The sequence below is a fragment of the Doryrhamphus excisus genome, chromosome 1 (assembly GCF_030265055.1).
Source record: "Doryrhamphus excisus isolate RoL2022-K1 chromosome 1, RoL_Dexc_1.0, whole genome shotgun sequence".
In the NCBI taxonomy this organism is placed as follows: domain Eukaryota; kingdom Metazoa; phylum Chordata; class Actinopteri; order Syngnathiformes; family Syngnathidae; genus Doryrhamphus; species Doryrhamphus excisus.
Window position 1 is genome coordinate 37,139,538 of NC_080466.1, and position 51,858 is coordinate 37,191,395.

The 51,858-nt window shown below is 39.7% G+C and overlaps 3 protein-coding genes across 5 annotated transcripts in view; 1 reads left to right on the forward strand and 2 right to left on the reverse strand.

Annotated features, from left to right (window-relative positions):
- The window catches only part of LOC131139851 (polyamine-transporting ATPase 13A3-like), a 19,352-nt gene extending 10,543 nt beyond the window's left edge, over nucleotides 1-8,809 (reverse strand). The window contains exons 1-17 of the mRNA XM_058089780.1: nucleotides 8,803-8,809; nucleotides 6,535-6,601; nucleotides 6,112-6,285; nucleotides 5,677-5,844; nucleotides 5,006-5,076; nucleotides 4,812-4,895; nucleotides 4,677-4,746; nucleotides 4,427-4,561; nucleotides 4,220-4,292; nucleotides 3,682-3,813; nucleotides 2,987-3,148; nucleotides 2,638-2,795; nucleotides 1,744-1,932; nucleotides 1,602-1,663; nucleotides 367-517; nucleotides 200-277; nucleotides 1-101 (exon numbers count right to left, since the gene is read on the reverse strand). The exon at nucleotides 1-101 is cut by the window's left edge and continues 50 nt beyond it. Of these exons, the coding sequence (XP_057945763.1) occupies nucleotides 1-101; nucleotides 200-277; nucleotides 367-517; nucleotides 1,602-1,663; nucleotides 1,744-1,932; nucleotides 2,638-2,795; nucleotides 2,987-3,148; nucleotides 3,682-3,813; nucleotides 4,220-4,292; nucleotides 4,427-4,561; nucleotides 4,677-4,746; nucleotides 4,812-4,895; nucleotides 5,006-5,076; nucleotides 5,677-5,844; nucleotides 6,112-6,285; nucleotides 6,535-6,585 (1,859 nt within the window). The 5' untranslated portion in view covers nucleotides 6,586-6,601; nucleotides 8,803-8,809. The remainder of the gene's footprint in view (nucleotides 102-199; nucleotides 278-366; nucleotides 518-1,601; nucleotides 1,664-1,743; nucleotides 1,933-2,637; nucleotides 2,796-2,986; nucleotides 3,149-3,681; nucleotides 3,814-4,219; nucleotides 4,293-4,426; nucleotides 4,562-4,676; nucleotides 4,747-4,811; nucleotides 4,896-5,005; nucleotides 5,077-5,676; nucleotides 5,845-6,111; nucleotides 6,286-6,534; nucleotides 6,602-8,802) is intronic.
- Nucleotides 8,810-11,265: 2,456 nt separating this feature from the next.
- On the reverse strand, nucleotides 11,266-29,196 carry LOC131129551 (polyamine-transporting ATPase 13A3-like). The gene is made up of 31 exons (XM_058073225.1): nucleotides 29,146-29,196; nucleotides 28,112-28,285; nucleotides 27,164-27,316; nucleotides 26,778-26,848; nucleotides 25,721-25,804; nucleotides 25,572-25,641; nucleotides 25,335-25,469; nucleotides 25,162-25,234; nucleotides 24,938-25,069; nucleotides 23,714-23,881; nucleotides 23,477-23,634; nucleotides 22,522-22,710; nucleotides 22,288-22,349; nucleotides 20,461-20,611; nucleotides 20,166-20,256; nucleotides 18,789-18,962; nucleotides 18,572-18,692; nucleotides 17,749-17,873; nucleotides 17,517-17,674; nucleotides 16,831-16,929; nucleotides 16,686-16,765; nucleotides 16,559-16,601; nucleotides 15,722-15,831; nucleotides 15,444-15,540; nucleotides 14,907-14,979; nucleotides 14,621-14,792; nucleotides 13,919-14,076; nucleotides 13,726-13,814; nucleotides 13,512-13,592; nucleotides 13,293-13,382; nucleotides 11,266-11,813 (listed from the first exon to the last, which is right to left on the reverse strand). The coding sequence occupies exons 1-31, from the start codon at nucleotides 29,194-29,196 to the stop codon at nucleotides 11,637-11,639; spliced, it is 3,609 nt and encodes a 1,202-aa protein (XP_057929208.1). The 3' UTR covers nucleotides 11,266-11,636.
- A 7,315-nt stretch (nucleotides 29,197-36,511) lies between these two features.
- Nucleotides 36,512-44,714, forward strand: LOC131129927 (protein unc-119 homolog B-like). 3 transcript variants are annotated; one of them, XM_058073895.1, is made up of 6 exons: nucleotides 36,514-36,669; nucleotides 37,716-37,968; nucleotides 39,409-39,522; nucleotides 39,720-39,819; nucleotides 39,919-40,091; nucleotides 42,300-44,714. In XM_058073895.1, the coding sequence occupies exons 2-6, from the start codon at nucleotides 37,737-37,739 to the stop codon at nucleotides 42,410-42,412; spliced, it is 732 nt and encodes a 243-aa protein (XP_057929878.1). In that variant the 5' UTR covers nucleotides 36,514-36,669; nucleotides 37,716-37,736; the 3' UTR covers nucleotides 42,413-44,714. The 3 variants fall into 3 exon arrangements, with proteins under 3 accessions (XP_057929863.1, XP_057929878.1, XP_057929868.1); XM_058073885.1 differs by having other exon boundaries at nucleotides 36,515-36,669; nucleotides 36,993-37,968; XM_058073880.1 differs by having other exon boundaries at nucleotides 36,512-37,968.
- Nucleotides 44,715-51,858: the final 7,144 nt, after the last annotated feature.

Below are 51,858 nucleotides of genomic sequence, written 5' to 3' on the forward strand. Positions count from 1 at the left end.
TAGACATCAAAATGTTTTTGTCCCAGCTGCCTGACTACCACACTCATCCTCTGCAGCATTGAGGAAAATGGGAACTGGTGCACAATGCCAAACTCCGTCCACTGAAGGTAGCATGTTAAAGATTTTCAGAGTGAGGCAAAGCGGATGAAAGTGAAAAACATACCGGTCAATCAACAATGACACAAAGGTAAAGGATTACTTGCTGCGGATGTCGCACAATTGTGGAAATGCTGGCATTGTAACGTGCTTTGTGTTCTTCTTTTGGCTCCTCCAGGATCTGAGCGATGATGATAATGTTATAAAACATCAAACCAACTCTTGTACAACTCACCCTTTGCACGTTTTTACACATGCAAAGCTCCTCACCGAGCCTGTGGCGCTGAACACGTTGAGGTCTAAAGGGTCTCCACAGAGTTTGTCCTCTATGATGGTCAATGAGTGGCAGGTAGCCATGCAGGCAACAAAAGACGTCTTCACAAGACTCTCTGTAGTGACCTCAGTCTCTGGAGGTGAAAAACTGTAGGACAAGGACAAGGTTATATGACCCCAATAACAAAATACAATTGCCTGGAACAGATTGACGTACAATATTTGCTTCATAACACTCAGTAAAAAATAAAAATAAAACTGAATTACTATGGTATGAATGTTTCAGTACCGCGTTTAAAAGTCCCCCCGATCTGTTTCACCTATACGACTGAGCACTAATGGCAACCAACTCTTTGTTACAGTGGAACTTTGGTTAGCGTCCGCCCACAGATGTTTTGTTTCAAAACCACTGTTTTGCCTGTGTCTTTTCTTTCTCTTAATGAAATACAGTAAAATACAGTATGGTCATACTTCAGACTTAGCTGTAAATGGTGATTAATCATGATTAATTCATTTGAAAACTGACTAATATGATTTAGATTTTTCATCGTTTCACAGCCCTACACATAATACGGTTTTACAATTGTAGTTTTACATGCATAAAACAATTGTAAATGCATATAAATGATAAATGATAGGGATGAATGAATATTTATAGGTACTTTTACCTCTTACTTTTTTCACTGAAGACATAATTCTTCCCAATTCTTCTTGGATGTAATGTGAAAAGCAGTGTTTTCGGGAAGTGATGTGCATGCAAGCTGTACACACAACCCGCATGTATACACGCATGTATACATAAATAACCATAGCATCTCAGTTTTGGCATATTTGTGGCAACATTTTGTTCACCAAATAAGGAAGAATTTGGGCTCTGGCTGTTTGTTGAGGAGCGTGAGGAGATGTAGGATCGATGTAGGATATTGACGCAAGCCATCACAGATTTAATATCCGGAGGAAGGATAACTTTTGCCTACATCTGTGAGTACCTTTCCCCAACTTTCACACAGCAAAAGATGCCTTTTGATGATGTATTGGACAAATATATGAAACCCAAATTCAGACGGTCATAGCATCAGATACATATGGGATTTATACTAAAGAGGCATGGGTCGCATTTTAAAAAATCCGAATCGTACTGTTCACACTGCCAAGAAAAATCAGGCACAAATAGCCTTTGTCCTATGAGGAAACCATTAAATAACACCAAACCCAAAAGTCACAAAACTTACATGCCATCTTCAGCTCTCTGAATACACCACAGGTTCAAACTGTCCTCGGTGAGAGTGCCAGTCTAGTCAAAATGAAGATTATTGATAACAAAAAAAGCTAAAGAACAATATGAATGAATGCAATGAAATGGATTAAGCCCACCTTGTCAAAGCAGACCAGGTTCAGCTGACCAGAGATGTTGATTCTCTGTGGACTGATACAAAAGATACCGATTTTCTTCATGCGCCGCTGTGCATTCACAAGACCAACGGTCAAGGTCACAGGTAAAATTGGGGGCACTGTGATTGCGATGATGTTGAAACTATCTATGATGATATTCTCCGCCGAACTCTAGGTGGGATTAGGAATAGACCAATGAAGAAATGACAATTGGCTAGAAAACCAACAAGGAACAAGTTAGACAGAAACACTTAAGTTGGGCATACACTACTGGCAGACGATTTTTAAAGGGGACCTATTGTGCTTTTTTTTTTCAATTTTTCTGACCTATAAATGTAGTTAGAATATTGTATTCTCATGTTAAACGATGCCAAAGTTTCAGATAATGAAGTTTGTGCATTTGGAAGTGAGCCCTGAAAGAAGTTTGGGATCGCTCAAAACGCTCAGTTTGAAAGGTGTGGTAAAACTGCCCCCTTTGTGATGTCACAGATGGGCGTACTTCCTTATTTAGGTCATAGTTAGGAAGCAAATGGGGCGTGGCCGTGGGTGGAATAAATTAAAAGAGACCGTCAAATCAAAGGAAATATAGCTGGAATAGGTGCAGATTCTGGAAAATCTGTGCGGTTTTTGTTTGTAGCTGCTCTATGGGTGACCACAAGTCAATGCAAATGGTCAAAAAATGAGCATAATAGGTCCCTTTAAAGTCACAAGTATGCCAATCAGAAGTAAATATATACTGCAAGGATTATCAAAGAGGTTTGTGGATACTGTAATATAAAATACACAATTACAGCACCAAATACTAGATCTGGTGGTGCAGTGTCCCTTATGTAGAGTTTCCACTACAAACTTTACTGTACATATGACAATTGATACCTGATATATGACACCCACAACGATGACATAGATGACACCAATCAGTCCCAACCCCACCATACACATCAAGAAATGTATAGCATCACGGTGCAGTTTGAAGTTGATGGGTTCAGGGTAGAGGATGGAGCGCACAAGCTGGCCCTTGGCTGTACTAAAGCCTGTAGGATCATATAAGATATACTGTATTAATTTGTGATATAGGTGAAAATGTGTAAATTAGTATGCATTTAGCTCTTTTTTGCTGGGTTTTTTGTTATCATCTTTGTGTATTTTATTTTTGTAATGTTTTGACTTCATTCTCTTCACATAATTTTTTTTTTCATTTTCATTGAGAAAGCTCAATCCTCACCTGTTCTGACCACGACCACCTTCACCTGGTCAGCAGCATGACTCTGGATAACATGTGAGCCACAGAAGAGGGTGTGTAGCTTGTGTTCTTCTGCATTATACATCCTGTCTGCCTCCTCGCCTGAACTTGGCACACTGGTTTTAGTAACTGGAACGCTCTCCCCTGAAGATCCAAACAAAATGCAGTCACCAACAGTTAGACATTATAAATGTATGGTCTTTATGGGACAGTCGAATTATGGCTAAGTTCATGAGCACACTCATGATGAGCTTGTCAACCCATTTGGTATACCTGATAAATATAGAAACAAGTACCAATCTTAACATCTTAAAGTTTTCCCATAATGCATTGCGTCTGAGCAACACATTCATTGGTGCCTGCTGGGGCGCTGCAATGATGTCAGCCTCCCTCCGGGCTCCTTTGGCTCTCTCTGGTGGACAGAGGCAGCATTGCCGGGCCATCCAAGTAAATGGATTTCTCACACAAAATGCATTTTAAACTCGTATTGGTAAAGGATTGATAACTTTTGAGTGTTAAGTTGCTGTGTGATGAGTTTAGTGGTTATTTGTAAGATGGCACCATAGCCAATAGCTGATTAAACAAGTGTTACCAGAACATATGTGTTTTTTTCTATGGAATAATTCTAACATAGGTAAGTACTTATTTTTGTATATATCAATGTAAACACACTATACCTGTCAACATGCTCTCATCAACAGTACATGTGCCACAGATAAGCACGGCGTCACAGGGCATGATCAATCCCTTTGCTGGAATAATGATGACATCACCTGGCACGACCTCTGTTGACATGACTTGTTCAATACCTGATAGCAAGTTTAAAAGGAGGACAGGATAATTAGACCATTCCACAAGTAATATTGCTGAGATGCAGAGCTGGCCCTGGGTATGGACAACCTCAGCAAATCCTAGTGGAGTCGTCGTCCATAGAGGGCACCACAAAAGTGGATTGTGTTTTATTTTTTTACTTGCGCTATATATCAACAATTGCTTTAAAGAATGTAAGGACTACAATCCTCCATCTTGGCAGTCAAATTCATTCAGCAGAGCTCTCAATGTTTTTTTGTTGGGTTTTTTTTGGGTGGAGGGGAATGGTCTCTTGAAAATGTATGCAATTTCAATGTGAGTGTATAAAAGCTGATTATACCCAGGGAAGCAAATCATTCATAGCCAGTGTCTGCATAGTTTTCTAAAGAAAAAATGAAAACATGCCTTCATTTCCCCTCCACACTGAAACTTGCACCATAGAGTGCGATACCACCATGTCACGTAGTCTCTTATAATTCTGCAATGTGGCAGAAGGGGAAAAAAAGTATGATGTAATAGAATCCCAACAGGAAATTAAACTTAATTCTTTAACGTCTGGATGCATATTTCAGTATTGATGCACACATCACTAATGGGTGTTATATGACTCACCTTTCTAATAGTGTATCCAGAGATGACTATAAAAAGAGCAGACAGCAAAAACATGAAAATCGCAAAATGGTAGTAGCTTTCAAAACTCCACAGAATAACAGCGCCGATCTGGAAGATGTAAAACGGATTCAAGACCTACAGGGAGGAAAAAGAAGCATACAATATGAATGCAAATAAATAAGACATGAAAAATAAAGAATCAAAACAAGTGGACAAACTCCATCTGAATGTCCGTTTGTGTTTTTATTACCTCTTTTACAAAGAGCTTGATTAAAGGTGGCACTTTTACTTCAATTTCGTTCTTGCCAAAAAACAAAGCTCTGTTGATAAGACGCATTATTTCAAAACTGTCATTTCAAAACTGTCTACAATGATGTTACTGTACCTGTAGTCCTGCAGTGATTTGGTGAGTCCATCGCTGTGGTCAGTGTGAATGTGTGCACAGCTCACCTTTGTATCCTCCAAGCCCCTAAACAAAACCTACGTATTTATTTCTGCTGACTTGAAACATTGATTGAACACCTGATTTTGATAAAAACAAGATCAATCATAGTATGGTGTTTTTATATGGAGACGTACGTGTATGATTCAAAGTTCTGTTTCCCTTCATTCCAGTAGTATTTAATGCTGTGGTGGGTGAAGTAATGGACCTGTGAAGAGCAGACAGGTGATCAGTACTTGAATTAGACAACCCAGACAAAAATATACCGTATTTTCTGGAATAAGTCGCTCTGGGGTAATGGTAATGGTAATGGTAATGGTTTTATTTCATTTGAACATGCATCAGATTACAATTGAGTGCATCCCATAATCAGTTCCCAGTTCCACATGTCCAAAAGGAGTAGGAAGAAGCAAAGCTTATTAAATCCTACCCCTCCAATTGGTACTTTTACAATCAGTAACTGTTACATTTGTTCACTTCCTGCTTTCCATAATACAGTTTAAGGTTTTTTTGCTTGTTTTTTTTGTTTTTTTTAATAATGTACCTTGTACTGAAGTACGAATTGATGTGACCCTACAATGACATAATGGGTACCATAGTAACTGTCAATATAGTGATATATATATAGCACATCATGACTGGCTCAAGGTATAAGTCGCACAAGGCCAAAAATGCATAATTAAGTAGAAAAAAACATACATGGATGTGTTTGTTTGGATATTTCAATCATTTAGATCCAAGTCCATTTATTAGAAACAAACACATGTTGAGGAATATAAAAACTCCTTCTGAGAAATAATAAATGTACCTTGAAAGAGTCTCTCTGAGTGAATTTCCCATCGTGCTCCTTGAGGTTTTGGTGTCTCTCCCCATCCTCTAACTGAGCAGTGGAGCGCTGATCCACATTGTCAAAGGGGGTCTGACCTGGAGCCTGAATCACACGTACTCTGGCACAAAACCACTGCTTGAAATCATCCTGTGACAAAAGTGTTTTTCATCAAACATGTATGTTTATGTCATCAGCAGTTCCAATGGAAGTTGATAGCAAAGCTCACATCCCAGACATTTTCTTTATGAATCTGAGGTACCACTGTGGTTGAGCTTGATTAAATACCCTTTCTTGCACTAAATGTTACACTTTGTGTCCGTCATGGTTTGATGTGCAATAGCATTAAGACCTACACAAATGTGTGAAAACGGGCATAGCATAAAATTTGCACAGGAAATGGGTTGATGATCGTACTGTGGTCCTGAGAAGAAGTCTCCGCGCCTCCTTCAGTGAGGTTTGGGCACAGGTGGCTTTCACCCCCCACTCAGGAAACCAGTATAGCAGCAGCAACAGGAGACCCCCAGTGCAAAGGGCACCCAGACCCACGAGGATGATTCTGTACAGACAGGGCCGGTACCCCCACACCTCCTGCAGGAATCAAATAAGAGGAATCATTATGGTTTTACTGGGATGTGGGATGGGTCCATCTCCAAAAGGGGGGACTGCTCTAGTGCCACACTGACTGTATGTGCAATTGCCTGCAACACATTAAAGATGGCCATTTACACTTGCAACCTATGCTACAATGCTACAAACAGTGATACAACAGCTAGCATGAAGAAATACACTTATATATAAAACTCAGTTATCCATCAGGAAATGGGAAGGGATAATTACCATCTCATCCGCCTGGCCCTGATTGATGAACTTAGTTTCTCTGGTCTTCATGCTGACAAACGAAGTACTGTTACAGAGAAAGTACAAGAAGTAATGCTAATAATAATAGTCAAATAATAATACTCAGACGTTATCATGACTATATTCAATACACAGTGTCCAGTTGGTGGCTACTACTGTATATCTACATAGACAGAACAACTTGGGCATCTTTTCAAACACAATAAATCAACAACAATCTACATTTTATCCTGTACTTGAGCTGGAACCTCGCCCAGCTAACACCGGTCACACTCCATAGGATGAACTCGCTGTCCCGCAATTCTTATCGACAGTGACTAATTTTCAAACGTGACTGTGTGTGTGCGCGACTGTGATAGGCTTGAGTATGCTGTCAATCAAACAGCCGGGCTCACATACAGGGAAGTCAATGCTGTATTAAAGAAACGCCCACCAAAAACAAATAGTCGGCGAAAAAACACAGCAACAGCAAACCTTTTAGCGAAATAATTTTGAGATGAATTAATGAAGAAAAAGAAATGCAGTTACAACAAGGTTACCTTGACATTATTGTAATATCTGTGACTTTGTGTGTCTGGGCTTTTCATAGGGCGGGGCTTGGAAGGTGACGGTGCTACGTCACAAGTGAGAGAGTGAGGCTGGGTGTGGCGCTAGGTGAGTGAGAGACGTGAGAGAACGCTAGCTAGGAGCTGAGAGTGTGCGTGTGTCGGCGTGGGTTGTGGCCCACAGCAGCACGGGTGTGAGTGAACAATCAAAAGTTGACCGCTTTTAATAAAGCGACTGAAGTGCATGGGCGACGTGAGTGTCTTTTCCTTACCACAACCAGGGACATTACAATATGATGAGACTGACTAATTACAGCCTTTATTGTGAGCTAACATTGGTAATAAATCTCTACAAGATTGACCTCTTTACTAGCACTTTGTGTTGTGATTTGTAAATGCAGATAATTTTAACTGCAATTCTGTGTTCTTATTTGTAGATCTATTGTTATTTTGTGACTTAATTGGATTGCAATCTAGCCTCGACAGTTGTGTTTGATATTTGCCACTTTTCATCATACAAAGTCCAAATAAAGACACTCAATCAACACGGTCACACCTCAGCATGTGGTGTGTTATATTATTCATTATATGCTAACTAACAGAAACTGGCACCCTGACTGACTACATTTAGCCAAGTTTCTGCCCTATATATGATCAGGATTTTTTTTTTTGCAAATTCAGCAATTTTCACTAAGGAAAATGTTAAAAGCAATTTAAATGGACAAATCTTAATATTTATCATAGGTTACCATTATTTGACATTTACTTTTCTCCTGCCTGTGTCGACACACGTCACTAAACACATACTAAGTCTTTGTTTAATATAATGACAATACTGTCTATAGATCTGTTCTATGTTAAAGGTATTCTTAAAATACTTCTGCTGCATCCTGGTGTTTTACTGTATATTGAAAAAATTAATTTAAATGTTAAAAATGAACTTGACCTTATTGGTGATGCAATGTGGCACACAGACAAATAACAAGTAACACTCATTGCTTAATGAGCCTGTGTTTAATCATTCACATTTTACCCTTGAAGGCCTTCCTGAATATTTCCCAACCAAGTTAAACAAATAACAAATAACTTAATAAATGAGGTAACTTGTTATTTACTTGCAAGATGTGAAAAGGAGGAACTTTTACAATCAGTTGCATTAATGCATTTAAATTGCAAAAAAAAAAAAAAAAAAAAAAAAACCTCAACACAAGACGTGCAAGCCATTGTTGCCATAAGGAGATTTGTGGATAGATGATGGATACACAATCAAAACACAACTGCAGTGTGAAATTATGAATATTTATATACGTAGATCCCAAATACCACGACATACTGTATTTGATTAAGAATGATGCTCCTTACAGTAGTTCAAGTAAACGTTGGCCAGTCAACCCAGATGTTCTGTTTCTGTTTATATAAGTTGTGCGCTATGAACCAACATAGTTGTCACACGTGCCATCTGCTGTTTAAAGTCGTCTGGTACAGTTTTACAATATTTGAGTCTGCCCAATCAGAGTGTCCCATATTGCCATATCAATTAGCATTTGAAAAGAATAATATCAAACTGTTTTCCATGTATTTTGCCTGTTTTCTCAAATAGTCAAATAGTTTCCAGGTAATGCTTTAATTGCAGGGGATTTATCTTATTTATTTAGTTTTCAAATGCAAAATGGTCCAAAAGATATGGAGGTCAATTACTCACCTTTGTCCCGCTCTCTTCCTTCAGATGTTTCAGGTGCTGTGCTTCTGCTTTAATCTGAAGGGCGTGTCGCGAGGCAACTCGCTTGACTTGTAAGTTGGGGGGGGGGGGGGGGGGGGGTTGGCTCTTTTCCTGAGAGCAAACTCTTTGACTCGGCTCACCAAGAAGAGTCGCCTCTTTCAGCTCCCACTGTTGTTTGTATTCTGATTCTGATAACCATCCAACCGGTAACAGACCTCGGGGAAGACCTAAGACACGTTGGCGAGACTATGTCTCCCACCTGGCCTGGGAAGGCCTCAGGATCTGCCGGGAGGAGCTGGACGAGGTGGCCAGGGAGAGGGAAGTCTGGGCCTACCTGCATAGGTTGCTGCCCGCGCAGTAGAAGATGGATGAATGGATGGATGGATATCCCCATGCTGTGACAGTGAGATCACAATTGTCCTCCATGATGACACCTTGCACTCCTGAGGATGCCCTACTGATGCTAAATGTCCTTGACCTATATCCTTAGCTTCTTTAGCAAGGCAGTGGTCATCTTCAAGGTGCGTTTGTGGTCATTATGCTCTGCTTCAGTATGTCACAATACATGTTGGCATTCATGTTCATGTTCCACCAAGGCATGTCTTTAGTCTAAACTCTTTGCAGGCTTTCATGACCATCCTCTTTAAAATGATGATGCCATGCAGGTCAATTTGATGCAATATGCGGCGTATGGTCGGACCACTCGTCTGATGTTTTTGGAAGTGCGTCATTGGAAGTACTTGACAATAATTGATTTTTGTATTTATTTGAGGAGTGTCATAATTGGTAATGGTAATGGTTTTATTTCATTTGAACAAAACATCAGATGACAATTAAGTGCATCCCATAATCAGTTCCCAGTTCCACATGTCCAAAAGGAGTAGGAAGAAGCAAAGCTTATTAAATCTTACCCCTCCATCTGGTACTTTTACAATCAGTAACTGTTACATTTGCTCACTTCCTGCTTTCCAAAATACAGTTTAAGTTTTTTTTTATTTTTTATTTTTAAAAGTTTTAATTTTTTTGTCCCGTACAGAAGTACAAGGTGATATGACCATCCAATGACATAATGGGTACCACAGTAAGTGTCAATATAGTGATAGGTATAGCACATCATGACTGGTTCAAGACTCTTCATCCTTGTATTTAGCAAACATCAACTGCTTGTATTGTTTCTTGAATTGGCTCATCGTTGTGCATTGTTTGATTTCCTTACTCAATTCATTCCATAGTTTGATTCCACATACTGAAATGCTATGGCTTTTTAACGTAGTCCGAGCAAAGAAGTGTTTCAAATGTAGTTCTTCCCTGAGACCATATTTCTCCTCTCTTGTAGAGAAGTATTGGATGACATTTTTAGATAATTGGTTATTTTTAATCGTATGCATTATTTTAGCTGTTTGAAGATGAACTATATCAGCAAGTTTCAGTATTTGTGATTTTAGAAATAAGGAGTTAGTATGTTCTCTGTAGGCGGCATTATGAATTATCCTTACTGACCTTTTTTGCAGTACATTTAACGAGTGAAGATTGCTTTTATAGTTATTACCCCATATTTAGATATGGTATAACCAGAGAGCAATAAAGAGTGTGGAGTGATTTCTGATTGAGAACAAATTTAGCTTTGTTCAATACTGAAATATTTCTGGCCACCTTATGTTGTATATTTGTAATATGAGGTTTCCAGCTGATATTTTCATCTATTGTGATCCCCAGAAATGTATTTTCCTTCACCCTTTCAATGTCCACACCGTCTATTTGTATTTGCTGGTGCGTGTCCTTTCTGCTGTTACCAAACAGAAAGGACACGCACCAACACCACATTTGAATTGGTAACCATTTGTTCAGTCTGATAAAGAACATTCAGGATTATTAAATAAGCAAGAAATACTGTTGAGCCCTTGGGAAATACTGTATCTGCATACTTCTTTCCTTTCAGACCACAACATAATAATAAATATAATTTTAAAAGGGACCTATTATGCATTTTCATCCCTTTGTATTGTATTTGCTTTTGCTCCATGACTAAGAATAAATAAACACAGTTAGGACAGTTGTTACTTACTGCTTGTTCTTGTGACTTCCACATGACACAAGTTTGTTGGCTAGTCCAGCTGCATACTGGCACATGTTCACAAAACAGTCCTGTATGAAATGTCATTGACAGATTAAAATAAATTTCTGTTGCCGGTAGGTAATCAGGTGTCTGATGGTGGCGTCGTTACGAATTGTAAACAAATGTGTAAAACTATTTTTTAGGAGCCATTGCTAGCAATGCTACAGCTATACGTCACAGTTTTGCCATGCCCTCAGAAACCGAGCGTTTTGAGCCATCCCAAATTTCTTTCAGGACTCACTTCCAAATGTGCAAACCTCATTATCTGAAACTTTTGCATTTTTTAAATTTATTGTTTTACATACATAATACATACATAAGCCATACTACATATAATACTACCGTAAAACAGGGTTATAAGGGACAGGGACAGTTTTCGGGAAAATGTTTTAAATGTAATTTTGCCTTTTCATGTTAAACAGGAAGCTACTTTGTGTTGTTTTTTTCAAAGCATATATTCTTGAAGAAATCGTACAAAAAACATTTCCCCGAAAATTGTCCCTTATGAAGTCAATACATTTATTTAAATAAATAAAGTTACGTTGTATAATATTTAAGAAATACAAGAAGTATAACTTAAATGCAACATTGCAACTTACATTTAACCATATGTCACTAATTGTGGGACCTCTGAGATGTTGAAAAATACCATAAAATGAGACCTTTACAGTGGAAGCCACTGTTTGCAGGTAGACACGAATTACTGGGTGACAGCGATGGGGGACTGAGGTGTACTTGCGTAGGTGACAGTGGACGGTGCAGGAGGCCAGTCAGCCTGCTCCTGCAGCTTCAGAGTCAGATGGTTGTATTTAGTCTTTGGAGAACACCGTTCACAGCAGGTCATCCAAGAGAGGAAGCTCCAGCGGCCATTCATCACCTGACAGTTCAGCATAATTGAAAAACACAAAAAATGTGTCAATGAGACTTACACTGGAAAACATAGTGGAATTTGTTAACAACACTTGAAAAGGACAATTGTCTAGCAGTCTGGTGCAATCATGCAAATTCCCTATAAGCACAGTAAAGCTGTAAAACATAAAGCAAGATTTAGCAGGCGTTTTTTTTACGTGATTGATGCCCGAGCAGGGAATTGAACCCAGGCCTCCTGGCGGTGTGGCCTACACGCTAACCACCCGCCACCATGCACTATGATGCGCAAATTGTGTCGTAATACATTGCTACCTTATTATTTTATATTGTTATTAAGAATTGAAAAAGGGTACATGTTGAATACAGGAAGTGAACAAATACAGTTGTCAATCAAATAACTAAGGGTATAACAGGGGTTCAGTCCCCTTCCAGGTGGTGTAATTGTTGTGTAATTTTTCTTTTTGTGTTTTGCACATCTCGACTACAAAGATAAAAAATCTAGTGGTTAGCACGCAGGCCTCACAACTTGGAGACCCGGGTTCAATTCCACACTCGGCCATCTGTGTGTGGAGTTTGCATGTTCTCCCCGTGCATGCGTGGGTTTTCTCCGGGTACTCCGGTTTCCTCCCACATTCCAAAAACATGTTAGGTTAATCAGCGACTCCAAATTGTCCATAGGTATGAATGTGAGTGTGAATGGTTGTTTGTCTATATGTGCCCTGTGATTGGCTGGCCACCAGTCCAGGGTGGACCCCGCCTCTCGCCCGAAGACAGCTGGGATAGGCTCCAGCACCCCCGCAACCCTTGTGAGGATCAGCGATAGAAAATGAATGAATGAATGAATGTTTTCTGCATTTGGACTTATCATTATTCTTTATAAAAGATGTTTTGCGTTAGTATTTTGGAATGTTTGGAACAAATTAATTGGATTCACATTATTTTGATAAAGTTACATTTATAAATTATAATAAATAATAATTAATATAAATTATATAATTTATATAATTGATTCATTCATTCATTCATTCATTCATTCATTCATTCATTCATTCATTCATTCATTCATTTTCTACCGCTTTTCCTCACGGGGGTCGCGGGGGGATTTATATAATAATAATAATAATAATTATTATTATTATTTTTATACATTATAATTATTATAAATTATAATAATACATTATACATTATAAAAAATTATAACATTTTTGTACATTTCATTTTCAGTTGAATCTTTAGGAATAGATTAATGGCAAGGTTCCATTGTCATTTAAATTACTGCCTCCTACGGTTTGACTGCCTATCTAGAATATACAAGTATCTAAATACTCACAATAGAACGATGTAAATAGTACTTATTGAGACAAAGCCATGTAATGTACTGTTGCAATATAAAGTTGTATTCTAATCAGAAAAAAAGAGCAGAGCAAGTATGCAAGAATAAGAAAGAGATTTGTGAGTGAAAAAGAGATATGAAAATCCTGCCAACCTGTCCTGTGTTATTAGTGAGGGCATTGTTGGTTGACTTTGCCCACAGTTTGGTTTTAACAATGATCCACAAGGTGTCAATGATTAAAATCTGCGAAAGAGTAAGTGGGATTCACAGGATTACACATTTGGTTGATTTGCAGATGAATAATGAATAGAATTATTAATGTGCATGTGAAATGTTAATCAGTAATTGAAAATAAAAAAATGGTGATCGTACCTCTAGTGTGAAAGAGACAACACTATGTCCTAAAATAATCATGACGAGGGTTATGCGCCAGTCGTAGGGAATACACACAATCTGTCAGAAGGAAGAGTGACAGGATATCAGGGAATGAACCACAAATTGATTTTTTGTAAATCAGCTCCAGGTGTCCCTTGAATAAGGACTCTTAAAAACCCTTATGATTACCAAAAGAATAACAACATCTCACCAGCAATGCGTTGTCTATGACAGTAATGGGATGCAGCAAGATGACCAAGAAAAAAACATACAAAACAGCACAGGTCAACATAAATGGCCCTGAAATTGAGAACAAAAAGGGGTTTGTGAAACAAGATCACACATCATTTTAGACAGGAAATTGTTTCTGGTTTCAGGTAACTTCAAACTTGTATTGGTCTTACAGTTTTTATAGCTTGGTTCTCTGAAAGGTTTTCCTTTGGAGTAGACAACGCCTACAATCATGCCCTGGAAGGAGGTAACGAAGAAGAGGGAGGCGTTTTCAAAGGTTTTGACATATACGTCTTCTAGCTCAACGACAGCGCTGGTCTCATGACAGGTACTGTGACAGAGGGAGAGACAGTCGGTTAACGTATATACATTTCATGTTGAATGACATCAACTTTCAATACAACACCTGTACATAAAATGATAATGTTTGATAAATAAGGAATTATGTCATCTAATGTACCTGTAAAACACACAAAAATAACAAAATACCATGAATTCTGGTGCGTGAGCTGCACCGGTGTATAAGCCACACCCACTAAATACATCACAAAATGGCAAATTGTGGCGTGCACAAGTCTGGGATGACCAGGTAAGCTCATCATGAGCTATGAAAAAAACTCACAACTCACCGGAAATCATCACAGTTTGACTCACAGTGTCAATGTACAAAGAACACTAAATTCATCGCACAGCAACTTAACACTCAAAAGGTACACCTGAAATATACAAACATGTACCAATACGGGTTTAGTTGTATTTTAATTCAAGTAGGTGTATAAAAACACGTCTGTACGCTGGAGGGGAATGACAGAGGAAGCCGAGAGGAAGAAGCACTTGCTAATTAAGTCGCTCATTTGGAATAAAAAGTTACTCACGCTTTCTCAAGCGTTGTATACCAGCTCTGTTGTCGTACTAAGAAGAAAGCCAGCAGCTGGAAGAGCAGGCAGTTGAGGATCTGAGATAAAACAGAGAAAACCACTGGACCTGACTTTAGACTTGTCGGAGGGGTGCGTCGCATCAACTTCTTCCATGCCGGGTTCAAACTCACTAGACATTGAAAAAAAAATGCAGTTGGAAAATTATGTCATTCAGTACTTCAAGATTGTATCTGAACTACAGAAAATGTCTATTAAACTAATATGGTGTCTTAATGTTACTCACTTGTAAAGGGCAAAAATAAACCAATGGCAGTGTCAATACAAAGAAACTGGAGGCTTCCATAGCTGCTAAAAACCTGAAAAAAAGACAGGATTCTCATCAGTCACACCACACTAGGCAATAAACAACATATGCAGTATAAGAGTCACTTCTTCTCTCATTTGTTGTGGTTTGTCAAACAAACAAAAAAAATCCAAAAGTGAAATCATGCATATGTGCAAACACCTGCCAGGTCAGTTGAATGAAGGTAGAATATTGTGATAAACATACGCATCTCACAATTACAACAGTGGCTCTTATTGCACATGTTGATCTGAAATTTGAGGAGAGTCAATAGAGTTAGAGACATTAATTAATTTGTATAGGTGTCTCAATGAATGGGTGGTTATAGCCATTTTCTCATGAAGTGTGAAATGCTCTAAGTCGGTGCTATAATATGCAAATTGGCTTTTAAACCTTCCTATTTTTTAATTGGTCTGTGGGGTTGAATTGAACTCCAATCAAATTGAGATGATATTATTGAGATGCTGAGATAGTTACCGAGTACAACAGAATCATGCCAAAGGTCAGGATGATGCTGTTGAGGGCTATGAATTTGAACACACAGAAAGACGTTACAAGAGCAGCACGGCCCTCCCTGTGAACAGCAAAAAAAAAAAAACAATGATGATTTTTCCGTAGCATGCATGGATCTTTTTTTTTTTTCCTTTCAGATCGGTATTTGTGTCAAGTGTGTTGATGAAATCACATTCACAAGTAGAAATGCGGTACTTAATATAGGACATGATATAATTGCCTCATTTGCTAGTGTGTACTACCTGATGAGGTTGGTAACACAGGAGATGTTTGGGATGGAGGAAGTGAAGGGGGAAGCTACGGAGGCCTCCAGTTCAGAGAGAGCGATACCAGTGTGAGCTTTCTTCAAGGCCTGCAAGCAGTACGAGCACAAAAAAATGAAGATTTACTGATTTGCTATTAAACAAATTGCCCAGAATATATACAAAGTGCAGGATGCACGGTGGTCGAGTGGTGAGCACGGGTTTTCTAGCCTACAGCCCTGAAGATGTTACGCGCTAATGATGGATCTGCGCGATTGATCGATAGCACGGCGCCCAAGATGGATCCATCGTTAGCGCACAAATCGAGCGATTTCTGCGCTCACGATCGATGGTATATTACCAGTTTGTTTAAGTGCCAACAGATGGCAGCGCTGAGCAAGAATCAACAAGAAGTGGATGCATGCAAATTTAAAATCTTTGATTAATTGTCAAGCAGTTCACTTTGTTACCGTTCTTGGCGGGGGGGGGGGGGGGGGGGGAGTGTGAACCCTAACCCCTAACCATGTCATTGTATGCAATTAGCAGATCAATGATTGTCATTACATCGTCAGCGCAGTGTCAAAGCATCGGTCTACAGCGCAAGGCAGTTATATCCATCGTGAGCGCAGAAATCGATCGATTTGTGCGCTAATGATGGATCCATCTTAGGCGCAGGACTATCGATCGATGGCGCAGATCCATCGTTAGCGCGTAATATTTACAAAGTGTAGGATGCACGGTGGTCTAGTGGTTAGCACAGGTTTTCTAGCCTTGTGAGGAGTAGTGGAAAATGAATGAACGAATAGACAAAGTGTGATACATACTGTGTATACTCACCCCACAATCATTAGCGCCATCCCCACACATCCCTACAATGTAACTGGAAGGTAAATAAAGACAGATTGATAGCATTGTGCTCTAAAATGATAAGACAATGGATAAACGGACAAAGAATACAACTGACTCAATGTTCTGTAGTACTTGTACTAGCTGAGTCTTCTGGTCTGGAGTCATTCGAGCAAACACAGTGGCTCTAAGGAGCAACTGTACGAGGAGAAACAAAGTGATTAGACACCGATATTAAAATCTATTAAAATGTATCTTAGTACCTTCTGAACAAGTTCTGGAAAGTGTTCAGTGATGATAGCGAAGGATTGACCACTCATAGCGAAGTGATAGCCCGGCATCTCCTCTTCTTTCACTCCCTCCTCAGCGAAAAGTACCTCAAGAGCCTAAATGGGAGCGATTCCAGACCACAAACTCCATGGTCACATAAAATGAAACTTTGAAAGAGTTCTGAGCTTCCAGGAAGAAATTAAAGCTAGGCATTATAGGCAAACTAGTTCCTATGTTCAGTTAAAAACTAGCTAACCCTCAAATGTCCCTTGACTGTTATGACTCTTACCAGTAGGGGGCGCCAGAAGACAAGAAGATGCTATTGATTAACTTTATTAACTTGCAACAGATGTATATCTCATTATCATTAGCTTTTGGCCTTAAATCATTTTCCCATCGCATATAAATCAAATCAATTAATTTGTTTATACTTTAAAAAGGCAACATAAAGTGCTTTACAATAAAATAATTCTTAACATGTCCAAGTACACTCATTGGCACACACAGACACAATACACAAGCTAAGTTTGGAACTACAGAAAAGCATTGTAAATATCCTCAGGGCGAAAAGTAAAACAAAGTAAATAGAGCAGTACAATTAAAGGAAGATGCTGTTTAAAGATGCTAACATATTCTGCAATCTTATTACCTTAAAATGTAAAAACTGGTGTCATTTTACCTGATTGTTGTCCAAAACTGGGTTGTCAGCGTAGCGCCAAGTGATGCTAGCAGGGTTTTCATCAATTGGAGGAACAGCATCAGCAATAATAACCTTCTCATGGGCTTGAACCATCCCACAATCTCGAGCCACTGATATGGCTGTCAATATGTTGTCACCTAACAGCACAACAAAGTCGAGGAAACTTACAGACATTAAACACATGACAAGTAATTTGGTTTATTTTGCTTACCTGTCGCCATCAAAGTACGAATGTTGGCTTGCCGTAACTCAAGCAACACGCCGGCAGTCTGTTCTTTGATTTTGTTCTGCATGATGATCAAGCCAAGGAAGTCCATGTTGGACTCGAGCTCCTCTCTGCACACACACACACACACACACACACACCAAATGATGAAGATTTTCTTTGCAGTCTAGATTCCCACTATTGATACTGAATGGTGACGGATATCCATTGTATATAATAGATGGTGCATCTCAATAACTCATGTTATAATGATCAAAATGACTAAGAAATACATTATTGAAATATTTCACTGTGTGTAGTCAATCTATAGAATATAAGCGTTGTTGCAGCATTGTTGTGTAAATACTGTGAAGACATTATTTCATTCATTCATTCATTTTCTACCGCTTTTCCTCACAAGGGTCGCGGGGGATGCTGGAGCCTATCCCAGCCGTCTTCGGGTAAGAGGCGGGGTACACCCTGGACTGGTGGCCAGCCAATCACAGGGCACATATAGACAAACAACCATTCACACTCACATTCATACCTATGGACAATTTGGAGTGGCCAATTAACCTAGCATGTTTTTGGAATGTGGGAGGAAACCGGAGTACCCGGAGAAAACCCACGCATGCACGGGGAGAACATGCAAACTCCACACAGAGATGGCCGAAAGTGGAATTGAACCCTTGTCTCCTAGCTGTGAGGTCTGCGCGCTAACCACTCGACCGCCCAGCCCAAAAACACTATGTGGCCTGCAAAAATAATTATGCAAATGTTTGGGCTGTTTCTGTAATTATGCTAATTGTATCAAAATAAATGCATATACCGACTGAGGTCTTGGACTTCAGACCAGGACAAGGTGGACTCCAGTTGGTGATGTGCCAAGGCAATGACTCTGAAACCCTGCCGGGTGTAATTCTCCAACATTTCTGTGAAAGTGTCTGGGACTGTGGAGGCAAACGTAGCAGGTCAGTCAGTCATGAAATGCATTGCACTGTGTATCCCACTTGGGCATATTCCCTAAACTGCGTGTTGTCACATGCCTGTGTGCGGTTTGCAGAGATTCACTACAGTCTCTGGTGCTCCTTTCAGGTAGACATCAAAATGTGTTTTTCCCTGTTGTCTGACCACCACACTCATCCTTTTTAGTGTTGAGGAGAAGCGGATGTGGCGCACAATCCCAAACCCATCACACTGAAACATCAATGTCATAGTATCTTTTAGGAATTGTACATTTCTATAACAGACATATTGTAAAGGATCAAGTGAATAACAACCCGGGGCTTCATCTATAAAAAATGTACATAGACATTTAAGTATGATAGAAACCCAAAATGTACTTATGAAAAATGGCGTACACACACATTCACAAATTTTTTTAGCGCTATTTTTTCATGCAATGATGGCTTTCGCTTTACTGCTTAATATGTGACATGTAAAGTGCATACGTTGGTGCACATTCTCACGCCAGGTTGTGTTTTTATTATAAAATATGGATGTCCGATAATTATAGGTTATCACATGGTTTGTCCGCGTGCCAGTCTGATACTGACACTTGGGGGCCTGGCCTGATACCAGACAAACCATGTGATGATCTTATTATCACATACTCTTTAATCATGAGCTTATTATCATGTACTATTTAATCAAAAGACCATTTTGTTTCCAGAAAATGTTCAGTTTATTACATGTATTATATCTAAACCGTGTAAACACAATAATTGCAAAAATATTTAGACAATAATATTTTATCAACAGTCTTATCTTATCAATGTCTGACAATTAAAGTTCCATTAATCAAGTTTGGGTTTTTTGGTGACTGGAGAAGCACTAGGCACTAAGCACTCGTGTGCTGTTCTCTGATTGGTTGTTTCACAGGCACAATACCAGAGCAGCGCGCTCTGAGTGGACAGCTACGGGGGCTGATACTGGACATGGTTAAACTCTATATTTTATCAGTATCACTGCCCTGGGCTTTGACACAGTATCATTTCGGCCTTTTCCCATATCATTCATGGGCGGTTTCTAGGGTACAGGTCCAATTAATACTGTAGTATGTGATAATTGTCAGTACAGATAATTATCGGTCCAATATCAGCATAAAAATGTAGTATCGGTTGATAACCTTATTGTATTGTTTCCCGATTATGAAAACCGATATTTAAAAAATGCTGTATACTACACATATGTGTTCATTCCATCACAGTAGATACAGCATTTTACACATATCGGTATCAGCTAATATCGGTACTGGAAATTGAGAGTTGGACAATATAGGCATATGAAGCCAATATCGTCCATCCCTAGTTATTAGAAATTGTATAAAAATTGCGTGGAAAGCAGCATACGCAACTTTTCGGCCTTGTTATGTGCGTTTGTAGAGCTTTATAGATGAAACCCCTGGTCATTCAACACTCAACATGAAGGGATTACCTGATGTGGATGTCTCACAAGCGTGGAAATTTTAGCACTGTAAAGTACATTATGTTCTTCCGTTGGCTCCTCGAGGACCTGAACAAAAACATAACCTTATAACATCTAAAATGAAGCACATTCTATAGACATTCATAAGCAAAATTATTTTTTTCTATTGGAAAGAGTTCTTAAGTAACATTTATACATTCTCAATAGTAATGCAAGTGTAAAAAGAAGTTAACCAAAATTTTGTGTATTTTAGTCTCTGTTAGATGTACGTGTGTCTGAGCCTCTCCTCACCATTCCTGTGGATCTGAACACCTTCAGGTCCAAAGGGTCACCACAGAGTTTGTCGTCTATGGTCGCCAGTGAGTGGCAGGTACCCATGCAGGTGACAAACAAAGTCTTCACCAGACTTTCTATAGCTGCCTCAGTCTCTGGAGGTGAAAACCTGCGCGGTACAAGGAGGAAGCCACTCACAGGTCATGAGATGTTTTGTCACTTTGTCATAACACCCTTAAAATACCAATGGCGCTACTCTGTTTACAACTTTTTTTGTGGTTACAATGCACTAGCTTATACTACTTATTGACCTAAGCGGTTTTGGTCTGCAGTGATGCGGACTATGCACTGGTCTGTTGTTTTGAAGAGAGAGCTGAGACAAAAAGACAAAGCTCTCAATGTAGCAGTTGATCTACGTTCCTACCCTCACCTATGGTTATAGGAGCTTTGGGTAGTGACCAAAAGGACAAGATCGAGGGGACAAGCAGCGAAACCCAGAGGAGGTAAGACACCTTGGGGGACACCCAGAAGAGACACCTCACCCAACCTTGAATAAGTGGAAGAAGATGGATGGATAGTTCATAAAAAGGGGGATCGGTCATGTATAGTTGTATATAGCCTACACAGAGAAAGGACAAGGTCATCCTCGTTGTTCCTTGCCAACCGCTTGCTCTTAATTGTGTCTCTCAAGCACGAAGCCGACTCACCCAATGTTAGTGCACCAAAGAAAAGGAAAGCCAACAACATGCAAGCGAAACCAGACATTGTAAAAATGCTCACAGTGGGGAGAAACACCAAAACAACATAGGCTGCATTCTTGGTCCAAAACAAGAAATATTTTATGGTAATGGTAAAATCAGTAACTGTTACATTTGTTCACTTCCTGCTTTCTTAATATAGTTTAAGGGTTTTTTTTTTTTTTCGTTTTAATTTGTGTCATAATTGGTAATGTAATGGTTTTATTTCATTTGAACATGCATCAGATTACAATTGAATGCATCCCATAAGCAGTTCCCAGTTCCTCATGTCCAAAAGGAGTAGGAAGAAGCAAAGCTTATTAAATCCTACCCCTCCATCTGGTACTTTTACAATCAGTAACTGTTACATTTGTTCACTTCCTGCTTTCTGAAATACAGTTCAAGGTTTTTTTTTTTTTAATTTTTAAATTTTTTAATTTTTTGTCCCGTACCGAAGTACGAGGTGATATGACCATCCAATGACATAATGTGTACCATAGTAAGTGTCAATATAGTGATATATATAGCACATCATGACTGGTTCAAGACTCTTCATCCTTGTATTTAGCAAACATCAACTGATTGTATTGTTTCTTGAATTGGCTCATCGTTGTGCATTGTTTGATTTCCTTACTCAATCCATTCCATAGTTTGATTCCACATACTGAAATGCTATGGCTTTTTAACGTAGTCCTAGCATAGAAGTGTTTCAAATGTACTTCTTCCCTGAGAAGTATTGGATGACATTTTTAGGTAATTGGTTATTTTTAGCCTTATGCATTATTTTAGCTGTTTGAAGATGAAATATATCAGCAAGTTGAAGTATTTGTGATTTTAGAAATAAGGAGTTAGTATGTTCCCTGTATTATGAATTATCCTTACTGACCTTTTTTGCAGTACATTTAGCGAATGAAGATTGCTTTTATAGTTATTACCCCATATTTACACACAATAAGTAAGATATGGTAGAGGCAGAGAGCAATAAAGAGTGTGGAGTGATTTCTGATTGAGAACAAATTTTGCTGTGTTCAATACTGCAATGTTCTTTCTAGGTGTTGCATGATTGTTGTATATAGAAACAAAACCCCATGTAAAAAGTTCCACTTACATGCCATCCTCAGCTCTCTGAATACACCACAGGTTCAAAGTGTCCTCAGTGAGAGTACCAGTCTAAAGTCAAAATACGGACAATACAAATGAAGTAAATGTCCGGTAATCAGGCATCACAACACTTTGATCTGTTAGATAGGAATTGATCTCAGTTATAAAGCACAATTGGAAGCACCTACAGAGCCTTAGCACAATGAAATAATAAAAGAAAAGTTTTTTCAATTCAACACACCTTGTCAAAACAAACCAGGTTCAGCTGACCAGCGATGTTGATTCTCTGCGGACTGGTACAAAAGATACCGACCCGCTTCATGCGGCGCTGTGCATTCACAAGACCAGCAGTCAAAGCCAGGGGTAATATCGGGGCCACAGCGATGGTGACGATGTTTAAACAATCAAAGATGATATAATCGGCAGGAAACTGGATGGGACGGGAAAGGGACAATCAATACTACGCAGTATTCAGTAGCCTGACAGTAGCTCACGTTTCAGCGACCACTTAATTACTTCTTCTTCAGGAACACAACACAGATTATACTTTTGTTTATGGAGAATGGTCTAAGGCAGGGGTCTCAAACACGCGGCCCGCGGGCCAAATGTGGCCCGCAGGTCACTAGTTTGAGGCCCCCGCCTTGATATGAAAGGTTAATGTTAGTGCGGCTAGCGCAAGTTTGATATGGATGCTGTATGGTATCATGTACCCAGAAAAAATTATTACGTTTGATTAATGTTCATGTTAAAGGTTAAATAACTGTTAATAGTTATCCTCCCTATCCGTGTGGAAGTGGTAAGTTTTTTGGCTATTTAAGTTTAAATGAAATAACTTGAAGGCTACCGTTTAGGTCGCTAACTCTCTAGTTTGCGAGTTAGCATGTGTCTCAAGACCCTGCAGTTGCGCAATATGTTGTAAATAAAAAGAGTATAAATGTGACTATAGTCGTGTTTTGTCATGTCTACAGGGCTCTAATAATGCTTTGTGAATTTTAATCTGAAAAAAATAATTTGTCTACCCACCAACTATATGTGGTTTCTTAAGTTTTTATTATTTGCCGTTTTATTATTATTTTTTTTATTATTATTATTTTATTATTATTATTATATACCTTCTTTATTTACACTAACCACTGTAATATATCATGTCAACATTTGCATTTGCTGGTCATTAATAAATGATCTAAAAGCCATACCTCATTTATTACACCATTGACAATGCCGTAGATGACGGAAACCACTGCCAGCCCCACCATACACATCAGGAAATGCATAGCATCACGGTGCAGCTTAAAGTCGGTGGGTTTGGGGTAGATGACGGAGCGCATAAGCTGGCCCTTCTCTGTACTGAAGCCTGTCGAATCATGTAAGGTGTGATAACGTGCTGTTTTTAAAAAGGTTACCTTAGTATGTGGTTGAACTGTTTGCATTACCTGTTCTGACCACGACCACTTTCACCAGCTCATCAGCGTAGTAACGACTCTGGATAACATAGGAGCCACAGAAGAGGGTGTGTAGCTTGTGTTCCTCTGTACTGTACACCCTGTCTGCATCCTCGCCTGAAGTTGGCACACTGGTCTTAGTAACTGGAACGCTCTCCCCTGAAGGTCCAAACCCACAGAGACAAAGAACAACTTTGAGAGAAATGCAATCTCCACGTCTGTGAATTTGAACATTGTAATTTTATGATGAGAGCTCTTCATTGGACACTACACTCTCTGACCTCCCGAAGCTATGCTTCTCTGTTTACAGTGTTAGCAATGTCTCCAGGAAGTGTTTCTTCAGGTGTAAGGGAAAGCAAATTTTTTCAAAACTCCTCCTTTTTTTAAACTCCTGATGAGGCAAACATCAGGCAAAAGCGGTTGAAGTTCCTGATTCCCTACCAGTAATCTGGCAAGGCTGTTTGACACTGGACTGTTTGGTGAACATGGGCCACTATGCAGCTGGACTAGCCGACAAACTTGCTGAAGCCTGATGCCTTTTAGACATAGACATAGATATAGACATAGACTTTCTTTATTGTCATTGCACAATAACACAGCAGTGAAATTGCCAACAAAATGTTGTTGCCGGGCTCCCATTTAATAATAAATAATAAATAATAAATAATAAATAATAAATAATAAATAATAAATAATAAATAATAAATAATAAATAATAAATAATAAATAATAAATAATAAATAATAAATAATAAATAATAAATAATAAATAATAAATAATAAATAATAAATAATAATGTGGAGAATAAATAGATTACATCAAATATGAACAATGTACATATCATATAATCAACTCCTATGCCATTTATCAACTCCTATAGTTCGGTTCGGCAGCTATCAGAAGTCCTCGTGAGCACTTGGGAGTGTGACTAACCACAGCGGAATGGGAGTGCTAGAGTCGGGCCATGGTTGGAATATATTAAATATTGTCTTTAATATTGTGAAAATGTTTTTTCTTTTATAACTTCTTTAAATACATAGTAAATATTGTTTATTATATATATTATTATATATTATTATATTATATATATATATTTCTGTTTTTAGAAATGTATTTGTATTGAAATCATTTTATCAATATTTTGTCAAATTACATTTATCAATTTGTATGTATGCATGTACGTACAAAGATGCAAAAGACATGACGAATGCCAACCTGTCAACATGCTCTCATCGACAGTGCAGGCGCCGCAGACGAGCACGGCATCACATGGCATGATCATTCCATCCGTCGGAATCGTGATGACATCACCTGGCACGAGCTCTGTTGACATGACCTGTTCAAAGTCTGGACATTGCAAAAGAAGACATTGTTAACTGATATCTCTTACTACGACTCGTTGTTGTGATTTTTAAATCGAAAATTCATGAAAAACCTGCCTTCATTTCCTCGGCACACTGAAACCTGTACCACGTTGTGTGCTACCACCATGCCACTTAGTCTCCTGTAGTACTAGAATAAGGACAAACGTTTCATTTGCTCAGTGTATACAGTATGCACCCTACATTAATTATCATTAAATAATAATAACTTAAATTGTAGCTTGACTCACCTTTTTAAGGCTGTACAGAGAGACGATTAATAAAATGGCTGACATTAAAAGCATGGCTAAAGCGTAATGGTAGTAGTCCTCAAGAGACCACACCACAACAGCAAAAAGCTGGAAGATGTAAAATGGATTCAAGACCTTGAGAAAGAAAAAAAAAAGAAAAAAATCACAAAAGAACCAAAGAGTTAACCTAACACCATTTAAATGTTTCTTTTGTTTGTTTATTTTTTTTTTTTTTACCTCATATACTAATAGCTCGAATAAAGATGGCACTTTTACGTCAATTTCATTCTTGCCAAAAAACAAAGCTCTGTTGATGACACAAATTATATTTGGCTGACATGTGAGATCAGGCATGAGGAAAAAGTCAAATCATTTAATGTTGGTACCTGTAATCCTGCAGGGTTTTTGGGAGTCCAGAGCTGTGGTCGGTGTGGATGTGTCCACAGCTTACGTGGGTATCCTCCAAGCCCCTGAACAAACATTCACAATTATATCTACTGACCTATTGTGCTCATTTATGGCTCTTTGTATTCAGTTGTGGACTCCTATAGATCCGCTTCACACAATAAGCAGCACAGAAAGCTTTCTAGATCTTCCAGAATCTGTACCTATTCAGCTGTATTTTTTCGTGCTTCCACCTGTTTTAATGTATTCCACCCATAGCCGAGAATTTTCGGTGTTGCTGATAAACCCAACTTTATAGACTTTATAAACCCTGACTGATCTTTTTAAAAAGTCTGCTTTTAACATGGCTGCATGGCGGTCAAGTGGTGAGACACGAATTTTTGACTGCAATTCTACATTTTGTTACTGTAAAGGTTATTGTTTTTGATGTAGATATATTTACACTTATTTTGAACAGCACGTGGGCGGCACGGCGGGTGAGTGGTTAGCGCGCAGACCTCCCAGCTAGGAGACCAGGGTTCAATTCCACCCACTGCCATCTCTGTGTGGAGTTTGCATGTTCTCCCCGTGCATGCGTGGGTTTTCTCCGGGTACTCCGGTTTCCTCCCACATTCCAAAAACATGCTAGGTTAATTGGCCACTCCAAATTGTCCATAGGTATGAATGTGAGTGTGAATGGTTGTTTGTCTATATGTGCCCTGTGATTGGCTGGCCACCAGTCCAGGGTGTACCCCGCCTCTCGCACAAAGACAGCTGGGACCCTCTGCGACCCTCGTGAGGAAAAGCGGTAGAAAATGAATGAATGAATGAATGAATGAACAGCACCTGCCACTTTTATATTTATATTGTTATTCCTTGTTTTTAATTTTTATCCTTTTCCTTATTCTTATTTTTACTTTCTATAAAACGTACTGTGGAGTTGCACTCAAATTTCGTTATATGCAATACAATGACAATAAAGGCTCTTAACAGGTCCCCTTTTAATATTGACAAATGAAGATCAATCATAGAAGTGTTTTATGATGGAAACATACGTACTTGTAGGGCACAAAGTTCTGTGTCTCTTCATTCCAGTAGTATTTGATGCTGTGGTGGGTGAAGTAGTGGACCTGTGAAAAGCAGAGAGAGGAAAGGGGTTCGGATGTTTGGTTTAAAATATGAGCATCCATCAGAACTACAAGCCTAACATGTCACAACCAGATTTTATGAAATGGATGGAATTGTACATAACAATATAATTCAACATTAAGTCAGTAAATCACTAACAAATCAGATGGTAGCGTCTAACCTTGCATATACAGATATGTCTCTCAAGTTGGAGTACTCCCTATTCATCCATTCAATTAAAAATGATCAGGGACAAAAATTACAATAAGAATGAAATAAAGTACATATATAAAACTACCATTGACACAATAATGCACCTTAACATTCTCTCTATGGGAAATTTTCCCATTTTGCTTCTTATGTTCGTCTCCGCCCTGTGAGTGAGTTGTCAATTCCACACTATCGAAGGGGGTCTTCCCTGGAGCCGAAATCACGTGGACTTTGGCAGCAAACCACCGTTTGAAATCATCCTGTGACAACAACAAAACAGAGTTTCATTTTATTTTGAATAAAACTAAGCTTATCGTCATCAAGCACGTATGGTTAGAAACTAGAGTAGTTGTGCTGTTTTATTCATTTTTAGTCACATGGGGTATGTGACTAAAAATGAATAATGAATGAATGACGACCTGTGTACCCCACTTTTGGGAATCTTGGCTATGGAAAACTCTTTTTCACATTGTGTTTACAGTACGTTAGCAGGATTTAGCAACAAAATCATAATCAATTTCCACAAAACAAAATGAATATTTTTTTTTTATGGCCATAATAAACTATTTTTTAAAATACTTTTACATTACAATACATTTGTGTCCATGTGGCATCCATTCTAATATTGCATTAATGTAGTTCCTTATTTACATGTTGACACAACCATGTTTCATTCATTCATTCATTTTCTACTGCTTATCCTCACAAGGGTCGCAGGGGTGCTGGAGCCTATCCCAGCTGTCTTCGGGCGAGAGGCGGGGTACACCCTGGACTGGTGGCCAGCCAATCACAGGGCACATATAGACAAACAACCATTCACACTCACATTCATTCATCACATTCATACCTATGGACACTTTTTGGAATGTGGGAGGAAACCGGAGTGCCCGGAGAAAACCCACGCATGCACGGGGAGAACATGCAAACTCCACACAGAGATAGCCGAGGATGGAATTGAACTCGGGTTAGAGCTACTCATCCACAAACACGCACAAATGTTTGACTGCAAGCAATGCAAAAACATAAAGGGCATTTTGGATTGGGGTTGACCATACCGTGGTCCTGAGCAGCAGCCAACGCGCCTCCTTCAGGGAGGTTTTAGTGCAGGTGGCTTTGACCCCCCACCAAGGCAGCCAGTAGAGCAGCAACAGCAGAAGACCGCCGGAGCAAACAGTTGCCATTCCAAACAGGATGGTTTTCCACATACAGGGTCGGTACCCCCATGTTTCCTGCATGGAGGGAACATACGGCATGATTGACTGTACATAAGATACAGCATGACACAATCTAAAGACACCGTGGGCCATTTGGAGTTCCCCAAGGATCATTTTTGGGGCTACTTCTTTTGATTTGATTTTTTTTTTCTTGCTAAATGTATTTGTATTTTTTGTAAAATTTTAGATTTTTTTTTATTTTGTCAAATCCAATTTTAAATGATTACTGTTTATTATTTATTAATGAATAATCAATATGACAATTGACTTCTTATTAATTAACCATTAATAATAGGCAATGGTGAGCCATTTGGAGTTCCCCAAGGATCCTTTTTGGGGGCTACTTCAGATGGTGTCACAGGTGGATTCGCCCTGCAATATGATCTTATGTGGCCCATGAAAGCCTGGAAATAATGCACAATCAAAAAGACGATAAAAGTCGATATATTATTCAATATTATGTAATATTATTCAATATTATTTATTAATTTGTTTGACTTTTTAAAATATGGTTAGATTTTTTATTATTTTTATTTATTGTCTTTAATATTGTGAAAATATTATTTTATTGTATAACTTATTTAGACAATACGATGTGAAAATAATATAAATAATAAATATAAATTAATAAATAACTTAATATAAATAATAATAATAATAATGGAATAATGTAAATAATAATCTTGTCATAATATAATTTGGCAATCTTACTTTAATATGCTTTCACAATTACAAGAGGCCCTCTGAGATTAATCGTAACTGGCTCACCGATGACTGACTCCCCTGAATTAGTATTTGTCTCATGACTCAATGACACTCCAAATGAAGCAGAATTAATTTGGCGAAGCAGGACCAAAATGGCAAGGTGTGATTACCATCTCATCCTCCTGGCCCTGGTTGATGAACTTCTCTTCTTGGGTCTTCATGCTGATAAAAGAGAACAGATAACTATCTAACTGATAAACGGTCTAATATGGTGAGAAATGTATGGCATTTCTTTGCATTATATTGTCTGATTGGCAAGAATAATGATGTCATATGATTATTAAATCACATTCCGCAGAAAGTCATTGCATCGGATAAATGTCCCTGCAAACATTATATTGACGCCATGCTGACAAACAGAAACGGTCTAACGGTATCCGCCTTCCAGATTGGCTCGTCGCAGCCTGGTCTCAAATTTCTGCAGTATTTGATCAGGAAATGTGCAAATGTAGTACTTTGTTACCTAAGATACTAAGAAATATTCAAAATAATTGGAATCATACAGAAAAAATATTTAAACAGTTTCAATGGACAAATATTCATATTCATTTTGTGTATTCGTTTTTGTCTGCCCTGACCACATACCACTGATGAAAGGGCGGGACAGTACATCAAAACGTATCAATATTGACACGCGCTATCTGCATATTGCTAAACATGTTTCAAAAGACATATTTACATATTTATGTTCTGTCCTGCACGCACTTATATCGTGTTTGCCCAAGGTCAGTCAGGAAGTAAGAGAGACAAGAGAAGACAAGAGGAGACGGTAGAACTAGAACCACCACTGAGGCATCAGCATTTGTTACTCCGGCTCACTCCTCCCCCTCTAAACCTAAACATCTAACCTAAAGTCGCAGCGATGTGGACCGTAAAAGCTGTGATTGGTCAGCTTTTATTAATTTTTTTTAATTTTTAAATTTCTCAAACTGCGGTCCCAAAACCCCCAAAAGTTTGTGAACCATCAGTCTGAAGTACACTAGGCAGAACAAAAAGTAAGGAGCTCCTGTAAAAGGTCAGTGGTCCAAAAAAGTTTGAGAACCCCTGGCGTATCCAAGTGCAAGTCCGTTTTTTTGTTTTTTTTTTGATGTTCGGCATGTCCCTGAATGCATCTCACATTCTCGTCATGAGAATGAGCAAGTGTCATTCGCGGGATGAACGACTCAAAACGACATTCATTTCTGAAATACTGGGCAAAACTATCCAATGATATTCTGCATCAAAAGCGTAAAAGTTCAGAAACAGAATTCTAAAAATAAAATAAATGGGAATTGAGTGAATTGAATGGAATACTAACAAAAGTGATTCCTACAAAATGACGTTGTTTTCTAGCAAATAAAGGAGTTCTTAGTTGGGACATTCTTCTCTGTCTGATAGAATAAATACATGGAACTCACACATCCCCTCAGACAAGACCAGTTCTAGCCGTATTTGGCATAAAAACGACATATCGGTTCATATTGGTATTTTTTTTTCCAGCCAATAATGATATTGACACACAAGTGATGATACTTCTAACGTGTTTCGTTCATGGGTGTTCAATTAGAATTTCATCATTTTTCAATGTTTCATATTTTTCCCAGATGTTTGTGCCACATACGAATGTGCCACTTTGCAAAATGTATCATTGCATTTTAGAATTGGATTATTTTAGTCAACTAATTGCAGTATTTGTCTTACATGAGTTTGAGGGAAGATATCGACAATCTCTAATATTATACATTCATTCATTCATTTTCTACCGCTTTTCCTCACGAGGGTCGCGGGGGTGCTGGAGCCTATCCCAGCTGTCTTTGGGCGAGAGGCGGGGTACACCCTGGACTGGTGGCCAGCCAATCACAGGGCACATATAGACAAACAACCATTCACACTCACATTCACTCGACCGCCGTGCCGCCCCTTAATATTATACAATGTATACAAAAATATGATTGCTTCATGAGCAATAATGCAAAAAGATGCTAAGTAAATGCCATTATTCCAAAAAGCAGATTCATGGATTACTTGAAATATAAAAGCAGTAACATTTAACAAAAATGCACCTGAGATGGAGCCTCTTCAGCTGCTAAAGATGAAGAAGGTCAATAAATGTCATAATTTTTCAATGTTTCATATTTTTTCCGGATGTTTGTGCCACATACGAATGTGCCACTTTGCAAAATGTATCATTGCATTTTAGAATTGGATTATTTTAGTCAACTAATATTGCAGTATTTGAGGGAAGATATCGACAATCTCTAATATTATACAATGTATACAAAATTATGATTGCTTCATATGAATGTGCCACTTTGCAAAATGTATCATTGCATTTTAGAATTGCATTATTTTAGTCAACTAATATTGCAGTATTTGTCTTACATGAGTTTGAGGGAAGATATCGACAATCTCGAATATTATACAATGTATACAAAAATATGATTGCGTCATGAGCAATAATGCAAAAAGGTGCTAAGTAAATGCCATTATTCCAAAAAGCAGATTCATGGATTACTTGAAATATAAGAGCAGTAACTTTTAAACAGAAATGCAGCTGAGATGGAATCTCTTCAGCTGCTAAGGATGAAGAAGGTCAATAAATTTTATCATTTTTCAATATTTCACATTTTTCCGAATGTTTGTGCCACATACCAATGTGCCACTTTGCAAAATGTATCATTTTAGAATTGGATTATTTTAGTCAACTAATATTGCAGTATTTGTCTTACATGAGTTTGAGGGAAGATATCGACAATCTCGAATATTATACAATGTATACAAAAAATATGATTGCTTCATGAGCAATAATGCAAAAGGTGCTAAGTCAATGACATTATTCCAAAAAGCAGATTCATGGATTACTTGAAATATAAAAGCAGTAACTTTTAACAGAAATGCAGCTGAGATGGAGCCTCTTCAGCTGCTAAAGATGAAGAAGGTCAATAACTCACCTTTGTCTCTGCTCTATTCTTTGAGATGTGTCAGCTGTTGCGCTGCCGCTATTAAGGTGGGGGTGTGTCACGCAATCCTCCACCTTGTGAAAACACAATAGATTTGCAGTTGAAGAACCTCGGAATTTTGTTTTATTTAACTGAATTCCCTTCTGTCAGACAACAAAGTACTCTGATCATGTGACAAATCAACTTACTACATTTTGAAATCAAAGTGCAATCAAATCGAATAAAAACCCATCACACACACATATACATTTTCTTAATGAAATTTTTTTTTATTTCAGCACATCACGGTTATAAATATTAATCAACTTTGTCACCACATAAGCCATACATAAAAATATTACTCCCCTCTCAATATGTTGCAGTACACAACTTATGATCTTAAACTACACAGTACACTACAACAGGCACAATTGTGCATCAGTCACTGACTGTAGTGTTGTGACATTCACAAACGAACCGGTTCTTTTGAACGGCTCATTAACATGAACGATGGGAACCGAGTTGCAGCTGGGAACCGTTGCCCCCCAAGTTTGGTTGTTTTTTTTCTTTGCACTAAAAGCTGTTTTGCGAAGAAATTCATTGTAGCCTGCTGTGTTTTTTAATATTTATACATGTTCAAATCATGGTTTACACACACACACACACACACACACAATTTGTACAATGGGTAATTCATAACAGTGACGTCACTGTCAACGCAGAGTGTTATAGCACCACCCTGTGGAATATTTACAAAGAATCCAGATTAGATTTTAAAAGGTTAAAATCAGTATTTCAAAATAATTCAAACTCATATTGGTGGGATATCTAAATTAATTCCTCACAGTGATTATTTTGAAGATAAAACTTAAAACTTAAATAAATAAAACTTAATAAATATAAATATAAAATGAGCCAAATGAGGCAGTTTTTTTAAAGGCTCTTTGAAAAGAACGGCTCACTGAGATCCGGCTCCTTTCAAAGAGCCAAAAATCCCATCTGTAACTGACTGGTGTGAAAAAATGCTTGTAATACTGAACGCAATGCGTTCAATAATGCAAATCAATTTGCACCGATCAGCTTTAAGCTCCACCCATTTCCGGTTAAACCAGTGGATGATGCCTTCAAAATGCCCTCAGTAAAACACACATGTTTGTTGTCCATAACATCCGCCCACCCATACCATAACCCCACTGCAACACAGCACATTGTAGGTGTACCCCATCAACCCAAACTGCAGTCTGATTCCCTTATGCTGCTGTGGAATGCTGTTGTGGTGGTTCTGAGAAGACTCGACTTTAGTCTCCATCTTCTTGGTTACTAAATAAGATCCATGTCTGCTCTCAGCCTCTCCTCCACATTCACCCAGCTCTTGTTTTTTAAAGTTTATTGTTGCCACACTGGTGTAATAGGTGCTGCACGGTGGACGAGCGGTGAGCATGCTGGCCACGAAGTCAATGAAATGCGTGCCTGCCTTAGTGTATTTCTTTGTTAGTTTAAAACACTTGGAGGTGGAGCTGTCCAGTACTGACACACTATTTAGCAAATATCTGCTATGCTAATGTGCCAGTCTGATTAACAAAACAAAGGTAATAACAGGGAGAGGCAGAACTTCCTGAGGGGAAAAGAGGAGATGTATATTTGAGGAGAGGTATTGTTTTGTTTGAGTAATCGAGACAGTGGCTGTCAGAGCAGACGCCACTATTTGACGGACTTCATGGTGCCACAGGGAGACAGGAAGGAGGGACTTAGGCATTTATGCACAAGGTGAGGGGTCGGCAACCTTTAGTAGTGACGACACAGAAGCATAAAACAGTTGGAGCCACAGCGGAAGCACCAAGGATAAATAAAATAATGATGTGCTCTTAGTTTGTTGTTTTTGAAACTATAATGCACTTGAGGCTGCATGGTGGTCTCGTGGTTTGCTCGCAGGTCTCACAGGAGACCCGAGTTCAATTCCACACTCGGCCATCTCTGTGTGGAGTTTACATGTTCTCCCCGTGCATGCGTGGGTTTTTTTTTTCGGGTACTCCGGTTTCCTCCCACATTCCAAAAACATGCTAGGTTAATTGGTGACTCCAAAATTGTCCATAGGTATGAATGTGAGTGTGAATGGTTGTTTGTCTATATGTGCCCTGTGATTGGCTGGCCACCAGTCCAGAGTGTACCCCGCTTCTCGCCCGAAGACAGCTGGGATAGGCTCCAGCATACCCCCTAAGCATTATACAAAATGGATGGATGGATGGATACTTGACTTCCACTCGATTATGTAATCATTTGTGAAGATGATAATTGATACATGAGGTTTAACCATTATATTACAGTGCAATTTACCCAGTAGAGCAGAGTCATGCTGCAGTAAAGGATGATGCTGTAGAGGTCCATTAATTTGAACACACAGAAGATGCAGGAGATGTTTGGGATGGAGGAGGTACAGGGAGAAGCCACAGAGGCCTCCAGCTCAGACAGAGAGAGTCCACTGTGAGCTTTCTTTAGGACCTGAAAGAGAGCGAGCGTGAGAGACCTTCATCACTGAGACAATGTGATAGTGTACTAATAATTAATAAAAAATGCATTGCATCTCCTTTAGAACCACAGTTGTATGTGTGACTGCATAGGGACACTTTGTATACTCACCCCACAGTCATTAGCACCATCCCCGCACATCCCAACAATGTAACTGGAAATAAAAATACAATTATAATCTGCTCAAAAGTCATAAATTATCAAAATAAATAAATAAGCTGACTCAATGTTCTGCAGGACTTGCACCAGCTTAACCTTCTGGTCTGGAGTCATACCAGCAAACACAGTGGCTCTCATTAGGAACTGCAGCGCCCCCATGAGGAGAGACATAAAGCAGTCATCATGCCAGGACACAGATGCCTACACTGCTCTACTGTATCTTAGTATCTTAGGGGACAAGTTCTGGAAAGTGTTCAGTGATGACAGCAAAGGCTGGGCCACTCACAGCAAAGTGATAGTCCAAGTTCTCCTCTTCTTCTTCTTTCACCCCCTCATCAGAAAAGCTGGTGAGGGCAGAAAGATAGGAACAAATAAAACAGATCATTAAAAACTTTTCATAAAGTGTGCCAAATGACTTTGATTATTTGAGACAGGCAATATCTGACCGGATGATCCTTGACCCAAATTGTTACTGGTGCAGACCATCAGATAACCATCAGAGGACAGAAAGGCTTTCAGAAAAAAATGCCATTTTGAATTTGCACAACAGGAAGAAAGTTTTAGTCCCTGATGTGACAAAAATGTAACCTTGGTCCTGATGGCTTCCAACATTACTAGCATGATGAGGTGATCCCACCTGAGATGCTCTCCACACGGCACAGTGGCGGGTGCGCCATGACAATCTGAGGTGCTTTTTTTTTCTTCCAATGGAACAATAGAGCTTCTGGTTGTGCAGGGGTGTCAAAAGGCAGCTGGCTATGTGGAGATGTGTTACGGGGGCATTTGAAGGAGGACACAAGAGGTGGGGAACACATTCATTCATTCATTTTCTACCGCTTTTCCTCACGAGGGTCACGGGGGTGCTGTCTTCAAGCATGAGGCGGGGTACACCGTGGACTGGTGGCCAGCCAATCACAGTGCACATATAGACAAACAACCATTCACACTCACATTCATACCTATGGACAATTTGGAGTGGCCAATTAACCTAGCATGTTTTTGGAATGTGGGAGGAAACCGGAGTACCCGGAGAAAACCCACGCATGCACGGGGAGAACATGCAAACTCCACACAGAGATGGCCGAGGGTGGAATTGAACCCTGGTCTCCTAGCTGTGAGGTCTGCGCGCTCACCACTAGCGCTTATTACAGTTGCTGCTTCATGCTCGCTGAGTGGGCCTGGAGCGTGCCGAGGTGGAACCAAGTCTGCCACAAACGAGGGCGGACCACCTGTGCAGACCACACCTGCACTTACATTTATTTATATGCTGCAAAAAAGGGGTGGGGCCAATCAGCTGCTGCTCCTACAACAACAACACCAAAAGAACAAGCAAATAAAAGTGCTCAAACATAACAGGTCGTAAAATGTGAACAGACTATTCCAGTTTAATTTTGTTTGCTTACTTTTTTTTCATGTGCCTATTTTTCTTTTTGCATTTTGAAGCTCTGCTTAAAACTTGCAATTTACCAACAGGTTGAAATATTTTGATCAGGAGTTCATATTGGATAACTGCCAAAGGGAACCCACTCCTAGTATGGTAATTTATTGTTGAAGCTCTTTGAGTTCAGCAAATAGCTTTAAGTGTTTGATCTATGTGGACAAAGAAAAGATAATATTTGCTCCTGGCGGAAGCGGCTTCTTCTAATGTGAAGCTCAGAGTTTCCACAAATCATGAAAGCAACGTTTACAGTTTAAACATCATTGTAGTCTGGGGTGGGGCTTTCCGGTCATTGTGCAACAATAAAGGGGTGGAGAATGCACAACAGAGTCCAGTCATTTGATTTGAAATTCACGGGATTAAATAATAAAGTGATATATATTGTTTGTGTTGCAAGGTGCTCACTAGAAAGGGTTACATCTATTGAAAATTGATTTACAATGCACTCTCAATCAGTTAATCGGGGATCGATTGTCTATGTCTGCTAAGGCCGAAAGGGGGAGCTCGTGGCTGCTGCATTCCATTCTGAATGAAGATGCCAGAGGGAGATATCGTTTCCGGCCATCCTTATTCACATATTTCCCTCTTTTCAGGTATGTCACGGGCATTAAATGTACGCGTTGCTGTGCTCTAACATGTGAGCAATTTTGAACATGTTTGGTGAATTTTGGAAACTTTTTGAGACATGTTTGGTACCACATTGTAGATGCTACATGGTACTGTAAGCTAGCTAACCTACGTCTGATATGAGGGTAATGGCACGGTTTATGTTTAATGTATGCATTTGTTTAGGTAGACATGTACAGTATATGTTCTTTCTTTGGATTTTTAAAATAATATGCAAATGCTATGTGTTTGAGTTGTCTGAAAAAGTATAAAGGGACACTGTTTGTTGTTTTGTTGATTTGCTGTGCAGGTCTACTTGTGGGAAACAAAATGGCGACTGTGTGCTTGACGTACATGTTTTGTTTGTGTGTGAAATAAATAAAAAAAACATACATATATAAGACTGAGGTGTGCACGTCATAAAATGTGATATTTAGTGCACAGAAAGATATTACAAGGAAATATTTTTAATCAAATGTTTTTGTTTTTTTTCCCCAAACAGAGCTAAGTACAAGTACTCGGCTAATTAAACATTGTGCTTCTTTTCCATGTCAGAATTGAACAGGGTCATAATTCCTTCATCACACACGTTGTCTGTCTGTCTGTCTCTCGCTCTTTTTGGTGTTGCTCTCCATGTCTTTAACTTTAAAGAGGCATTGTATTATGCGTTTCGTTGCTGATTTTCCATGATGTGTGACTACTGGTTTGTCACTGCGCATGTGTGTAACGGATCTACATCAGTAGATGTAGTCAATGGCTGCTCTGTATCCATTTTATTATTGCTGTTTAGTTATGGGCATAATGGGAAAAAACACTACTTCCAATACTAAACGATTGATAAAAGATGTAAACGTGTCTGGCGCCCTCTGGTGGACGATAACATCCTCACACGCGCCACTCTAAGCGTTGTCATAGCAACACTAAAGCGTGCACGTACAAAAAAAAACAAGCGTTTGGTCATTCTGTCGACATTCGACATCTATGACGCCATCTTTGTGTAGAATTTAGTCCACAGTTCATTTTATCTAACAAGGCTCGTGGTAGAGAGTCAAAGATGAGCGGAGCCAAAGCCCGCAGCGACGCGCCTGTTGCTGAGAACGTCTCCGGCGGAAACCACGGTTCTGCGGCTCCTTCTCGGGAGCGCAAGTCGAGTGGAGGCGTTCTGAAGAGGCTCAAGTCGCGGAGGAACGAGGTGGACAGCAGGCCCGTCACGGAGGAGGACTTGCGGGCACAGAATGGATACACCACGGCGGAGGATGTCCTCGGACTGCGGGTGGCTACACGAGGTTTGACTGCTTGTTATGGGCTAAATGTACCTTTATACTGCCTTTTACACTGACAATGAATATGAGCATAATTTACATCTGAATATTTGTATATATGCATTTGTTAGTGGAAAAACGCCTTTATATTTAGTAAATGATAGCAGGTGTTTGTGACAGCTTCTAGATCTTTCTGTGTCTAATGCATATCTATGTACATTTGTGATAGCACAAGAAAACAATAGCATTTGATTGTTAGTCAAGTACATTTTGCAAGATGATGGCTTCACTGCACTTGATTTAACTGACGGCTTGTGGGCCAAATCCTAAAGAGCTTTGTGATATAGAGGCTCTTTGACTATAGCGTTGTTTTGCAGTATGTCCTTAAAAACATCAATGCTGTCCCATCATATGACAATATTGAACCAGAATCTTTTTGTGTCAGGTTCTTTAAAAATAGCAGAATATCATTTCATATACAGTATTGGCTCTTTGACTAGCACGGTAGTGTCCAGCAAAACAGCAGAGCGTTCCTGTCTTGACTGGCATTTTTGCAGTAGGCTCATGAAAACAGCAGAGTGGTTTTCTGTTTTAACTTTGGCCTATATTATCCATTTGGTGAAGTTAAAATAAAAAGGTGACATTACATACAAAAAAAAGTAGTTTTTAGCTTTTTGAAAGTGTGGCCACCAGAACAAATTCCAGTGTATAAGTCACACCTATTTGTACATATATATGCTTGCATCAGACTATAATCCACAAATACGTCATAATATGGCATACTGTAGCACGCGCAAGTCAGTGAGCAACAGACGGCTCTTTATGAGCTATGAAAAAAGTTACAAGCTTGTCAACCGAGCAGGTGATTTCTCAAACAGTCTGACTCACGGTGTTATCTCTCAAAGAACACTAAACTCATCGCACAGCAACTGAAAACCCAAGAGGTATATCTAAGAAAAAAACATACCAGCATAAGTTAAAAAAAAAACAATTTAAACATTTTCTGCATTGCTGCTTCTGTCCACCGTAGGGAGCCAGAGGACCCCAGAGGGAAGCTGATGTCATTGCAGTGCCCGGGAGGCACCAATGAATACTTTGCTAGAATGCAATTCATTATGAGAAAACATTTTTAAATAATTTTGGTATAAAATCATATTCTTGTTTCTATATTTCTTTGTTATACCTTTTTGGTGTTAAGTTGCTGTGTGATGACTTGAGCGTTATTGTAACACGAGTCAAACTGTTAAATTGAATAATGACCCCTTGCGATTTTGAAACGGCTGACAAGCCTGTCTTGAGTTTACTGATAGCTTGTGATTAGCTCCTGCTAAAGAAAGAGCTACCATTTTCTCACTGACTTAACAAGGAGCACTGCCTTTACATTTTAATAGTAGTAGTGGTAGTAGTAGTGTACCCGTAATTGACGGCAGATGATTGTTGTCATATATCTTGTCATTTTTGCAGGCTACCTCTGTAAACCCGAAGACAATATTTACAACATCGACTTTGTGCGCTTCAAGATCAGAGACCTGGATACGGGAACAGTCTTGTTTGAGATCGCCAAACCTCCACACTCAGGTGCCTACTGCTTTGCTTCCATGCCCTGTGTTTTATGGCCTAGCCAACTATTTAATTTAAGTCTATGTCATGTTGTGTTAGTGACGATTAAGGACAAGATACAATACACTAAGCGACATGGAACTTGTACCACTTGTAAATGTAGGTTCTTTTCAGAGTGCACAATGTCAAATGTATTTCTGTGCTGTGGCTTGTAGAGGAAGATGAAGAAAACCGAGTAGGAGATGCCAGCGCGGGCCGTTTCGTACGTTACCAGTTCACCCCAGCATTTCTACGCCTGAGGACCGTGGGAGCCACGTGAGTGACTTGACACATCACTGGTTCACTACTGACTACTACAGACCAATCACTCACCTGGTGACCTCATTCAGAGATGTGATCTCTCCATCTTACCAGAGTGGAATTTACCGTCGGTAACCGGCCCCTGAACAATTTCCGAATGATTGAGCGGCACTATTTCCGAGATCGCCTCCTGAAGAGCTTTGACTTTGATTTTGGCTTCTGCATCCCAAACAGCCGAAATACCTGTGAACACATCTACGAGTTCCCTCAACTGTCCGAGAGCTTAGGTGAGTCTGAAATGTGTATGTGCAACAATGACTGTATTGGCCGGATATAAGACAACCCTGAATATAAGACTCTTTTTCAATACCTGTTTTTGCCCAAATATATTTTCAGACAAAATCCAGAGAAGTCATATATAACTGTGTGACCTTTGACTGACAGTTGATGACATCATTACTTTAAAATTAGCATAAAAGGCTTCCTTCTTGAATGAGTGACAGGAAGAAAAGCTCTGGAAAAGTTGTGTGGTGCCTGTTGTTTTGCATGTATAAATCTATGGACCCTGAATATAAGATATATTTTCTTCAGACTGTCTCATGTTCAAGTCAATACGGGAATAAGATGTGCAGGTAGGAGTTTGCGGCAATTGTAGAAATGGTGCATCTAGCAATTCACCTTAGCTTTTGCTGCACTAAACACAGACAGTCTATTCTCGCTGTGTTGTGCTATGATTTTATAAAGTTTCCTAAACCTTCCCACTTATGCAGAGAAAAGGCAGAACAAAGTCTCTTTTAATATGTATCTCAAAAGAATAGGTGACAAAAATGAAAACTACGGTGGGGTGCAAGATCTCTGGGTAGGTGATGTGGAGCATACGGTGGTGGTAAAGGACTAAAACAAAACAAGCTTGATTTACCGAACTACTGTGGATCATATTGAAGGAAAAGTCAGCTGTGTGTTGTTTACAAGTGGTGTCATTGTAGATGCCACTTTAATGAAACTGGTAAAGTTGAATTAATTGGTGAATTACACATGGGTATAGTATAATTATATGCGCCAACGTATATCCCGCCTGATCAGGGTTTACCTCATTGGAATCATACCATAGCAACCAGAAATAAACAATACTGCCTGGTGGGAAAGTCACATGTTTTGACAGTAAAAAAAACATAATACCATTCAGGTGAATATTGTTTTCCAGAAAAAGCACAATAGACAGTGTATGACGTACAGTGTATGAAGTGCATAATACCGTACATAATTAGAGATGCTGGATTCTTAGCAATGTCTGATGCACTTAATTTCCCACATTATAATATTATAATATTGATATGGGCAGTAGATCTTCCCTCAAACTAATGTCAGATTACATCTCCATCTATGAATAAACATATGGATTTCTTGCCCCCCGCCCAAACGGTCAGTTGAATTTACTCCAGTCCCGGCCCTCTTTGAGATATGCCCACTCCGCTGTGATTGGTCTCACTCCCAAGCGCTCCCGAGGACTTCCGGACAGCTACCAAGCTCATTGTAGTCAATAACTTAAACCCAAAATAAAAACAGTTAGGACACTGATAAATTATTACTGACAGCACGACACGACCAAGTAACGTTAAAAGACGTCAGACTTTAGCAACAGTTTGGCAGATATTTGGCCAGGACTTGGCAGTTCCACCCACTTCTGCTGGATGCTTGCCTCTTTAGGAAAGCTAAACATAATTACTGGAACAAACATTTCCTACGTGTCATTGCTAACACCGTGAACAGAGCTCTGCAGAGAGGGGGGAGAGGTGAAATTCGGAAATAATTCCACACCATGGACATACTGAGCTAGCAAGCTAGAAAAACTGATACCCTTATGAACCAATATCTATTTTTATGCCAATATCAGCCAATAATATTGGTAACAAAATGACACCCATGCACCTTCAAGAGTACAATGACTTGTCAATAGGATCGGTGCCGGTGAATATTGGCTTTAGGAAGCATAGCTACATGGGAATCCAACCATTAACCTTACAGGGTACCGTATTGTTGAGGGGAAGCCATTTTTTTGGCTATTTTTGAATATAAATGTAATTTGACAGACTCTTTATGGTGCTGTAAAATTGTGTTCAGCTGCTACAGTCTGTATACTATTAACCTTTAGGAAAGCCACTTGACGGATTGGTTATTTTTACAGCGGACTGTAGCTTCCCTAAGGATGGGATTTGCGGAGAAGATAAGTGCAATCAATAGCCCTTTCCAGCATGTCATATGCATTTGAGCATTGTATCAACACATGCCCAAAGGAAATTTAAAGCTGCTTCTGCATTCGTTATTTCATGCTGGAATACCATCAGGATTAAGAAAGAACCTTATTACATACTATAATTAAGACCTGGATTAAAAAAAACAACACTGACAGTCAATTTTATTTGGGTTTAGTTTTTTTTTTTTAATTCTAAATTTAGGATAGCTCACCCTTTTGTTGTCTGTTGTTTTTTTTTCAGTCCGTCAGATGGTGGACTGTCCATATGAGACCCGATCCGACAGCTTCTATTTTGTGGAGAACAGACTGGTCATGCACAACAAGGCAGACTACGCTTATCACGGAGGACAGTGATACCTGCCTTAAAAACACACATTTACACATGTGCATATATACTATCATGCATGAATACACTTGAACATAAACGTACACACAAACACTAATTGTTATTTGGTGATTGGTGGTCAGTCTGGGGGGTGTACCCCACTGTTCCGGCTTAGCTTCCCCAGTGACACTGGAAAGGATGAGTGGTAGACTTAATGGATTAATGGATGTTATAATTATCAGGCATTGCTTTCGACACTGTGGGAGGGTTTCAAACATGGTTTGGCTCTTCTTACCATTCATTTATTTTCTCTGCTGCTTGTCCTTACCAGGGACAGGGGCGTACGTATGTTGGAGCTTATCCCAGCTGACTTACGTCCCGGACGGGTCGCCAGGGCCAATCTTTGAAAAAAACAAAAAACAAAACGTCTTTCCAATGAGGCACATACACCCACATACAATCACACACATTCAACCCCCAAGTGTCACACAAAGTGTGTTCTCAGTGTTTGTCAGAAGCAGCTGCTCTTCTGAGCTGCCGCCCCCACAATCCACTCCAGACAATACCAAGGGAAAAAACAGACTCCATCCACAAAAACACTCCTGTCAAACACACATGGTCAGTCTTGCGACCCCCCCACCACCACCACAAACCCAACCGCCCGCAACAACTCTTAACACAATTATACAAATGTACACAGTTTGATCAAACCTTTCTACGTTTTTCTACCTGAAATAGTAACCATAAACGATATACTACGATATGATCACTAAGCATGAGATGACAGGAACAGAAGAGTGCAATATTTAATGGCCTTACAGAATCAAGCTGGAATTGGTCTTGCTGTTGAAGGCTCTTATTGTGTAAATGTTCTCTTTTAGGGATAATGTTTGTAAGAAGGAAAAAAAATATCCATGGATTTGACCAAATAAATGTACGAGATTGAAGTGTCAATTGTGTCATGTTGAAAGGTGGAAAATTTGGTGGTGATTTGTTGTGATGCAGAGGAGTGCAGTAACTGTGGTGGCCACCAGGAGGAGTTATGTCAAGTGTTTTCAGTCATGTATACTGGATATCCCTGAACATGAGATTTCTTGACCCTTACTGTTTTTAAGATACATAATTTCATATCATGACTTTATATAAAGGCATATATTAGAATTTTTGATTGGATTGTTGATGGAGGATCTTATCATGCATTATCCATGCATTTTTCCAGCGCTCATGACCCCCCCGCCCCAAAAATCCCATGGTCCTCTCCGTTTCTCTCCCCACACCTACTACTACTCTCCCACTCTGTTTTCCCCTTTTCTGTCGGCCTCTCTCACCTGGTAACCAGACCTCTGGAGAGCAGGGTTGAGTTTCCACTTTCCCAGAGACGAGGACAATCTAAGCCACACAAAGATCCACAATGGACCCCCTCTGCTCTCTCTCTCCTCCCTACACACCTACACACATACTGAAACACACTTCACACACACCCGTTTGTCAAAGCTCCCTTTCCTTCTCCAGCCCTTTCAATGTATTCTTCCATTTTTCATCTTTCTGCACCTTTCTTTTCATCTCTTGGGCTTCCCATACAGTCCCACTGGTGGGAAGACCTGTAAGGAACGAAACCAGACCAGTGAAACACATTATTGCTATGACATTTGAGTTAATAAAAGCGTGTAAAACATCCCATTTATTAACCAAGATAACTTCAAGTACAAGGACAAGAACATTAGTAAGGCCGCGAGTGGCAGCCATGTGTTCTTGAGCAACACGTCCGTGGATTTTTTTTTTTAACAAGAGTGTCATCATTCAGCATGGAACCCTTCAAACAAAGCATGAATAAAGTAGGATGTGAAGGCCCAGTGTGTCAGTTGCCAATTAGCCCACAAAGCAGGGCACCATTATACTGTGAGCTCATAAATCAATAACCACAGCTTTTCATCAGGCTTGCTGGAGGCCTGCACAAAGTGCAGCACGCAAGTAAAAACAGCTGCGCTTGGCTGAACCACGTGTTGGTTGGTTTGATACCAGTGTCCAAATATCACCTCAGTGGGTATAAAATTAGCACGCAAAAAAACAAGCACGGCAATAAATACACACACATTCCGACTTTAGAGGGGATGATTTACGGTATGTGTTCCCAAGCCTTCGTGGAATAGCAGTCAGTGGTGGGTCGGCGGAAACAACTGGACAGGTGGAATAAATCAGTCGCACTCCCACTTCCTCCCACTAAACACATGCATACACACCTTCTCATGTATGCTGTTCAATGAATCACACACCATTGCCGGAGAAGTGAGAAGCACCGGTCTATTGAAGCTTCCTTGAAACACACACAGATCTCCACTCAAGTGAGGGGGGGTGTGGGGAAGGGGGGTTAGTGGAGGGGGGGGCGGGGGGCAGTGGTTTCCTATAAATAGCAGCTCGGAATGGCATTGATAGGTCCAGTGAAAGAAAAAAAAATAGAGGGGGGAGTGGAAAAAGGATTAAAAGAGATGCAGGGACGGACTGCAACTTCACTTGCAGATGTGTGTGGAAGATGCTTCGAATGTCCTTCCACCCCTGAACCTGCCTCTACCAAATCATCATCCATCTTACATACACACACACACACACTCCCACTTCCCCTCCTCGCTCCCTTTGTGAGGCGCCGGTGGTGTGACAGCCACTGTGCATTTACACAACATTACCCACATCTTTCCGATAAAAAGATAATGAATCACTCTGCAGGCTGGTAGCATGATGCTCCTCAAGATCGTGATCGTCATGATGTCATTTCCAGCATCTGCTTCGTGACATCATTTCCCCCAGAAACAAAAAACATGGATGGGTGTGAATAAACAGTACCTTTGATTAAAATTTACGGCATTTGTGTTTGAGTTCAGGTGTGTTATTGGACAATCTAGCCTGTATAGGCCATCATAAGATGATGCTTTAACAATACTTTAATGACCACCTACAACTAGAATACGCAGACCAGCACCAAGGATGGATTGTGAACAAAACTGAAATAAACTGTGGACTGGAGAAGATGACAATGGATACCATTATGCTGTCGGTGGACCATTCATTTGATACTACTGTAGGTCAAACTGGAATATCATTCATTCATTTTCTACCACATTTCCTCACGAGGGTCGCGGGGGGTGTTGGAGCCTATCACAGCTGTCTTTGGGCGAGAGGCGGGACAGTCAATCACAGGGCACATATAGACAAACAACCATTCACACTCACATTCATACCTATGGACAATTTGGAGTGGCCAATTAACCTAGAATGTTTTTGGAATGTGGGAGGAAATATGCAAATTCCACACAGAGATGTCCGAGGGTGGAATTGAACCCTGGTCTCCTAGCTGTAAGGTCTGGAATAATATTCAGTAATTAGTCCGTCCTTTAAAAAGTTAGGTGGAAATTGGTTTTGCATACTTTACACAATCGTGTTATTTGTGTCTATCTACTAGATTAATGTGAATGAACAATAAAAAATACAGGTACTTGTTGCTAGGCAGAGTTCATAAGGCTGAAACTTAACTGAAAAAAATACCCAAAAGGCTGACAGTACTACACAGTGAAATTAGACTACACTTAAAAGTAGTCAGTGGACAGGTTGTATCGATTTTCTATACACTGAAAATGACTCAATAGACAGTCAATATTATCTGAATAGCTGCAAACACATATATGAGTACATCAAAAATACCCCCAAAATGTGAAAAATTTTACAACCCACTAAATGTTCAAATTCAGGTTCCCTCAGTGAACTGTAGCTCCCCAATGCCAGCAGCACTCATGCACTCATGCTGCACTGTAATTATCAGTGTTCTCAGTGTTGGGTCACTTCCACTGAAGAGTGTATGGATTTACAGTACATCTTTCCAAGCTGTACACCGACTACTCTAAACTACATTCAAGTTACCTAAAAATGTCATCCAATACTTCTCTACAATACTTCACTGGAAAGCAGGAAGTGAACAAATGTAACAGTTACCGATTGTAAAAGTACCAGATGGAGGGGTAGGATTTAATAAGCTTTGCTTCTTCCTACTCCTTTTGGACATGTGGAACTGGGAACTGATTATGGGATGCACTCAATTGTAATCTGATGTTCAAATGAAATAAAACCATTACCAAGTTTCCCTGATCCCCTTCCCTCTTGAAAAAAGCCACTATAATAAAATGTTATTGAATGTTGTTCACGCTTTATATACTATATGTACGGAGAGTCCTATCATAAGTGCATTATTGACAATTTGTCTTCAAGCGTTCAAAGGTTTAACAGGTTCTGCTGATTTGTAACTTGGCTTATATTTTGTGTGGGCGGGGGAGGTGGTGGTGGTGGTGGGGGGGATCTCCCAAATGTGTGTGTGGCATTACAGCAGCGAGAGCTCTACCGCTTACACTCAGACAGCCCACAGACAGAAATAGTCCTATGTCATCAGGGTAAATAAGATGTGGTGTGTTTGCACATACAGGAAGCTCACAGTTGCCTTCTGAAGCCTCTTCAGAGCCTTCCAGCAGCGCCAGACTCACAGACTCAGTTTGTTTTGTGTGCAAATCATTAATAAAAGGTTAACTCAACCCTCCGTCGTGTGTTGAAGTGGCCTATAAAGCTCCCTAACAATCTCTTTCTTCTTCTGCCTTTCTCTCTCCTCCCTTTTGTCTCCTTTTCCTTTGCCACACCTTCCCTTGGGGAGGTGGAGGGATTGTGGCTGGAGAAGCAAGGTGGGGCTCTTGGCTCCAGCACAGGTGTGCTTGTTTCCTCCTCTTTTCTCTGTCATCTCATGGTTTCTTTGGTGTGCCACCTGTCAGGAGGAAACACCCACAACAAATGGCTCACTAAACTATCACTATTAAAAAAATCTTACTATAACCTTTACAGGCAATGTTTCAGTAACAATATAACATTCTTAAATTGTGTCAACACATGGCGGTGCATCATAACTCCACTTCTTAACACACCTCATAAAAAGACGACATAGCAAAAGGGATCAGTGTTGCCAATTTAGTGACTTTGTTGCTATATTTAGGGAGTAATCTGACCCTTGTAGATACTGTTTTGCAAAAACAAAAGTAATGAACAACAAATCTAGTGAAGGGACTTTTGGAGATTCCACACAAGGGAATTTCTGCAGAGTAAAATCCCTTATTCATAAATTGAAACTGAAACCTTCTAAAAACATTTTAACATTATTAGAGGCCTCTAATCCTGAACTAACACCCCTATAATCACATTCCCACTTGTATTATCCAATATATAGTACATACAGACATAATATTGAGTAAAGGAGTCATAAAGACATAAGACTGGTGCGCATATGTTGTTGTTTCGCAGACAGGAAGTGACGTCAGGGGTTCATTGCTGCATTTCGTTTAGCCGTAGGTTACGGCCGCAACTGTATTGGTAATGGTAATGGTTTTATTTCATTTGAACATGCATCAGATTACAATTGAATGCATCCCATAATCAGTTCCCAGTTCCACATGTCCAAAAGGAGTAGGAAGAAGCAAAGCTTATTAAATCCTACCCCTCCATCTGGTACTTTTACAGTCAATAACTGTTACATTTGTTCACTTCCTGCTTTCCTAATATAGTTTAAGGTTTTTTTTGGTTTTTTGTAATTTTTTAATTTAATTTTTTTTTGGCACGTACCAAAGTACGTCAAAGTATGTCATTGTACGTTATACAATGACATAATGGGTACCATAGTAAGTATCAATATAGTGATATATATAGCACATCATGACTGGTTCAAGACTCTTCATCCTTGTATTTAGCAAACATCAACTGCTTGTATTGTTTCTTGAATTGGCTCATCGTTGTGCATTGTTTGATTTCCTTACTCAATCCATTCCATAGTTTGATTCCACATACTGAAATGTTATGGCTTTTTAATGTAGTCCTAGCATATAAGTGTTTCAAATTTAGTTCTTCCCTGAGATCATATTTCTCGTATTGTGTCTGTACTCCTACAACGTCGATTACACGATTACTACGTCAAAGTGACCTACCATCGCCACAAAGAGATTGCAGTCTTGTGAGCAACACTGCTACCATAACAATAATTTCTCTTTCCAGTTCTATGGTTATCATCACCTTTCTTCTTTCTTGTTACTGGTGCCCTTCTGTAGTGGCATCACACAAAAATTGAGTCACTTCTTTAGAGATCTTGCCAGACATGCATACATACAACATATGGTTTTAAGTTTTGACTACACAACATTTTTCCCAGAAAATATGACCTGACTTCCAATTCCAAAAGGTATACAAAATAGCAATGTTTTTTGGTTTAGAAACAGAGCCACTGAGGAAAAGACAGGAAGCAGAACTGGAGGTAGAAGAGATGAGGATGCTGAGGTTCACATTGGGAGTGACCAGGATGGATAGGATCAGGAACGAGTATGTTTTTGGAATGTGGGAGGAAACCGGAGAACCCAGAGAAAACCCGCGCATGCACGGGGATAACATGCAAACTCCACACAGAGATGGCCGAGGGTGGAATTGAACTCGGGTCTCCTAGCTGTGAGGCCTGCTTGCTAACCACTCTTCCCTTTGCAGTCGTGATAGAAGATTTTTAGCTAAAATGAAAGGAAAGGTATACAAAATAGCGATGTTGTTTGGTTTAGAAACAGAGCCACTGAGGAAAAGACAGGAAGCAGAACTGGAGGTAGAAGAGATGAGGATGCTGAGGTTCTCATTGGGAGTGACCAGGATGGATAGGATCAGGAACGAGTATGTTTTTGGAATGTGGGAGAAAACCCACACATGCAGAGGGAGAACATGCAAACTCCACACAGAGATGGCCGAGGGCGGAATTGCAAATTGTACGACTTCAGAGCCATTCAAATGTAGAGGCTCCACTGTATATGCTGTTCACATTCTCCACATGCAAATCCAAAAGCCACTGCCACTAAAAGCTAAGAGCATGAACTCTTGTCACAGTCGCTGGCTTTTCAAATGGTGAAAAGCTGCCTTTTATTCAACTTTTTTTCCCCTCTCTGGCTTCTCCTTCTCAACTCTCTTTTAAAATGCCCCAAGGCTGGTGCAGAGCAGGTCCCAGGCCCTGGAAGGGTCAAAGGTCGTTTGTAAACAATGGGGTTCCCACTCTGGGTCAGTTGTGGTCAAGAAAACAAAAAAGGGGTGAAGACCTGGTTTGGGACAAACTAACACAGTGTTTCAAGGTGAAGGAGCGACAAAGGACAAGGGAGGGAGATACGCTTGAAAAACACAAATAAATACTTAATGGGAGTGCATTCATTTCACACACAGAAGTGATTTTATGCTTCTATTTTATTATAGCTCCTCAAATCCCTCTGACTTGTTTCTACCCTTCCACTACTGTGCTGTCTTTCCCCCACTTTTTTTTTTTTAAATCCACTACCATTGATCATGCATGCAGAAACTGAGCACTCCCCGCCAACAGGATAGGTTAGCTGCATGGTGCAGCTAAGGCCCTGCATGTCCTACATACTGTTCCCTCGCTATGGTCCACCAGGCCACAGTCACACCCTCCCCCTGATCTGCCTCACACACATATACACAATCTGCACTCACTAGCAAAAAAAGCACACGTCGACATATTCTGCTGGGATCATCTTTTAGGCAGGTAGAGACTGAATTTGGTCATCGTTTCTGTTTTGGATCATATTCTGCATATGAACACAGCAGGTGCATTCCATGTAATTGAGTGATTTGTTCAGCTTTTGTCAGGGCAGCTGAGGTAAATGACGCCGCTGCTCAGCTGACTAAACTTGCCTCGGTTGAGAGAGTAGCTGACGTAGAGGTAATGCTGCTAATCTTCCACTTTAGCTGGTTAGGTGCGTCTATCACATGCCAGTAACAGAAAACCAGTAAAGTCTTAGATTCGGTTTGTGAAAGAACGAGATGAGGGGATGCAGAGTGGTGACCACAGCTGTTTTGGGCAACATGTATTTGGATGGGAGCTGGGTAGCATGAACAGGTGGGCTGAGGGGTGTTGGAGGGTTTGGACAAGACAGGAATGATTGATGGAGAGGTGCTCTGAAAGAGTGGGTAGATTTGTTGGTGGGATAGTGGGACTATATAATAAAGAAATTACTGAATTTGCTTTTGGCAAATAATAATATGACAATAATATACCAGTATAAAACACTTCAGTATCTGTTTACCTCACCTTGGTGATTGGCTGGGAGAAATCACATGATTAGAATGTGGTTCTTGCAGAATAATGATTCATTATTCATACATTTTCTACCGCTTATCCTATCGCTGGAGCCTATCCTAGCTGTCTTCGGGCGAGAGGCGGGGTACACCCTGGACTGGTCGCCAGCCAATCACAGGGCACATATAGACAAACAACCATTCACACTCACATTCATACCTATGGACAATTTGTAGTGGCAAATTAACCTAGCATGTTTTTGGAATGTGGGAGGAAACCGGAGAACCCGGAGAAAACCCACGCATGCACGGGGATAACAAGCAAACGCCACACAGAGATGGCCGAGGGTGGAATTGAATTTGGGTCTCCTAGCTGTGAGGCCTGCTCACTAACCACTCGGCCCCGTGCAGTCGTGATAAAAGATTTTTTAGCTAAAATTAAAAAAAGTTATACAAAATAGCGTAGTTGTTTGGTTTAGAAATAGAGCCACAGAGGAAAAGACAGGAAGCAGAACTGGACGTAGCAGAGATGAGGATGCTGAGGTTCTCATTGGGAGTGACCAGGGTGGATAGGATCAGGAACGAGTAGGTTTTTGGAATGTGGGAGGAAACCGGAGTACCCGGAGAAAACCCACACATGCACGGGGAGAACATGCAAACTCCACACAGAGATGGCCGAGAGTGGAATTGCGCTTTATTATTTACTTGATTATTTACATCTTTGGTTTAATTCTTTTAATTTTTTACACTTCCTGTTCTTTTCTCCTGCGATTTTTTCGGACATGTGTGTTGTGCAAATGTAAACGTAAGGTTCCTTAATGCAACTAAACCATTACCATTACTGAGCCATCTATTGTATACATTTTGTGCATGTTTAGTTCAATAGAAATTATGTCAATTTATTAGAAACACAAATCAGAATACAAATCAGTTTCACACTACCGCAAACTGCAAACAATAAGCGTTGTTAAATGTCAGTGTCAATCATAACTAAGCAGATCTATCTTTGGAAAGGCAGAATTTATGATGTCTCAATAGATTTAGACAGTGGACCTTTAAAAATTATTAAAATAATGCTGTGTTTCATAGCCATATGCGATGTTTTCCTGCTTCAAATCATGTTAGTTTGGAAGCATCAATCCACCATACACTTGACCTTGAAGTACAGGAAGCCATGATATTCCTCTCTCAGCAATGCATCTAGAGAAAAAAAAATACAAAAAATGAGTCCACAAATGTTGTTGTTGTTGTTTATGCTCTCATAATGAAGGAAATGATGGTGTGTTTTTCGTGATAATGCTAAACAGAATGAGAGAGAGAGGAAACATGTAAAAAAAACGTCATG

What these genes read in the sequence shown, in the direction of transcription:
- LOC131129551 (XM_058073225.1), bottom strand. Translation starts at nt 29,196, where the DNA reads ATGAAGACCCAAGAAGAGAAGTTCATCAACCAGGGCCAGGAGGATGAG. An exon ending in AGGGCCAGGAGGATGAGATG is followed by an intron (nt 28,286 to 29,145) that starts GTAATCACACCT and finishes CCCTCCATGCAG; the next exon opens with GAAACATGGGGGTACCGACC. An exon ending in CAAGTACTACAGAACATTGA is followed by an intron (nt 16,602 to 16,685) that starts GTCAGTTGTATT and finishes TTTACCTTCCAG; the next exon opens with TTACATTGTAGGGATGTGTG.
- LOC131129927 (XM_058073880.1), top strand. Translation starts at nt 37,737, where the DNA reads ATGAGCGGAGCCAAAGCCCGCAGCGACGCGCCTGTTGCTGAGAACGTC. An exon ending in CGCCAAACCTCCACACTCAG is followed by an intron (nt 39,523 to 39,719) that starts GTGCCTACTGCT and finishes TGTGGCTTGTAG; the next exon opens with AGGAAGATGAAGAAAACCGA. An exon ending in CTGAGGACCGTGGGAGCCAC is followed by an intron (nt 39,820 to 39,918) that starts GTGAGTGACTTG and finishes CCATCTTACCAG; the next exon opens with AGTGGAATTTACCGTCGGTA.